The sequence below is a fragment of the Saimiri boliviensis genome, chromosome 13 (genome assembly GCF_048565385.1).
Source record: "Saimiri boliviensis isolate mSaiBol1 chromosome 13, mSaiBol1.pri, whole genome shotgun sequence".
NCBI lineage: Eukaryota > Metazoa > Chordata > Mammalia > Primates > Cebidae > Saimiri > Saimiri boliviensis.
The window spans coordinates 112,236,441-112,307,728 of record NC_133461.1 but is presented as its reverse complement, the minus strand read 5'-3'; the positions used below and the strand labels follow the sequence as shown (position 1 = coordinate 112,307,728).

At 48.2% G+C, this 71,288-nt stretch overlaps 1 protein-coding gene and 1 pseudogene across 1 annotated transcript; both read left to right on the top strand.

The window, feature by feature from the left end:
* The first annotated feature begins 13,004 nt into the window (after positions 1-13,004).
* On the top strand, positions 13,005-35,021 carry CLN8 (CLN8 transmembrane ER and ERGIC protein). Its single transcript, XM_010351466.3, has 3 exons — positions 13,005-13,194; positions 23,375-24,039; positions 34,501-35,021. The coding sequence occupies exons 2-3, from the start codon at positions 23,497-23,499 to the stop codon at positions 34,816-34,818; spliced, it is 861 nt and encodes a 286-aa protein (XP_010349768.2). The 5' UTR covers positions 13,005-13,194; positions 23,375-23,496; the 3' UTR covers positions 34,819-35,021.
* Positions 35,022-35,985: 964 nt separating this feature from the next.
* Positions 35,986-53,463, top strand: LOC141580893 (uncharacterized; annotated as a pseudogene).
* The last annotated feature ends 17,825 nt before the right edge of the window (positions 53,464-71,288 follow it).

Below are 71,288 nucleotides of genomic sequence, written 5' to 3'. Positions count from 1 at the left end.
CGGGGGCCAAGGCGGGCGGGTCACCTGCAGTCAGGAGTTCAAGACCAGCCTGACCAACATGGTGAAACCCTGTCTCTACTAAAAATACAAAATTAGCCAGGTATGGTGGCCCATGCCTGTAATCCCAGTTACTCAGGAGGCTGAGGCGGGAGAATCGCTTGAACCCAAGAAGTGGAGGTTGCAGCGAGATGAGATCACCCCGTTGCACTCCAGCCTGGGCAACAAGAGTGGAACTCCATCTCAAAAGAAAAAAAAAAATCTGATGTTAATGAATATGCTGGCCAGGCATGATGGCTCACGCTTGTAATCCCAACACTTCGGGAGACCAAGGCAGGAGGACTGCTTGAACTGAGGAATTTGAGACCATCCTGGGCAACACAGAAAGACCCCGTCTCTACAAAAAATACAAGAATTAGACAGAAGTTGTGGCTCATACCTGTGGTGCAAGCTATTCAGGAGGCTGAGATGGGAGGATCACTTGAGCCTAGGAGGTGATCACACCACTGCCCTCCAGCTTGGGTGACAGAGCAACACCCTGTTCCAAAACAAAACACACACACACACATACAAAACAAACCTGCTGAGACTGAAGTTTGGATGTCCCATACGTTCAGGGGTAATGACAATAGTGGAGTCGTGTCAGGGAAAGCAAATTTAAATTCCCCAAAGTGCTTGCTCTGGTCATAGAGCTTTGTCCACTTCCCAAAAGAAGAGCCTGTCTTGAGTCTTGGGCTGGTAACCTAGCTCTGGGCTTGTCCCTTTTGCAGGAAAGAATTTAAGCGTGAGTGGCCAGTCTGTCTTGTCAGATAAAATCCATGTTTTAAGCTAGGTGTGGTGGCTCAGACCTGTAATCCCAGCACTTTGGGAGGCTGAGGTGGGCGGATCACCTGAGGTCAGGAGTTCAAGACCAGCCTGACCAATATGGTGAAACCCCATCTTTAAAAATAAATAAAATCAATGTTTTGTGCTTAACCTTGACACCCCAACTTCTTTACACCCCAATCTCTCGCTGTCGGTCCATTGAGAAAGCCTGTGGACGAAACAGAGGCGGTGGGGATGGCAGGTGAGATGTCATTGGCCCACCTGGTTACCTTTTTCACTCTTTTAACAGAATCTTTGCAAATATAATTCTTAATATTTGTTTTTGATTATGAAAATTTCCAAACGTGGACATGTTGAGATGACAATAATTAAAGAACAGAAACACATCTTCACGGTTGATGTCATGGCTGCTAACATTTTGCCTTCTTTGCTTCATCTACTTTTCTTTCTTCCTGAAGTATTTTAAAGTAAATTGTGAACATGATGATATTTCATCCCTAAAATAATCTCTGCACATCTCTAAAAAACAAGAACATTTTCCTGTAGAACCACGATGCCACTAACCATCCCACAAAATCAATGATCTGACATCATCTAGTGCTGGCTATATCCATAATTTCCCAATTATTTGAAAAACTTATTTTCCGGGCAGTTAGCTGACATGTGGATGGAATTCAGGACCACACATTTGGTTTTCTGTCTTAAATATCATTAATGGTACAGTCCTCTCTCTTTTTTCTCTTTTGTGGCACTGAATTGTTGAGAAGACAATGCCTGACCGTCTAAATTTGTTTCCTCATGGTGTCATTTAACTTGTTTCCTATCCCCTGTATTTCCTGCAGACTGGCAGGCTGATCAATAGTTCTACTGGATTTTCATTCTGCACAGGCGGTCCCATGTGCTTCCTGCTGGACAGCCTCGGAAGGCACGTGGCTCACATCCCACTATTAGGAAGCAAAGATCTTCCTCTGAGTTAGGTGGTGACAGCCTCATCTCATCAGCAAGGTACATTTTCCTCCTTCTGATAGGCACCTAAGTTGTGGCAGGTGCTGTTGAAGAGGGAGACCCAGGCATCTCAGATCAACTCCCCCTTTTCATTCCTAAGACTGTAAACCACAACCCTTTTCATATGTAATTCCTAAGACTGTAAACTGAAACCCTTTTCATATGTAATTCCTAAGACTGTAAACTGAAACCCTTTTCATATGTAATTCCTAAGACTGTAAACTGAAACCCTTTTCATATGTAATTCCTAAGACTGTAAACTGAGACCCTTTTCACATGTTAAGCTATGAACCTAAGATTCTTCCACGTGTAATATCTAAAGTATAACAAAAGAAGGAACCTTCTTTTGTTAGGGGAGCTTGGATATTAGGCAAATATGCCACCTGGCTCCCAGTCCGAATAAACTCCAATATTTGGTGTCCAAGAGATCTGTTTCCCGTGGCCGCTCCTGCAACACTGTGACAAGCTGTGCAGCTCCCCGCTGTCTTTCTGCCTGATGGTGCCAGGACTCTATTACTGATTCTTACCCACCTCATTATTTTTATTAGGAGTTGACAGGTGGTGATTTTAAAATTCTGTAATTCTGGGCTGGGCACAGTGGTTCACACGTGTAATCCTAGCACTTTGGAAGGCCAAGATGGGCAGATCACCTGAGGTCAGGAGTTCGAGACCAGCCTGACTAACATGGCGAAACCACGTTTCTACTAAAAATACAAAAATTAGCTGGGCGTGGTGCCAGCCACCTGTAATCCCAGCTACTTGGGAGGCCGAGGCAGGAGAATTGCTTGAATTCAGAAGATGGAGGTTGCAGTGAGCCAAGATTGTGCCTCTGCACTCTAGTCTGGGCAACAAGAGTGAAACTGTCTCAAAAAGAAAAGAAAAAAGAAAAGAAATGCTGTCATTCCCTTGCATTCTCATTACTGTACAGTCCTCATTAGGGAGGGGAATTCAAGTTGGTGACACAAAAGGAAAGCAAATATGAAGTGGAGAAGCTGTGAATTTGCCTTTCTTCATGCTCCAGGACACATGGCTCTCCTGCACAATAACTCACAGTCCTCCCAGGCCCACCTATCACCAGACCTTCCACTGATACAAAAATTCCAAGTTAGCTCGCTGCAACCTTGGCGTTATCAGCATTGCACAAAGCCCTCTGCAGCTCACAGCACGAGCGCCATCCTATAAAATCCCCTGTAAGCCTCTGTCTCCTGGCAGTCAGCTCCTCTCCTGCTAGGCCTGCCCGCTGCTCCCTTCCAATGTACTTTCATACTTTTTCTTAAAAATCTGCCTTTCCTTACCATCAACTGTCTTGGCAAATTCTTCTTAACCCCTGCACCACACCACTGGCTTAGATAATCGCCAGGTACCCAGGACACTTACTTCGAAGTCTTATGTAAAAATGAGCTATCCCCCTCAATTGAGCCTCTTTGTCTTTCACTATCTTTACTTGTTTTGAATATCTCTATTTGCTCTCAACATCTCTATCAACCTGCTTCTCTTTTGTAGTGAGGACGTTTTTCCTCTTTTTTTGAGACGGAGTCGCGCGCTCTGTTGCCAGGCTGGAATGCAATGGCGTGATCTCAGCCCAATGCAACCTCCGACTCCCTGGTACAAGCAATTCTCCTGCCTTAGCCTCTTGAGTAGCTGGCATTACAGGCATGTGCCACCACCCCCAGCTAATTTTTGTATTTTTAGTAGAGACAGGATCTTACCATATTGGCCAGGATGTTCTCAGTCTCCTGACCTCATGATCCTCCCGGCTCAGCCTCCCTAAGTGCTGGGATTACAGGCGTGAGCCACTGCGCCCTGCCTTGAGGAACTTTAATAAGCATTTCCAGGGGATAACAGATATTTTCAGAACTTGAGATCTTTCTGAGAGTATAACAGTGATATACTTCCTATCCAAAACGCTTTGGTATCTAACACTGCTGCCGAATACACATTTTTCATCCTCAGACAGCTACTCATGAGAAAGCACCCAAGGGAACCCGGTGGAAGGCAGAGTGAAAGTGGAGAGCAGGGACTATGGGCGCGCCGTCTGGAGACACATCGACACCATGCCTGCTCTGGGGAGCTGCGGAAGGCTTGGTGGCTCCGTGGTGAGCTCACAGTGCACGTCTGGGCTCACCCGCTCACCTGGCACCCCAGGGTCAACCTGGCCATCTCTGTCTGCCCAGAAGCAGGCCAGAGTTCTTCCTTCGAAGGAGGTCAGGCACTGCAGGAGAAGGAGCCTTGCTGCAAAGCCCCAGAGCCCCTTCTGTGACTGCCCTGCTGGTCTTGTGATATCCTCCTGCCCTACAGACCACTGAGCCCATGAGGTCTGCTGGGTCTGCCGGATCTGCTGGGTCCTCAGCTTCAGGTTGAGTCTATTGAGACCTGCGCCATTCCATGAACTTCTTCTCCCTTTCCCAGCAAGTGAAAGAGAAGCCACCCTCCTGGGAAATCGAGAAATTGATGTAACGATTCGGGTCTTGATGGACTCAACCTGACATAGACTAACAGGAGGATGGACCATGTCATGCATTAAACGTTCCTCTGCTCTGGGTCCAAACCTTACAAAGTCCTCCACGGAGTCAGAGATTCAGGAGCAGATCCCCGCCCGATTTCCCTGGCTCTTCCCCTCCTGATTTCTCTGTGACTTGGGCTTCAGCTTCCAAGCCCCTCGGGCCCCCACATAAACATCTGCCCACCTTTGTGGTCTGCCAAGAAGCCTCTGCCCACAAGATACCAGTGCCTCCCCGCCGCTCTGCCCCTCCAAAGACAGCTGGCTTGTGTCAGAGGCTCTCTGAACACCGTGTCGCAGGTCCTGATGTATCACCTGCTCTTTACCTTGAAACGCCTCGGGTCACAACCGGTCTGCCCAGCAGGCTCGGGGTTGCACGCACCACAACCCGGCCCAGCCTCTCCTGGGGTGATGAGGTGATGATGGACAGCCCATTGAGTGGGAGCCCCACTTCCTCAGCAGAGACAACTCCCGGTTACACCTCTTCATGCTGATGACTAACTTCCAGTGGAATGAAGTCCAGGCCTGCAGAGTCATCCTCAGACTGAGTCAGCGCAGCCTTGTCCATGCAGGAGACTCTCGAGAGGGTGTGAAGCCCAGATTCCCTGTGAGACGGAGGAGATGGCATGTCTGGTTCCGTCACGACCGTGTGGGTCATCCGGTCATTTCACGGGGTGGGGGGTGGGGGTGTGAACTGGAATTTTATTTCCTAAGTACTGCTCTTGGTTTCTGACCAGCTGATCCCAAGTTTCACATCCTTGTCTGTGAAGCTAAACTCAGTGCAGCTGTGTGGGAAGAAGATTTGGAAAGAAAACTCTTAGGTATGTTTTCACTGTTTGGCGATTAACAACTACGCCACTTCAGTGCTTGCTTTCTGGATCTGCCTACTGTGTGACATTCTACCTGACATTTTAAATACACGACATTTCACTAAATTTCTATTTCTTTTATACATCTACATATTTGACATACTGTATTATGCTTTGTGTTTGGGGGAGAGAGGCTGGATTTGAGTCTGTAAATTTGCTCCTAAAACAGTAACAGGGATGAAAAATAAAGTGATCATATCTCTCTATGAGTATGAAGCATTTCTTTTCTTTTTTTTTTTTGAGATGGAGTTTCACTCTTGTTGCCCAGGCTGAAGTGCAATGACAAGATCTCAGCTCACTGCAACCTCTGCCTCCCAGGTTCAAGCGATTCTCCTGCCTCAGCCTCCCAAGTAGCTGGGATTAGAGGCACGTGCCACCACACCCGGCTAAATTTTGCATTTTCCGTAGAGATGGGGTTTCACCATGTTGGTCAGGCTGGTCTGGAACTCCTGACCTCAAGTGATCCACCCCTCTGCCCCCCAAAGTCCTGGGATCACAGGCGTGAGCCACCGCACCCAGCCAAGATGCAGATCTTTCTCAAGCTCAGCTCCACTGACTTTGGGGCTGGACCATTGCTGTGGGGGTGCCCTGGCATTGTCGGAAGCCTGGCAGCCTCTCCCTTCTGAAGGTCAGCAGCAGCAACCTGCTCCTCACCCCAGGTCGTGACAACCAAAAACACCCCAGTCACTGCCAAATGTCCCCATGGGAGTGGGGCTGGAGGACGGTGTGCTGTGGTGACCCCACAAGAAGAGCCATCTCTGTAGAACCTAGAATCAACATGATCTTGTCGGGCACTTTTCTTTTCTTTTTTTTTTTTTTGAGACAGAGCCTTGCTCTGTCGTCCAGGCTGGAGTGCAGTGGCACAATCTCAGCTCACTGCAACCTCCGCCTCCCAGGTTCATGCAATTCTGCCTCAGCCTCCTGAGTAGCTGGAATTAGAGGCATGTGCTGCCACATCCGGCTAATTTGTTTATTTTTAGCAGAGATGCAGTTTCGCCAGACTGGTCACAAACTCTTGACCTCAGGAGATCCGACCGCCTCGGCCTCCTGAAGTGCTGGGATTATAGGTGTGAGTCACCATGCCCAGCTACCGGGGCACATTTAAAAGGCTGGTTATTATGGCAATGGCTTCGTCCAGTGAAGATTTAGGGCTTGTGTGCCAAGATAATTACAGCCATTATCTCAAGGTTATCATTTTCAACAGGAAGAGCCCCGCCCACTGCTGTTTGTCTGATCCTCAAGAGGCAGAAGATTTAGGATCATCTAGTTTTAATGCTGTAGGAGAGTTTAGGGACCAATCTCAGCCTTTTCTACTTGTGGCTCAGAGAGGTTAAGCAGTCGCTCCAAGGTCAGACAGCCGGAAGTAACACCCAAGGTAGACATCATCAAGACAGTGTCAGAGCCCTTTAGTACTATATCCTGAGTGTCCCAGCTGCAAGCCTGGAACTGTGTTTTGCGGCTCAATATTTTTTATGTTTTAAGAAAGATACACTTTTTGGGAAAAGAAAATGGACACAATGCCCATGTCAGCAGGAAAGACTGCGGAAAGATAATCGTCTATTACAAGTTCTTTCTCTCTTTCCAAGAAGGTTTAGTTTTGCCACAGTTGTTAAAGAAAACATTATTCACGGCACTTATTAAAGAATGGCAAGACAAACCTCACCAAAAGAGTCAAATTTGTAAAGTATTTGATGAGAGCCAAATATGAGGATAGTGATCAGTGACACGGTCCCAGGAGGTCCTGGGAATTAATGCATCAGGTGGTTGGGTTACATTTTAGGGGGACAGAAGTTAGAGGCAGAAAATAAGAAAAGGGTACGAAGGTCCCCTGCCACCTCCATTATGTCATTTCAATTGTCTTCTCAAGCACCTCATGACATCGTATTTCAACATTTGGCTTTGTCACTTAGCAGTGTGTGGGATGCACACGTTGCCTATGGATACGTGTAAGGTGTACAGTGCTTTGGTCCAGAAAGGTGAGGCAACTCCAGGGATAGAGATGCCAGGTGTCCAGGTCACAGGTGGAATCAACGATTTCCTGATGGGCAGTTTCTTGAAGGAGTTAAGTTACTTGGTAAAAACCTGGAATGAATAGAAGGGAGTATCTGGGTTAAGATAAGGTTGTGGACACCAAGGTTTTTATCCTCAGGGCTCTTATATGACCTTAAAAAAGGTGCCAGACTCTTCGTTAATTCTCTCCTGGAACAGGGAAAAGACCTGGAAAGGGACAGGGTTCTGACAGGACATGGATTTTCTCCTGCAAGAGACAGCTGTGTGGGGCCACGTCGAAATGAGTCGCAGAAAGATGATCTGCGGTAAGACACGGGCCTTCCTCCAGGGCCTGCTCTCTGTCGTGCGACGCCAGCCTACAGTCAGGCTGGACTTCAGTGTCTTGTTGCTGCAGTCTGTTTTGTCCATCTTAAGAGCTCTGCTTGACTGTGAATGAGGTCAGCTGTGCCGGATTTCAGCGGAGGGAAGGTAGAAGGAGCCTGCCCAGCCCTACTTCCCACCACCGAGTGAAATACTCTTCAAGGTTTACTTTGGACAGCGTGTGGCTGAGGCAGCTGATGGGGGCTAGAATTTTATTTTTGGTTTACAGTTTGAAGGGAATCAAGATAGGTACAGGGGCCGCTGCAGTGGGACTGGACTCAACTCAGTATAACAAGGAAAAGGAGGATGTACGGCCACGGAGCAGGCGAGGGCAGAGAGGGGACATCAGGCCCAGGGTTCCTGCCAGAACCACCCAGCAGGGCTCCTGTCGCAGGCAGGTCAGGGGATAAGACACGAGGGTGGGGGTGAGGCATATGGTCAGATAACAAGGGCAGGGACCTAAATAAGGTTACTGCAGGGACCCAGCAGGATTCCTTTGGAGGAAAGGGCCCAGGGCCGTGTCAGGGCCTTGAGGGCTTCCAGGACCCTGCCTAGAGCTAGGTCAGGGTGAGTCCTTGCCACAGTGAGGCTGAGCACCTGATCTGCGGGAGTCCAAAGACCTTTTTTTTTTTTGGAGAGTTTTGCTGTGTCACCCACGCTGGAGTGCAATGGCCGGATCTCGGCTCAGTGCAACCTCCGCCTCCCGCGTTCAAGCCATTCTCCTGCCTCAGCCTCCCGAGTAGCTAGGACTACAGGCGCCCACTACCACAGCCAGCTAATTTTTTGTATTTTTAGTAGAGATCGGGATTCATCATGTTGGCCAGGTTGGTCTTGAACTCCTGAACTCAGATGATCCACCTTCCTCAGCCTCCCAAAGTGCTGGGATTATAGGCATGAGCCACCGCACCAGCCTAAAAACCCTTATGCTTGCTGCGGACGGGCTGTCAGCAGATCCTGAACTTGGGTGCCAGTGTTTGAAAGTGTTGTTTGCAAGCACAGCGGTCCCTCTCTTCCACCTACAGAACTACTACTGCTCTCTGGTGAAGGAGGCTTTGGATCTAAAATCGGTTACTATGGATTTTCCCCTCCTCGCTCTGTTATACATCCCTCTGAGAACACAGTCATCTTGCTCCTTTCAGGAGAAAGAAACAGGCAGAAGACAACGCCTCCCATCCCTTTGCTATGTTTTTTAAAAGACTCTGCTAACTGTGTTTTCTGTCATGGAACAACCGAACTTTGCAGTGAGCATAGATTGTTTATGTGACTGGAAAATTAAAAGAGATGGTCCTGACACCCCCATTAAGTCATTTCTACTGTCTTCTCCAAACACGGCATCGAGTTTCAGAACTCAGCTCCGTCATTTAGCAGTGTGGGGAGGTGCAAACATTGCCTGGCCTCAGCGTCACTGAACGCTGGTTTTTTCTACAGCATGTGGGTAATGGTGCCTGTCTCCGCCCCCTGTGATGTTTGAAAGAACCGATTTACGAAAGGGCTTAGCCTGCTGCCAGACAAGCCGTGCGCCCAAGATGAATGTTTGTTGTGTCACTGGATCTGTGGGGAAGGGGGTGAGACACCCATGGGTGGTGGGGCGGGGCGGGGAGAACCCGGGCTGTGAACAGCAGTGCCCCAGCTGTGACAGAGCAAGCTGGGAATCTGCCCGGCCGGGTCTCACTCAGTCTTCCACATCCCACGTGGGTACTGGTCATCAGTTATACCTGTGACTGTTTTTTAGGAAACAAAACGATTTTATCATTCTGCTTTAAAGATGGCCAAGAGGAAAGATGCCATTCTAGAATGTTTAAATTCAAGCTGAGGAACACTAGTCATGTGACTAAGCAAGTTATGTTTCCATCTTTCTAGGCCTCAGTTCCTTCTCTGTAAGACAGGCCTCAGCATAACGTGAGCGTGAATCTGAGGTACCCAATGTTGCCGGAGAAACGTCTGATCCAGACCCCAAGACAGGGTTCTCGGATCTTGGGCAGGGAGGAAAGTTGGGCAGTCACAGAGTGCAGTGAGAGGGAGCTTCTCCAATACAGAGTGGGGCGCCCACGGAATGCAATTGGAGGAACGAGCTGTCTTTGTTGCAAAGGCATCTTGTATCTATGTAAAAGTTGAGCCACATGTAAGTGCAGGTGGCCTGACAGTGTAACAAAATCTAGCACTTGGTGGATGTAAAGAAAGTTATCCTTGGCATTTCAGTGCGCACTTACATCCAAGCATGACTATAACAATCTTATTTTGTTTTTGTTTTTTTTTTCTTGAGATGGCAGCTGGAGCGCAGTGGCACGAAAGCTCAGTGCAACCTGCACCTCCTGGTTTCAAGAAATTCTCCTGCCTCAGCCTCCCAAGTAGCTGGGACTACAGGCTAATGTAACTGCCAAACGGATTCACGTTACCTTCTGCCTAGACAGAACTGATTTATCAAAACAGGTGAATTGCATAAGAGAAAGAATAATTTACACAGAGCTGGCTTTGTGGGAGACCAGACTTTTATTATTAATCAAATCAATGTCCCCAAGAATTTGGAGTTCAGTTTTTTGTTTGTTTGTTTGAGATGGAGTCTTGCTCTGCTGCCCAGGCTGGAGTGCAATGGCACAGCCTCAGCTCACTGCAACCTCCTCCTGCTAGGTTCAAGTGATTCTCCTGCCTCAGCCTCCCAAGTAGTTGGGAATACAGGTGCCTACCACCATGCCCGACTAGTTTTTGTCTTTTTAGTAAAGATGGGGTTTCACCTCGGCCAGGCTGGTCTCAAACTCCTAAACACTTGATCTGTCCCCATCAGACTCCCAAAGTGCTGCGATTACAGGCATGAGCCATCACGCCCAGCTCTGTTGTTTTTGAGATGGAGTCTTGCTCTGTGGGCCAGGCTGGAGTGCAATGGCACAATTTCAGCTTACTGCAACCTCCACCTCCTGGGTTCAAGCAATTCTTCTGCCTCAGCCTCCCGAGTAGCTGGTATTACAGGCGCATGCCACCACGTCTGGCTAATTTTTGTATTATAGTGGAGAAGGGGTTTTGCCATATTGGCCAGGCTGGTTTCAAACTCCTGACCTGAAGCAATCTGCCTGCCTCAGCCTCCCAGAGTGCTGGGATCACAGGTGTGAGCTACCCGTGCCCAGCCTCAGAGTTCAGAGTTTTTAAGGATGATTTGGTAGGTAGGGGGTCAGTAAGCTGTGAGTGCTGACGTTCAGAGAAGAAATCATATGGATCAAAGCTGTCCTCTTGGCCGGAGTCAGTTCCTGGGTGGGGCCACAAGATCAGATGAGCCAGTTTATCCATCTGGGGCATCCCCGCTGAACCAGGAAGTACAGATCTGCAAAATATCTCAAATACTGATCTTCAGTTTTACCATAGTGATGTTATCCCCAGGAGCAATTTAGGGAGGGTCAGAATCTTGTAACCTCCAACTGCATGAATCCTAAACCATTATTTCTAATCTCCTGACTACTTTGTTAGTCCTACAAAGGCAGTCTAGTCCCCCAGGCAAGAAAGTGATTTGTTTCCAGAAACTCTAAGCTAAGTTTCTCTCAAAGTCAGTTAGGCCTACACCCAGGAATGAACAAGGACGCTTGGACGTTAGAAGCAGGATAGTTGGTTAGGTCAGATCTCTCACTGTCTCAGTTATCATGTTGCAATGGTGGGTTCACTCGTTTTAAGATGGAGTTTATTTTTTTGAGACAGAGTTTCACTCTTACCATGGAAGCTTGCATGCAGTGCTGTGATTTCAGCCCACTGCAACCCCCACGACTCCTGGTTCAAGCGATTCTCCTGCCTCAGCCTTCTAAATAGCTGGGACTACAGGTACCACCACCCAGCTCATTTCTTTTTGTATTTTTAGTAGAAACGAGGTTTCACCATGTTGTCCAGGCTGGTGTCCAACTCCTGACCTCAGGTGATCCACCCGCCTCGGCTTCCCAAAATGCTGGTACTAACAGGTGTGAGCCAGAGCGCTGGCCAAGATGGGGTTGATTTTGAAACGATGTCACCCTGGCTCTCCTATGCTCCTGTTCCCCTAACACCACGAAGGCTGTTGGCTGTTTTCTGGCCCCCAGGGAGGCCTCCACACACATTTATCCATGTTCTTAGACAATTCTAGGGACTCAGGGTTTCAACAAAGCTAAATGAACCAGCAGAAAAACAAACTTGAACTTGAATGTCAACGTTTTCCCACACATACTGTAGAGCTATAATCATCTGGAAACGTTTATTTCAAGAGCGTTGGTGATTTCAACGTCCTATTTAATCCCCAAAACAGTCCTGAGGGGGAGATAAGGCGGTTATCTTCATAGCACAGAAAGGGAAAAAGCCAGGGTCCCAGGCCGACCATACCCTCAGCTCCCTGAGCGCCGAGCCCGCCCCGCCAGCCCGGGCGGACACCCCCAGTACAGATGCTCTGCATCCATCGCCTGCTATCTGTTTTCAACACACGTGCACTGAGCACCAATTAAGTGGTAGGTTCTCCCCTGGGCGCGGGTTCCAAAGAGGGAACCAAACACGTTAGAGAGAAGAGGAGACATAAATAACTCGAATAACAACCTTAGCGAACGGCTGCAACTCCCACAGCCAGACACTCAGCGCGTGGGCGCAGCCGGGCCGGGGGTGCGCGCCGTGAAGACCCGAAGACCCCGGGCTGGGAGGAGACGCCCGGCCTTGCGGCCCCAGCGCGCGCCTCCGGGGCTCTGGGCGGCCCCGGCTCCGGCTCGGTGCACTCCCGGAGGGCGACTTAGCCGCCGCCGGGCGGGTCCGCTCCGGGGAAAGGCTGGGCAGCTGCGGCTTTCGGGTCTCCTCCGCCCCCTGGGCTGCAGCGCGACTCCCAGGCGCTCGCCAGCCAAGTTCAGCCCGGCCCCGCCCCTCGCGCCCGCCGCGGTTCAGCCCGGCCCCGCCCCTCGCGCCCGCCCCGGTGCAGCCCGGCCCCGCCCCTCGCGCCCGCCCCGGTGCAGCCCGTCCCGCCCCTTGCACCCGCCGTGGTGCAACCCGGCCGTGGACCCGCCCCTCGCACCCGCCGTGGTTTATCCGGCCATGGACCCGCCCCTCGCGCCTGCCCTGGTGCAGCCCGGCCCCGCCCCTCGCGCCTACCGGGGTTCAGCCGGCCGTGGACCCGCCCCTCGCGCCGCCGCGTTTCAGCCCGGCCCCGCCCCTCGCACCCGCCGCGGTTCAGCCCGGCCCCGCCCCTCGCACCCGCCGCGGTTCAGCCCGGCCCCGCCCCTCGCACCCGCCGCTGTTCAGCCCGGCCGTGGACCCGCCCCTTGCGCCCGCCGCGGTTCAGCCCGGCCCCGCCTCTCGCCTCACTCACGCCGCGATTTAGCCCGGCCCCGCCCCTCACGCTTGACTACTTCAGCCCGGCAGTGGCCCCGTTCCCGCCGCCCCGCCTTGGTCGCGCCGAGGCGGGGCCTCTCGTAGCCACGCCCCCTGGGGCGCGGAGCGCGTGCTCGCGCGCCTGCGCAGTTCGCGTTCGAGGCCGGAGCGTCTAGACCCGGCGGCAGTGTGATCAGTGACTACCCGGAGTCCTGCAGGGGCGGGGCGGCAGCGAGAGCGGGGAGCCCTGGTGAGGGGGAGCCCGGGTGAGGGGGAGCCCGGGTGAAGGGGCCGAAGAGTGCCGGGAGCCCAGGTGACCGCGCGGGAGCCCAGGTGAGAGGCCAGGAACCCACGTGAGGGGCAGCCCAGGTGGGCGCGCGATGGCCCCGGTCAGGGGGAGCCCGGGTGAGGGGCCAGGGTGGCTCCTAGCGTCTGCGGTCCCAGCCCTGCCTGCTGGTGGGCGTGCGGCACCCCGGCCTGGGCGGTTCCCGGGGTGAGAGGCGTTCGAGTCCTGCCCGCGCGGGTGCACGGTGGGCGTGGGGGGCTCCTCACGCCGACTCTGACTTTGGAGCCCTTGAGCGGCGCGGATGCCGGACGGAGGGAGGGGACAGGCGGAGGCGGAGGCGGGGGTGGCGCCCTCGCCTCTGACCTCGCTCCCCAAACACCGGCTGGGCAGGTATGGTCAGCTCACCTGCGTGCCCCTGAGGCTGGGAGACGACTCCTGCGGTGCCCCTTGGGTGCAGTCGGAGCTGCTGTCAAGGACAGCAGATGTCACGTGGTTGTGGCCTCCACTGGTCACCGAGTTAGCTGGGGCGGAAGGGGACACGGAGCTGCTCACCAGGGTGGTGGGAGGCGGAGGGACGCTGGGTCGGTCAGCACCTGTAGGAGGGGGCGGGGACGGTGGGTCGGGTCACCAAAGCGTGGGCGGGGTAGGGGGTGAGGGCGGGCACTGGGTCAGGTCAGCAGGGGGTGGGAGCCACCCGGGCACTGGGCCCTATCGCCAGCTGCTCTGGGGTTGGTATGGACAGTGGGGAGGGGAGCCAGGGACTTCTCAGCCTGTGTAGGTTCTGCTGTAAGTGACTATTCTCTGAAAGACTGGGGCGAGGGGACTGTTTCTGACTCCTGTTTGAGTTTACCCTCTGTGTGAAATCTGTAATATCCAGTTCCTGTTGATCTCACTCCCATATTTTGATTTTTATTTACGTAAAACTTTTCAGGAACGTCTTGAGAGGAAAAAGCAATGGTGAAGGAAGTGTGGGTGATTGAGGGAATATGGTCACAGCTCGCTACTGAGCTGGGACAGTCTGTGCTTGCCTTTCAGAAACAGCATTAATACACTGGCCGTCATCTAGGCTGTAGTTGTTATGGAAGTTCTTCCTGAGCATCCGACTTTCACGAAAAGAGCACAGGTTCTCTAGATGGCCTCAGAGATGTTCACTACAGAATGTCTTATGATAACAAGGAACTGGGTGAAAGCCTGATGGGACACCGGGTAGCCGTAATGCAGCAATATGGCAGAAGAGGATTAGCTGTTGCTGAAAGAAGAGAAGCAGACCAGGGAGCAGCTTGTATAATTTTATCCTGTTTTATGAAAAAGGGAAGAGTTTATATCTAGATAAACAGTTGGCCCAGCAGGCACCAAAAAATAGTGATAGTGCTTGGAGCTGTGTAAGAGAATCGTAAGTTTTTATTTTTGTATTTTTATGCTTGTTCGTATTTTTCAAATTTTGCTAAACATATATTTCTTTTGATTTTGGAAAACATTTTTACAAACCATCGATGTATAATTTTCAAAATGTTAGAAGTATAATTTTCATGTAAGCAGCTCTTGTCAGGTTATATTTCAGTCATTAACCCAGGATCCAGGAGGTTAGCAATGCCAGTTCAAAAGCAAGTACACAAAACTAGGATTTTCTTAGTGAGTGGGTAAAAGGAAGGCTGAGAAAATATTGCTGGATTAGCTGTAAGATGTGAATATCCTGCATGCAATGAAACTACACCCTTTGGGATTGTCTTTTCTTCTTGATGGAAAGGAGAATTAGCTTTGCAGATTGTGAAATGTGTGGGCTACCGTCAGTGGTAAATTGTTACTGCTCCTAGAAAGTCAAGTGATTGTTGGGGTTGTCAAACACTGAACTTGTGTTAGCAGGGAAAACAGCATGCAGCCATTTTCTCCTTTTTGAGTTCACTTCCAAGTTTGGATAAATTATCTCAACCAAACAAAAAAAATGCTGTTACCATAACAGTTTAGCCCTCAGTAAACCGGAACAGCGCACAGATGCATGACACAGCCCAAGGGTTCCAGTGGCCACTGAGCCCAGCTCCCAGTCACACTACAGCAACAGCGCTAACACTCCTGATTTGTTTGCATTCAGATTTTTTTTTTTTTTTTTTTTTTTTGAGACGGAGTTTCGCTCTTGTTACCCAGGCTGGAGTGCAATGGCCCGATCTCGGCTCACCGCAACCTCCGCCTCCTGGGTTCAGGCAATTCTCCTGCCTCAGCCTCCTGAGTAGCTGGGATTACAGGCACGCGCCACCATGCCCAGCTAATTTGTTTGTATTTTTAGTAGAGACGGGGTTTCACCATGTTGACCAGGATGGTCTCGATCTCTTGACCTTGTGATCCACCCGCCTCGGCCTCCCAAAGTGCTGGGATTACAGGCTTGAGCCACTGTGCCCGGCCACATTCAGATTTTTTTAAACTGCATGGCCCAGTGCTGTAGAAGAGCTGAAACCACAGAATCTTATAAGACTAGCTTTTTATATACATTTTCCCCAAAGAACATGAAGCTCTGCAGAGTCAGGAGATGGTGGCCTTCCAGGAGTTGTTCTTCTCCGGCTCCACTTCTGTACTGCAGAGAGGAAAGGAACTCGTGTGGAGGGCTTGCAGGCCTTCCAGAGTGAAAGGACAGAATGGGTCCATTAGGTTTGGCCTCCAGTTTGACCCGAGGAAGGAACAGTGACTTCCAGCTGCACGTTACACTTGAGGATTCCTTCTGGCCTGAGCCTCATGGCAGGTGTGACATGAAGAAAGCACATAGCAAGGGAACGGTGGGAACCCCAGTACCCCATTTTGCACATCAAGAGTGAGAGGGTTGTGGTTGGGTCAAGGAGCAGAAATAGAAGCAAAAGGAGAACCCGAGCTCTTCCCATACCCCTTCTGTGCTGCCTGCCAGACCACGGCCTAGCCGCACTTCTGTGGGTACCCGCCTTGTGACTTGGGGTGAACCACGGCTGTTCTCAGTACAACCCTGACACCACAAAAGAGGACAGCAGAGCTCTGCAGGGCTCCAGGAAGACTGGCTGCTTGGATTGGATGCTGGTACCCCGGCCCTGGGACTGGCCTTCCCTCATGACTGAGACAGCTGAGGAGTTCACCTCCTTCATGAACCCCTGGCTGGAGGATGCTGCCTGGCACTGACCAAACTCCGAGACCCACAGTAACAACGTAGACCAGAGCAGCACCAGCTTGCCCAGAAAGTTCCTGTGCACACTGCTGTGTAGGCCACACATAATCGGCAGGTTTGCGCAAAGAATCAGAATGGGGATTTGTTACGGGATTCAAAGGGGTAGTAGCGTTCTGGTCTTTATGATCTGTTGTTTCTGCATCCCTAATTGGCACCTGTTCTGTGACTGCCAGGAGGGTTTGCCCACTCTCAGCTCTGGCTCGCCTGCTTCTGCCATTCTTTCTGTAGATACAGTAATCTCTCCAGAAAGGCATCTAGAAAGCTTGAAGACCTGGCAGCTATTCACTCTTCAATCACACAAACTGGTTGAACATCTTGCTCGCAGTAGGTACTTCATTTCCCATTGCTCTGTGTGTTTCTTTTTCCATAGTCAGGCACTGGGATCCAGAGCGGTTAAGAAAGAAACTTGTTTTCTTTTTTTGTTTGTTTTTCTTTTGATATGGAGTCTCGCTCTGTTGCCCAGGCTGGAGTGCAGTAGCGTGATCTCGGCTCACTGCCCCCTCCAATTCCTGGGTTCCAGTGATTCTCCTGCCTCAGCCTCCCGAGTAGGTCAGATTACAGGCATGTACCACCATGCCCAGCTACTTTTTGTTTTTTTTAGTATAGATAGGGTTTTGCCACATTGGCCAGGCTGGTCTTGAACTCCTGGCCTCAAGTGTTTCACCCACCTCAGCCTCCCAAAGTGCTGGGATTATAGGCATGAGCCACCACGCCTGGCCTGAGATGTGTTTTCTTAGCTTCTAAATAGTGAAACCAAGTTCAGAACCCACTAAGCCAACTGTTCTTGGTCCTTTGGTTCTCCTGTCCTGGAGCCTCTCCCACCTTGACCAAACCAAAGACTTCCTGAAGCCTCACTTGGGCTCATCACTTCCACTGAGGTAGAGAGTCATTGCTCTGGGCAGAGCCTTACGGAGTGAGGGACCCTTCTGTCTCAAGGCAAAGGTCTCACAGAAGTTAGGTGTCTTGGCCAAGAGCACATTGATGCAACTGTGACAAAATGGGACCTGTAACCCGGATCTCATGACCGACTTGTGGAAAAGTACAAGAAGTGTTAGGAGGGGTCCATATTTTAACCTTTAACAGTGTTCTTCAGGGTAACTCCTTTAATGAATTGCTGTTCCGTGCTTCATACCCGTTTTTTCCACCCAGCCTGCTTTTCTGTAATGCTGGTGAGCGGTCTCCACCCAGCCCAGCCTGGTATTCTTTAACGCTGGTGAGCGGTCTCCCGTCCCGGCATCTGGCTGCACTTGAGGGTGGTCTGCTCCTGTGAAGTGCACTGGGGTCGGAAGACGCCTTGCTGCGCACTGAATACCAGAGCGCTCTTACCAGTCCCTTACGACTGTGCTAAACCTGATTTGAAGAGAAGTTCACACAGGTGTGCTTGGAGATGTGTAAGTACCTGGGAATCTTGACATAACGTGACCAGCGGTGTGGGCCACAGGTGTTGGTCGTGGGCATGCCACCCTCTCAGTCATCATCAAAGCGTCTATCAGAGAGCACACCTGTATGCCCTGAACACACGCACCAGCAGGACATGGGAGCCGTTTCTCTAGGGAGAAACATCAATGCCGGTGCTGTCTTTCCCCCGTCAGATTTGTGTTTGCACAGAGGCAGCCTGTATTAAAGCTGGAATGTTAATGGAGAAACAGAAAAACACTGGTACTGTTTTGCCTTTGATTGTACGACTGTTATCAAACCAAGAGGTTAGGGGTTAACAGTGTTCCCTTGTGATTTGCATTAGGTCCCAGGACTCACACTCAATGTGAGCTTGAGTGAGCTAGTGCTTTCTGCATCCTTGGGGTGTGGTTACAGTGACCATCTTGCCTGAATAACAATTGACGCCTTTTGCTGAATGGCCACAGATGAAGGGCTCCTCCTGGCTTCCAGCTCTAGTCCTGCTGCCTCACAGTTCAGTCCGTTCTGGGGTCCCTTCCAGAGAGCAGAGGGTCCAGCTGTGTGGGGAGTACAGTGCTCAGAGCTCTGCTCTCTGTTCGCTGGCTGTGATAGACAGGAGTCCCCACTCCCTGCAGAACTGCCATGTCCGGGCAGGTCCCTGCACACTGGGTGAGGGGGGAGGGGTGGGATCTGAGGCTTTGTCAGTAGCTGTTCCTATGTCCTCATTGTGTGCGTGGGGTTCCTGCCATGTGAAAGGAAAGGCTGGAATCCCTTACAGGTCCCTTCCAGTTTTGAGAACTTGAGGCTCTGGTGTTTGCAGCTTTGCAGACGGGTTCAGGCTTAGGTAAACTGGACCCCTTGAGCATGATTTAGCATCTGTTCATGTGTTCCACAAATGTTTCTTGAGGGCGCACCTTGGACTCGGTGCTGCGTCCGGCAGAGGAGATGCAGTGATGGAAACCAGGTGTGGTCTGTGCCCTCTCAGAGCTTGCTGTCCAGTAGAGGTGAGGATTCCGTAAGTACTTGTAGTACCAAAAATGAGTGTGTGGAGGATGCATCAGGAGCTTGTAGCAAAGCTACTTAACCCAGCCCATGGGACTCTGAAGCAAATGGACTTTACACGAAGACCTGACAGGTGAGATGGTGCCAGCTGCAGGGAGGTAAAGACTTTTCCAGGTAGAGGGCCCAGTAGCTGCAGACCCAGAGGTACAGGAGAGTGTGGTGTTTTCACAGGACTGGAAGGTGGTGGCATGGAGTGAGAGGCAGGGAGTGGGGAGAGTGGAACCAGAGAAGGTATAATAGATGGATCACGTTCTGCAGAGTCCTGTAGATTACAGTAAGGAATTCAGGCCTTCCCTGCTGCTGCTGAGAAGCCATTCCACGGCCTTAACCAAAGGATAGCATGAAAAACAGGAGCACAGGTTCTCATGACATCTTTGGCGTGTTAACTGGACTGTCTTCCAGGGTGGAGGCAGAAAAGCTCATAAGTGTGTTGGGGACTTGAAGCCGATTTTATGTAATCTCCAAATTTTGTCAAACTTAAGTTAGAACAGGAAATGGATTGGTTGTGGATAGCAGAAATATGAAAGTACAGGGAAAGAATAAACTGTTTTAACATTGCTGCAGAGAAAAGTTATTGATTTTTTAAAAAATTTATTTATTTTACTTTAGGTGCATACTATATCTGGCATTTCACCTCATATTATCCCTCCCTACCCTCACCTCCCTCCCCATCCTCTACTGTCTCTCTCCTACCCCTGCAACTGCCCCCAGTGTGTGATGCTCCTCTCCCTGAGTCCACGTGTTCTCATTGTTCAACACCCACCTATGAGTGAGAACATGTAGTGTTTTGTTTTCTGTTCTTTTGTCAGTTTGCTGAGAATGATGGTTTCCAGATTCATCCAAGTCCCTACAAAGGACATGAACTCATCTTTTTTTATGGCTGTGTAGTATTCCATGGTGTAAATGTGCCACATTTTCTTTTCCAGTCTATCATTGATGGGCATTTGGGTTGGTTCCAAGTCTTTGCTATTGTGCACAGGGCTGCAATGAGCATACATGTGCATGTGTCTTTATAGTAGAATGATTTATAGTTCTTTGGGTATATACCCCGTAGTGGGATTGCTGGATCAAATGGAGTTTCTATTTCTAGATCCTTGAGGAATCGCCACACTGTCTTCCACAATGGTTGAACTAATTTACACTCCCACCAACTGTTTAAGAGTGTTCCTATTTCTCCACATCCTCTCCAGCGTCTGTTTGTCTCCAGACTTTTTAATGATCGCCATTCTAACTGGCGTGAGATGATATCTCAGTGTGGTTTTGATTTGCATTTCTCTAATGACCAGTAATGATGAGCATTTATTCATATGTTTGTTCACCTCATATATGTCCTCTTTTGAAAAGTGCCTGTTCATATCCTTCACCCACTTTTGAATGGGGTTGTTTGTTTTTTTTTTTTTTTTTTTTTTTTGTATATCTGTTTTAGTTCTTTGTAGATTCTGGATATTAGCCCTTTGTCAGATTGGTAGATTGCAAAAATTTTTTCCCATTCTGTTGGTTGCCGATTCACTCTAATGATGGTTTCTTTTGCTGTACAGAAGCTCTGGAGTTTAATTAGATCCCATTTGTCTATCCTGGCTTTTGTTGCCAATGCTTTTGGTGTTTTAGTCATGAAGTCCTTGCCTATGCCTATGTCCTGGATGGTTTTGCTTGTGTTTTCTTTTAGTGTTTTTATGGTGTTAGGTTTTATGTTTAAATCTTTGATCCATACGGAGTTAATTTTAGAGTAATGTGACAGATAGGGGTCCAGTTTCTGCTTTCTGCACATTGCTAGCCAGTTTTCCCAACACCACTTATTAAGCATAGATTCCTTTCCCCGTTGCTTGTTTTTGCCAGGTTTGTCAAAGACCAGAAGGCTGTAGATGTGTGGTGTTTCTTCTTGGGTCTCTGTTCTGTTCCATTGGTCTATGTCTCTGTTTTGGTACCAGTTCCATGCGGTTTTGATTACTGTAGCCTTGTAGTATAGTTTGAAGTCCAGCAGTGTGATGCCTCTGGTTTTGTTCTTTTTGCTTAGGATTGTCTTGGCTATTTGGGATCTTTTGTGATTCCATATGAAGTTTAAAGTGTTTTTTTCCAGTTCTGTGAAGAAGGTCACTGGTAGTTTGATAGGGATAGCGTTGAATCTGTAGATTACTTTGGGCGGTATGGCCATTTTCATGATATTGATTCTTCCTAACCATGAGCATGGAATGTTTCTCCATCTGTTTGTGTCCTCTCTTATTTCGTTGAGCAGTGGTTTGTAGTTCTCCTTGAAGAGGTCCTTTACATCCTTTGTTAGTTGTATTCTTTGGTATTTTGTTCTCTTTGTAGCAGTTGTGAATGGCAGTTTGCTCTTGATTTGGCTCTTGTCTGTTATTGGTATATAGGAATGCTTGTGATATTTGCACATTGATTTTGTATCCTGAGACTTTGCTGAAGTTGCTTATCAGTTTGAGAAGATTTTGGGCTGAGATGATGGGGTCTTCTAGGTATACATTCATGTCATCTGCAAAGAGAGACAGTTTGACCTCCTCCTTTCCTAATTGAATACCCTTTATTTCTTTTTCTTGCCGGATTGCTCTGGCTAGAACTTCCAATACCGTTTCTTAGGAGTGGTGAGAGAGGGTATCCTTGTCTAGTGCCTGATTGCAAAGGGAATTCTTCCAGCTTTTGCCCGTTCAGTATGATATTGGTTGTAGGTTTGTCATATATGGTTTTATCATTTTATGATATGCTCCATCAGTGCCTAGTTTATTGAGAGTTTTTGGCATGAAGGGCTGTTGAATTTTATCGAAGGCCTTCTCTGCATCTATTGAGATAATCATGTGGTTTTTGTCTTTGGTTCCATTTATGTGATGAATTACATTTACGGATTTGTGTATGTTGAACAAGCCTTGCATCACTGGGATGAAGGCTACTTGGTCATGATGGATAAGCTTCTTGATGTGCTATTGCAATCTGTTTGCCAGTATTTATTGAAGATTTTTGTGTAGATGTTCATCATGAATATTGGCCTAAAGTTTTCTTTTTTAGTTGAGTCTCTGCCTGGTTTTGGTATCAGGATGATGTTGGTCTCATAAAATGAGTCAGGAAGGATTCCGTCCTTTTGTATTGTTTGATACAGTTTCAGAAGGAATGGAACCAGCTCCTCTTTGTATGTCTGGTACAATTCAGCTGTAAACCCATCTGGACCTGGACTTTTTTTGGTTGGTAGGCTATTAATTACTGCCTCTACTTCAACCCTTGTTATTGGTCTATTGGTTTGAACTTCCTCCTGGTTTAGTCTTGGTAGAGTACAAGCGTCTAGTAATTTATTGATTTCTTCCTGGTTTACTGGTTTATGTGAGTAGAGCTGTTTGTAGTAATCTCTGATGTAGTTATTGATTTATTTTAGTTGAACTTGTTTTTGAATAGGCAAATGCACCCGTTTAATTAACAATGTTTTTCCTGCCTGGAGGCAGACACTGTGACTAGGAGAAAATGAGGTTTTGAAACAAGGTTCTGGTAAACTCTGTCTGTGGCCCTTAGGTCATGTGATCATTGTATACTGGCCCTTGAAGGCGTTGTTTTTCAGGGTTAAGAAGAATTGCCCTCTTGATTTTGAGAGCTGGAGAAGACGGTTAAGATGCTCTAGTCTAGCGTGGGGCCTGGGCTTCATCCAGCAGGTACTTCTCAGAACCTGGGGAAGACCATTCGGAGCCACATGAACAGAACGGCTCTCAGTGGGTTTAGCAGGCTAGAGCCCTTCAGCTGTTCTTGTGTCTATCTGAAGTGGGCCGAGCAGTGGGCATGGGAGCATCCTTCTCAGATCGGCTCCAGGGCACTCATTTCAGAGGAGATACTGAACAGTTCAGACCATCTGCAAGTTAACAGACTGGACCCGAGGACTTGTGTTTTCTCCACTCTTTTTAAGGACATTTTATATAGCAGCATCTGAATGGCAGTGAGTGGTGGTGATCATGACACTGAAATACGAGTTATGAGGCCTGTGGTGCACCAGGTGCTGCTCCAGGTCGTGACATCAGCGTTCACTGTGCGCTTTTGTAGGAGGAAACCGAGCCCCTGAAAAGTCTGAGGGTCCTGTGACCAGTGTATGGCAGAGCAGAGATTTGAACCCAGGCACACCTGGGGACTGCTTGAAACCCAGTATTGTCCGTAAGTAACTTTGCCACAGACCTCAGAGCACCAAGATGGTGCTCTTTTATTGGGGTCTGGAAGTTCAGTGCTGTAACAAAGTGTATCCCGGTGGAATGACTTAAGTATGTTTTATCCTATGATGTCTGAATTGTGTGACTGAGCAGGACTACTGTAAAAGTGGGCGTCTTGCTCGTGGGGTGCCCACAGGAGGAGCATAGGATCTTCTGTTCCTGCCAGCAGCTCTCCTGCCTCCTGTTCACAGCTGGACCGCTCTAGCTTTAGTTTCATTTTCTTTCTTCCTGTACTGTCAGTGGATGTTACCTTGCTATGTTTATGCGTCCTTTAAATGCATTAAGAATAAGGTACAGAATTAAAAGAAACATTTTGTATTATACTGTTGGCATGCCTGGGGGAGTGATGTGTCCTTGCCTCTGTTTAGTCAACATAACATGAATGATCTTTTTTTTCTTTAGATTGAAGATGGATACCTGACAATCCCAGGGATCACTTCACTGACAACATTTTCTTGGACAAGATTGTGTTAGGGCCTGGGCTGTGTTGGCCCCAGGACTCCTTCAGAATACAGCTGAGGACGATGAATCCTGTGAACAACGGGGGCGCATCAGAGAGCATTTTTGACCTGGACTATGCCTCCTGGGGGATCCGCTCCACGCTGGTGGTCGCTGGCTTTGTCTTCTACCTGGGCGTCTTTGTGGTCTGCCACCAGCTGTCGTCCTCTCTGAATGCCACGTACCGTTCTTTGGTGGCCAGAGAGAAGGTCTTCTGGGACCTGGCGGCCACGCGTGCAGTCTTTGGTGTTCAGAGCACGGCTGCAGGCCTGTGGGCTCTGCTGGGGGACCCTGTGCTTCATGCCGACAAGGCACGTGGCCAGCAGAACTGGTGCTGGTTTCACATCACGACGGCCACGGGCTTCTTTTTCTTTGAAAACGTCGCAGTCCACCTGTCCAACTTGGCCTTCCGAACATTTGACCTGTTTCTGGCTGTCCACCATCTCTTTGCCTTTCTCGGCTTTCTCGGCTGCTCAGTCAGCCTCCAAGCTGGCCACTATCTAGCTATGACCACGTTGCTCCTGGAGATGAGCACTCCCTTTACCTGCATTTCCTGGATGCTCTTAAAGGTAAGCGTTTCATGTGCTGCTTTTGCACACATCAGCAGAAGAGGACATGTACCTCACACATCTAATTACTGGTTAGAATGTCGTGGACAGTGCCATAAACTCATCGGCAGACTGGATTGCAGCATACACATTCAGTTATAAGCTCATTTTAGTTGAATGCAATTTTCTTAATTTTAAATCTCTTAGGCTCTCTGCTTCTTAATGAAAGAAAGCTCCATAGATCTTATGGCTCAGTAGATAGTGTCTGCAAGCACTTATTTTTTCTTTCTTTTAATGCTTTTTTTCCACATTTTTATTTATTTATTTTTAAGACAGAATCTCACTCTGTCATCCAGGCTGGAGCGCAGTGGCGTGGTCTCGGCTCACTGCAACCTCCGCCGCCAGTGTTCAAGTTCTCCTGCCTCAGCCTCCCGGTTGGCTAGGACTACAGGTGAGCGCCACCACCCCTGGCTAATTTTTTTGTATTTTTAGTAGAGACAGGGTTTGACTGTGTTGGGGCCAGGCTGGTCTCGAACTCCTGACCTCGTGATCTGCCCTCCTCAGCCTCCCAAAGTGCCGAGATTATAGGTGTGAGCCACCGCGCCCAGCCTCTTTTAATACTTTAAAACAAACTGAAGTAATATGTGTGTACACACGTATCTTGCTTGCTTTTTATTTTTGAGTAAGGTTGTTTTACTGGTGATCAGAAGTATTGGGACCTAGCATAACTATTTGCCTAACACTTTCTTTCTGTTTTTGAAGAATACGTTTTAAAAATGTTTTTCACTTGATTGTCATTTTGATGTCAAAATGTTCTTCATGTTAAACTCTTTTTTAAAATTGTTTTTACGTGGATTCCTGCTATGTTTTGTGACTCATCCCATTGTTTACGGGATACTTTATATAAAATTTCAAATGTTCAACCATTCACACGAATGGGTCACGTTATTGCACGTTTCTTGTGTACAGGACACTGGTAGCCTTGAGAGGAAAATAAGCATAACAAATCGCTCCTGCCTTTGGGGCTAGGTGGGTAGATGGTATCAGTCCGTCAAAAGTGCACTACAGTGTAAACAGTACAGACTTTTGGTGTGTAACCACCATAGACACCAGCCCGGTGGTGAATACTGTGAACACCGTGGACCCCAGCCGGGTGTCAGATACTGTGCTGGCACCTGAGAACTCAAGGAGGAGCTCATGTTCCTGCTGTCCCCTGAGGTTGGCCCCGTCTGGTGCCACATGGGCTGTGTGAGCATGGTGACAGGAAATCCCCAGATGGGGACCTCGTGCAGGAGGAGCAGGTGGGCACATCCTTGTTGGGCCAAGTGAACGAGGGTGAGTGAGGCACGGTCATCAGCAGCGCAGAGCCTCACAGGGTGGCCATGGAAGTAGATGGAGCCACAGAGAGCGATACTGGAGGCCTCCTCGGGAGCGTGTGGTTTGGGTGGTGGCAGGAGGAGTTCAGGGGCAGGTGTGATTTGGGTAGACCTTACCAGGGAAGAAGGCTGGAACCATGAATGGTTTGAGAGAGCCCCTCCAGTGACCCAGCTACTGAGTTCCTTGCTGAGCAAATGACTGAGCGTGAAGCTGCTGGCCCAAGTGCGGGGTCATTTTAGGACAGATGCTGTGACCTGAGACCCCGTCAGCATCTTTGTGCATGTCCTTTCCATAAGAGTTTAGGCTTCTGGGGGTGCAGGGCAGGGCTGTGACTTCCCCAGGTTTCTCTAGTGGGATCAGTGTGGAGTGGAGAGGTGTGTGCTGGAGGAAGAGGCTGTGGCCTGCTCCGCCCACCTGGAAACACCGGGCTTCAGGACTCAGCTGTGGCAGAAAATACAGCTCCTGAAAGGAAAGCACAGCGCCCACTCTTAGCGATGCCCTAAAAAAGGTGGTAAATAGTGACAGCTATTAATACGTCCTATCAGGTCGTGTGCTTGGGATCATTAGTGTGTTTTGAGAAATAAGTTAACAGTTACTTGTATTTTTATTTTTTTATTACAAGTTCTTTAAAAAATAATAATAATAAAAAGAAAGGAAAGAAATGAGTCTTTCTGTCTCTCCAGTCCTCAGGGGAAAGCAGTGTTGGATTTCTCAAGGGTTTTATCTGAACTTCTCCTGGAGCCAGGTGTGGGGACAGCGCCTCCTGCAGGATTTGCTGACACAGGTGTCCCCAGGTGTGGTGGTGGAGGATAGACTCAGAGAGCGAGACTTTATTTCGGAGTTTGCACATTCTCTAAAGGTTTTAGGATGCTGTTTGTGTAGAATGAGTAAAGGGTTATTTAAGTATTTACTCCTAACCCTGCTCATGTCAACTGCATAAAGCCAACAGACCCCAATAACAGAAAATTATAACCTAAATTAATATAGCTCAGGGCCAGTAGGTCTAGATAGTTCTGTTTTGTACTAGTTGAAATACTGCTAAATGCTGTAAGAAAACCTTTGTGTCTAAAACATTGCAATTCTTATAAAGCTGATAGATTCTTGTTTGGTAGGGCATGAGGATTCAGCATTTCTCCCCCACTAAGGTCTAACTGGATCAGAACTAAAGGATATAAAGACGATATATCACCATCAATTTAGGCTGGGTGTCTAAGTCAAGCACAGTGGCTTGTTCTTTGTATTTCATCTTGGATTTGATTCTGACATGTTTAGAATTAATAAATGAATGACATAGGACTCAAACATCTAAATATAATTTATCCACAGAGTCACTGTTCTGGAATATAAATGAGGTGATACAAAAACACTGTCAGGCCAGGTGTGGTGGCTCACACCTGTAATCCCAGCACTTTGGGAGGCCAAGGCAGGCAGATCACTTGAGCCCAGGAGCTGAAGACCAGCAACATGGCAAAACTTCATCTCTACAAAAAATACAAAAATTAACTAGGCATGGTGGCACTCATCTGTAGTACCAGCCACTTGGGAGGCTGAGGTGGGAGGATCACCTGAGCCTGGGAGTTCAGGGTTACAGTGAGCTTTGATTACACCACTGCACTCTGGCCTGGGCAAGAGTGAGACCGTATCTCAAAAAAAAGAAAAACCACAAAAAAGACACACACACAAACAAACAAGCAAAAACCACTGTCGTTTATATATATTTTATATATACATGTGTGTGTTTATATATATGCATATGTATACAGTTGACTTTCTGTATCCATGAATTCTATGTCCATGGATCCAACCAACTGTGGATCAGAAATATTTGAGAAAAATCTAAAATAACAATACAATAAAAAAAATCACAAGTAAATACCAATGCAGTGTAATAACTTTATATAGCATTTACATGATATTAGGTATTATAAGTAATGTACAAATGATGTAAAGTGTAAAGGAGAGTGTGCTTAGGTTATATGCACATACGAAGCCATTTTATATAAAGGACTTGAACATCCGTGGATTTGGGTATCTGCAGGGAGCTCAGGAACCAGTCCCCCCAAGGATACTGAGGGCAACTATATATTTAATTGAAATTCTTTTAAAGCTACGAGACTTAAATTCTATTTTTTTTTTTTTTTGAGACGGAGTTTCACTCTCGTTACCCAGGCTGGAGTGCAATGGTGCGATCTCGGCTCACCGCAACCTCCGCCTCCTGGGTTCAGGCAATTCTCCTGCCTCAGCCTCCTGAGTAGCTGGGATTACAGGCACATGCCACCATGCCCAGCTAATTTTTTGTATTTTTAGTAGAGACGGGGTTTCACCATATTGACTAGGATGGTCTCGATCTCTTGACCTCGTGATCCACCCGCCTCGGCCTCCCAAAGTGCTGGGATTACAGGCTTGAGCCACCACGCCCGGCCGAGACTTAAATTCTTTTAAAGCTGATAGATTCTGCCCTGCTCCAGAGCTTTGCATGTGTCATGTCACGGATTTTGTTCCTATAGATTTTGCTACTTTTCTCAAAGCCTTTGGTGACTGACTACAAAAATTTTAGTGCTTTAGTAAACCCGAAGAATTCTCAGTTCTCCAGCTTTGAGTTTTCTAAACTTAAGGTAGTGGTAGTATTCTGCTTTGACTATTGAGAATTTAAGGTGACTGGCTGGGCGCGGAGGTTCATGCCTATAATCCCAGCACTTCGGGAGGCTGAGGCGGTGGATCATTCGAGGTCAGGAGTTTGAGAACAGCCTGACCAACAGAGTGAAACCCTGTCTCTACTAAAAACACAAAAATATTAGCCAGGGATGGTGGTACATGCCTGTAGTCCCAGCTACTCAGGAGGCCGAGACAGGAGAATTGCCTGAACCTGGGAGGTGAAGGTTGCAATGAGCTAAGATCACACCACTGCACCCCAGGCTGCGCAACAGAGCGCAGAGCGGTTGTCTCAAAAAACAAATAAAAACAAGATGACTACTTTCAGTAAATGAGGAAAGTGGTGGAGGAGAGGTTTTTGTGAATTGTGAGGGAATGGTCTAGTGAATGAAGACCGAGCTCACGAGAGCCCAGGGCTGAGCGCATGGTGTACTCTACGGTTTATCACTGTGTGGGGCCTTCCAGCCAGCGCAGAGGATTCTGACATTCAGAACATCGACTCTTCGGTGCTTTGTCTTCAGACACACAGTCTTTTCACTCCTGTTGATACTGTACGCTCTCATGAGTAGTAATGAGCACTCTACCAGGCCTTGTGCCAGGCACCGGGTAATGACAAAGATGATTTGCAGTCTTCTGTAAGCGAGAATCTGTGGGAGGCACGTGTGCACGTGGCAGTGCTCCAGCACACACTACAGAAGATTCTGGAAGCTGGAATCTATGTGGGGGGCACACATGTAGCTGGTGGTGTTCCAGCACACGATAGAAGATTGAAGCTGGAATCTGTTGAGGGGCACACCTGTGTAGTGGTGCTCCAGCACACACATGATGACAAAAGATTTTGGAAGCTAGAATCTGTGAGGGGCATATTTGCGTGTGGCTGCTTCTGTACACACAGAAGGTTCTGGAAGCTGGGATCTGTGAGGGGCAGCTGTATGCGTGGTCATGCTCCAGTACACCTGTGATGACAGAGGTTCTGGAAGGTAAAAACTTGTGAGGATCGGATATCCATGTGGCCTCGCTCCAGTATACGTAATGACTAAGGTTCTAGAAGGTGAACTCTGTGAGAGGCTGATGTGGATGTGACCCTGCTCCAGTAAACACACGTGATGACAGAAGGTTCTAGAAGGTGAAATCTGTGAGGGTTGGATATGCATGTGTCCCTGCTCCAGTATACATACATGTGATGACAGAAGGTTCGGGAAGGTGAAATCTATAAAGGGCAGATGTGTGTGTGTGGCCCTGCCCCAGTACACACACACATGATAACAGAAAGTTCTGGAAGGTGAACTCTGAGGGGCTGATGTGCAAGTAGCCCTGCTCCAGTACACACACATGTGATGACAGAAGTTTCTGGAAGGTGAAATCCATGGGGGTTGGATATGCATGTAGTCCTGCTCCAGTATACATACATGTGATGACAGAAGGTTCTGGAACGTGAAATCGGTGAGGGGCAGATTTATGTGTGGCCCTGCTCCAGTGCACACACATACATGTGATGACAGAAGGTTCTAGAATATGGACTCTGTGAGGGGCACACGTTTGTGTAGCCATGCAGCAGTCCACTGTGTGGCAGAAGGAGCATTGTCTTTCCTTTGGTTTTTCTCAGCCGTTTGTTTACTCGGTAAATGCTGAGTGTCTTCAGTTTGGTAACAGTGTGTGAGACTTCCGGTGTCCTTGCAGCTGCATGCCTAGGTCTGTGCCCCAGTACTCACACAGGCACTGGGATTGTCTTAGCCGCACTGTTCCTTTGGCCTCATACTGAACCCTAGTGAAGTCCCATCATCAGTGGAAAGGGCTTATCAGCTGGGTTTGTCCACACAGCAGAGGGGTGGGGAGCAATCTGGATGGTTTACACAGTGATAGTGAGAGACATTAGCCAGACCCAAGAGAGGGCACAGCGTGTGATTCTGTTCCGTGTACAGTCCTTAACAACGGGGTACGTTCTGAGAAAAGTGTCCTTAGGCTATTTCGTCACGGAGCACCCATCCTAGAGTGCCATTCCGCATGCCGAAGCTACTCCATGCCTTGGCTCTATGCGCCAGAGCCCATTGCTCCCAGGCTGCACGCCTGTGCAGCACATGGCCCTACTGAATACTGTAGGCAAGTGTAACACAATTGTAAATATTTGTTTATCTAAACATCTAAACACAGGAAGGTATAGTAAAAATGCCGTGTTAAAGATGAAAAGTGGTTCACCTGTGCAGGCCGCTAACTGGGAATGGAGCTTGCAGGACTGGAAGCTGCTCTGGGCCAGTCAGCATGAGTGGCGAGTGTGAGGGCCTAGAACATCACGGTACACTCCTGTATCCTTTATGAACGCTGTGTCCTTAAGCTATGCTGAATTTATTTATTTATTTATTTTGAGACAGAGTCTTGCTCTGTCGCCAGGCTGTAGTGCAGTGGCACAATCTTGGCTCACTGCAACCTCCACCTCCTGGGTTCAAGCCATTCTTCTACCTCAGCCTCCCGAGTAGCTGGGACCACAGGCTCGTGCCACCACTCCTGGCTAATTTTTGTATTTTTAGTTGAGGCGGGGTTTCCCCATGTTAGCCAGGATGGTCTCGATATCTTGACCTCGTGATCCGCCTACGTTGGCCTCCCAAAGTGCTGGGATTACAGGTGAATTTATTTTAAACATTTCTTTCTATAATCATAAATTAACCTTACTGGAACTTTTTTATTTTATACATTTTAATTTTTTAAAACTTTTCCACTCTTGTAATAACACTTAGCTTAAAACACAAATACATTGTATATATATTTTCTTTATACCTTTATTCCATAAGCTTTTCTTAATTTTTAAAACTTTTTTTAAATTGTTGAACCCTAAGACACAAATGCATGTTCGCCTGGCCCTGCACAGGGTCAGGATCATCCACATCACTGTCTTTCACTCCACTTCTTGACCCGCTGGAGAGACTTCAGGGGCAGTAACAGACACGGGACTACCACCTGCTGTGATGACCGTGCCTTCTTCTGGACCCTCCGGAAAGACCTGCCTGGGGCTGTTTATAGTGAACTTTATTTTCATCAGAGAAGGAGTACACTCTAAAACAATGATGAAAAGTATAGTATAGTAAAATAGTAAATGATAGGAATTGTTAGCTTCGTTATAAGCTCATGGGGGACCACCATCTATACACTGCGTGGTGTTGGCCGAAACAAGGATGCTGAGCTTTGGTCCTGCTGTGTGGGCCCACCTGGTGCTGCCACTGTGGGTCTGCAGGAGGTGTGAGATTGAAAACTTGCCTGCGCCAGAGTCCAGCATTGTCCTTCACCACTTTTGGAACTGCTGGTTGTGGCCAGTTGTCAGCGTGACTCCACTGTTTACCACCCAGATAAGGATGTCAGGGACTGTCCCAGGCCAACCAGGATCTGCAGTCACCCCAGCAGCTGAGAACCAGCTACATTTGTGACTTTTGCTTTAGAGATATCAAGAACTTCAAGAACTTGTAGCCTAACTCTATAATTTCACAAGTAAGAAATAACAGTATTAACTCTTCACATTTCCCTTCAATCCCATGTCACTTAACCGCCCAGAACTGACAACCATGAGTTCTTCTGCTCTGCGTGAGTTTCTCCCCTGTCCCCTTCAGTTTGGAGGCTCCAGGCTTGTTTGGGATTCGTGCTTCCTCCCTCCTTCCTGAGTGGTCATTGTGCCTCAGCAAGGCTGAGTGTGAGGGAAGTGTGTGGTCCCGACCCACCTTGAGGTGGCCCTAAGCACAGGTGGGAGTGTTTTGTTTGCACCTGGAGTTGGGGTGAACTAAGCGCTTGGCATGTCATGCTTGTGGAAAGCTGCGCCGGCGGTCTCTGAATTGGTGTGTGTGCATGAGGGTGCTGTGACGCGCATGTGGGAGCCCTGAGGTCCCCCCTGAGACCTGGGAAAGACTTCCATGACAGTTACGGAAGCCATGCGGCACTGCTCTGTTCCACTGGTCTTTCTCATCTAATTTTCCTCACACTGATTTTTTCTGTCCAGACTTTGATGCTTTTTGACTCAGGATGGGGTTACAGCCCAATAAGCCCATCATAAGTTAAAAATATCCTGTCAGAAATGTGTTTAACACAAGCAGCCTCCTAAACACCGTGGTGAAGCCTGGCCTGCCTTAAACATGCCCAGAAGACTTGCATCAGCCTAAGGTTGGGCCAAATCATACAGCACAAGCCTATTTCACAACAAAATGTGGAACATCTCATGTAATTCCGTGAATGCTGTACTGAAAGTTGAAACGATGGTTATGTGGGTACTGGAAGGATGGTTTCTACTGAATGTGTACCACTTCTGCACCATCCTAAAGTCAAAAGATAGCAAGTCAAAGCATTGGGAGTAGCGGCATGCCTAGGAGAGCTAGTATACCTGAGCTTTAAATGTTTAAAATACCAGAAAAACACGTTAGAATTTTTTTTTTTTTTTTTTTTTTTTTTTTTTTTTTTTTTTTTTTTTGAGCCAGAGTCTCGCTCTTTCTCCAGCCTAGAGTGCAGTGGTGTGATCTCAGCTCACTGCAACCTCTGCCTCCTGTGATCAAGTGATTCTCATTACTCAGCCTCCCAGATAGCTGGGATTACATGGTGTGCCACCACACCTGGCTAATTTTTTTTGTGTTTTTATTAGAAATGCGGTTTTGCTGTATTGGCCAGGCTGATCTCAAACTTCTGACCTCAAGTGAACTATATGCTTCAGCCTGCCAAACTGCTGTGATGATAGGCGTAAGCCACCGTACCTGGCCCAGGTTAGAATATTTTGCTGGGGAGGAGTTATACTGTCTTAGCTCAGGCTGCCACAGCAAACTGCCACAGTCCAGGCAGCGTGAAGAGCAGGAATTCCTTTCTCACAGTTCTGGAGACTGCAAGTCCTCACATGGAGGAAGGGAAACAAGGCTCTGAGTCTCTTCCTCTTCTTATGACACTGATCCCATCCTGGGGCCCTACCCTCATGACCTCATTCCACCCTCATCACTCCCCAAAGGCCCCACCTCTGGGTGCCATCACATTGGGAGTTAGGGTTTCATCATATGAATTTTGAGACACACATCCAGTGAGTAACAGGTATTACATACGGATAAGGTCATCACTGCTGGTAAAAGAAAAGGGTATGGGTATGTCTGATCTAAGTGGGAGACAATTCCAATGTTTTAATGAGTTGTTTTCAGACAAATTCAATATTTCAAACAACAAAGTCCTTGTTTTTCTTTCCGATACATTTGTAAGGCAACCCTTAAGTCGTTGATTCTATTGTTGTGTATGTGTGAACTGTGGAACATGCTTTTGTAACTTGAGAGTGGACTTCCTTTTGATTTAGTGACCCTTAGAAGTTGGAAATGCCAGGCCCTCTTCAGAGTGTCACAGATGCAGCTCTAGTAAAGTCATCCCCTTTCCTGAGAACTCCATGTGGTCTCTGCCTAGATATGGCAGCCCACCTCTTTCCTGGTCTGATCTCACAGTGGTCCCTGCATTCCAGTGCCCCTCGTCCCTAACAACTGTCTTCTGGGCATGAGTTTCTTTCTGGGCATGTTCTGGACTGTCTTGGTGCTGACGAGGCCTCCCTACCTGGGTCCCCCTACGTATCCATGGTCTGATGCTTATCATCCTCAAGTTCCCTTCTTTGTTTTAGCTAGGACTGCTGGAAACTAGTTTCACTGCAAATTTAGCTTCTTTTTTTTTTTTGAGACAGAGTTTCGCTCTTGTTGCCCAGGCTGGAGTGCAATGGCGCGATCTCGGCTCACCGCAACCTCCGTCTCCTGGGTTCAAGCAATTCTCCTGCCTCAGCCTCCTGAGTAGCTGGGATTACAGGCACATGCCACCATGCCCAGCTGATTTTTTGTATTTTTAGTAGAGACGGGGTTTCAACATGTTGACCGGGATGGTCTCGATCTCTTGACCTCGTGATCCACCCGTCTCGGCCTCCCAAAGTGCTGGGATTACAGGCTTGAGCCACCGCGCCCGACTAAATTTAGCATATTTTAAGGCAAGCCCATTTTGGCCTGTGTTAAAGGACTAAACAAACCAGGAAACATTCTTTATCCTAAACTTAACTCTTCTAAGAGATTTTTCTCCCAGGGTCTAGGTACAGGAGCCTGATGTCCCTGTGTCTGGTTTTGCTAAATAAGTACTGCTTATTTGCTTAATATATGCAAATTCAAGATAAAACAGACTGAAGAGAGGCCGAAAGAAAGGTTCAATTTATCATAGCTTTACGGAGCAGAAGTCAAAGAGCGAGAGGAATAGAACAGCATGAGCAAGCAAGGGTCAACCCTGCTGGCCTGTGCGCATGGAGCCAGTGGTCTCCTTCCAGGATGAAGCCCAGTGAGAGCAGAGCTCTGGTGAGGAAATTCTGTTGCTTTGAAATGAATTTGTTTTGTTCGGTAAGTAAGGTAGCAAATACCTTTTTGTGATATGAAGAATGAATTTTGGCAGTTTTGTGTTGATCTGTGCATTTGTTTTGTCTCTGTGCAGGCGGGCTGGTCTGATTCTCTGTTTTGGAAGCTCAACCAGTGGCTGATGATTCACATGTTTCACTGCCGCATGGTCCTGACCTACCACATGTGGTGGGTGTGCTTCTGGCACTGGGATGGCCTGGTCAGCAGCCTGTATCTGCCTCATTTGGCACTCTACCTGGTTGGACTGGCTCTGCTTACACTAATCATTAATCCATACTGGACCCATAAGAAGACTCAGCAGCTTCTCCATCCCGTGGACTGGAACTTTGCACAGCCAGAAGCCAAGAGCAGGCCGGAAGGCAACGGGCAGCTGCTGCGGAAGAAGAGGCTGTAGCTGCTCCAGCCGGGGCTCCCGGGCCCCAGCAAGTCGGCACACGGATTCTGGGAAGTTCCGTGAATAGTGGCTTTTGAGTTAATGAGGCAGTGAATGTTTTGTTTTTAGTTCTAAGGAAAATACTAACTTTATTTCTCATTAGCATTAATTTTGAAGTAGCTACAAAGGCTTTTTAAGAAATAATAATTTTGCGGCTGTCCTGACTGGTTCTGTAAGTTGAGCCTCTGGAGCATGTCAGGCATTTAGGAGAGGAGTCCGTGGCATCCAGGCATCACACCTGCCCTTGTCCGAATGCTGGAAGTGGCTTCGTAGTGAAGTGCCTCCCGCTGGGGGAGTGACTCAGCGTTGATTTTCCAGCCACACACTCACATGCTGTGTGTCTTATTCAGAAGTCACATTCTTTTCAGCTGGAGAGAATTGGGCTAAAATAGAAAATAATATGACTTGTTCCTTGTTAAATTGCCCATGGTATAAAATTCTAGGCTGGGCATGGTGGCTCACACTCAAAGTAATCCCAGCACTTTCGGAGGCTGAGGCAGGTGGATCACTTGACGCCAGCCTGACCAACATGATTAAACCCTGTCTCTACTAAAAATACAAAAATTAGCTGGGTGTGGTGGTACGTGCCTATAATCCTAGCTACTCAGGAGGCTGAAGCAAGAGAATCGCCTGAACCCAGGAGGTGGAGATTGCAATGAGCTGAGATCAAGCCATTGCACTTTAGCCTGGGAACAGAGCAAGACTCTTTCACCAAAAAAAAAAAAAAATTCTAAACCTAGGTGTCTGGCAGTGCCATCTGGTGGCAAATGGTACAAAGACATCTCTGAGGGGTAGTGACTCCTGTAGCAGTGGAGACGCGTTGGAGTTGACCTGCCACCAACCAGCGTGTGGGGTGGTTGAGTTGAAATCTTGCAAGTTTTTTTTTAAATCATGGAACCTGTTTTAAAATGAGAATTTACTATTCATACTATATTGCTCATTTGACAAAATGAGGTAGATACTTAGTAATCAGGTTGTCTGGGTTTTAGAGTTGTTTTTCATTGATGGAGTTACCTACAGGCATCCAGTCCACACCCCAATTGTGTGGTTGGTGTTTCTTGCTAGCTTTCAAGGAAAGTAGTGATGTCATTTTCCTCCTGAGCTGCAAGGGTGGACCTGGACCCCTCAGATGCTCAGCTGCAGGGCCCTGGGGTCCCTCGAATGGTCCTGCCATAGCCCCTGGCCATGAGCGCCTGACGACAAGTCCCAAGGTACGTTACTGTTTTATGTCCAGGTAGAATTTATACACCAACTGAGCAATTTTGTTGACAGACATACAGAATTGTGTGGGTTTTTGTTTTTGTTTTAAATGTGCAATTAAAATTCAAAGTTTATTATTTATCAAAAGCACCTTTGAAATGTGTATAGAAAAACATCGGCTGCTCATGAGAATTGTGTGACTTACGCTCCTCACGTGTCGTGGAACTCTCGGAGCTGTGGTTCGTTTGTTTTGAGACGGAGTCTCGCTCTGGCTCACAGGCTGGCACGCAGTGGTGCCATCTCAGCTCACTGCAACCTCCATCTCCTGATTTCCAGCGATTCTGCTACCTCAGCCTCCCGAGTAGCTGGGATTATAGGTATGTGCTACCACGCCCGGCTAATTTTTTGTATTTTTAGTAGAGATGAGGTTTCACCATGTTGGCCAGGCTGGTCTCCAACTCCTGACCTCAAGTGATCTGCCCACCTCGGCCTCCCAAAGTGCTGGGATTACAGGCGTGAGCCACCTCGCCTGGCCTGGAGCAGTGTCTTTTGGTTGCTGATGCTTTACCTTTATTGATCCAGGTGTATGGTAACCTATTTATCACATTTTATGAAGAGATTTTAATCTTAAACTCATCCAGCAAATGGTGTCCCTGCTGAGACTTTTAACTGGAATCCCGGCACTGGCAGGCAGTGCTGTCTGCATCCATGCCCTTGTGGAGTAAGCAGGAGCTGGCGTTTTTCAGCCAGGCAGAGGAATAACAAAGTCACTGATGTTTACAGAACTCAAACGATGTCAAAATAACCTATTCATATTGCTGTGAATGTTTTATCCTGGAGATACAAAATATAACGATCAGCCTTCATGTGTTCAGATTTCAGTTTGGAGTTTGAAGTGTGTAGCCTCATCTGTGTCTCACCCTCACTAGGACTTTGACCTGGCAGAGGTCCACGTGTCACCTCCAGTATCTTTATACACGCGTTGCTCGGATGCGTAGAGATGGAGGCACCTTAGAGAAGCACAGGCTCGCCCACTCTGTCCAGTGTCTCACACACACACACACATTGTGCCAGGGATCCCTCATTGCAGAGCCTGGAGTTGGGGGTTTTGGGGTGGAAAAGGCTTTGTGAACTATTACCATCCGGACCCCTTCCAGATTGCACAGCACTTTCCCATGGTCTTCGCTGGCCTCAGTCTCCCCGACCTGCAGTGCGAGTGGAGGTATCCATAGTGGCGTGGTGCAAGTGACATTCATGAGCTCTGGCTTCTTGGTGCCAGGCTGGCGTGAGCTGGGCCTGGCCCACTCAGTGGCCAATACTGGCCAGCATCCATCTGCACGTGTGTGCTGTGTGCCTCTCAAGAGTTACAGCAAGTGTTAAACCGGGCGAGTTCACGCAACAGTCAGGAATTCTAGAATTGCTTGAAAACTAGGAAGACTGGGTGACATGGCAGGTGACTCCGATGGAAATGGCCTTCCCTTTAGCTGGGATGTGGCTCTCCAGCGTGGCTTTGCTCTCATCACTCATCCTGCGCTTTTTCTTTCGGTGGTGAAATACTTCTGCATAGCCATGTTTTGTTTGTTTCTTAATGGGTGACTGAAGAGCCAAGGCCTGGTGCAGCCTCCTGGCCATGGTGCAGGGGCCGGGCCGCACAGGCTGCTGCTTGTCTTGGTGTCCAGGCTCCTTGGGTGATGCTGAAGTTGTCATGGTCGCTGTTCGGTGTGAGTTTTTTTTTTTTTTTTTTTTTTTTTTTTTGCCAGGTATTGTGCTTAAGGGACGTATTTCCCATTTTCTACGCACTGTCAACTTGAAATAGGCACTGCTGAATCCGCTCCACAGCAGAGGAGCCTCAGGGCTCACAGAGGTGGTGATGTGCCCAAGGTGATGCAGCTGGTGAGTGGCCGTGCCTGCCTCCGGGCACAGCCTCCAGCGCCAGAGCTGAGCTCTTCAACGCGGCATTTAGTGGGAGTGGTGGTGCATGACTGTAGTCCCAGCTACTTGGGAGGTTAAGGCAGGAGAATTGCTTGAACCTGGGAGGTGAAGGTGTGGGTAGATTAGTATCTGCTGGGAATCCTGCATCCTTACATGGTGGAGGGGATTGAAGGTCAAGAGGCCTCAGCTAGTTCCATGCTGCCTTTTTATGAGGCATGAAGCCATTTGTAAGAGTAGGGGCCCAGCCTCTTAATACCTCCGCAGTGACAATGACAATGTCATGTGAATTCTGGAGGGGACACAGTCACACCACAGCACCCGGTGAATGTGATTCTCTCCCGTCAGAATTCTGTGAGCTTAACAAGGCCAGGGTTCTGTCTGTTTTGTTTTCTGATTTATTCCAAGCCCCATGTGCCTGGCACAGGATGGTGGCAGGGCAGTGGGGAGTGGATGAACTGGTTAGTAGTACCTGGGACTGCCAGGCCCACAGGGGAAATACCCAAGGGCTGATGCAGGGACGTCTGTTGAAGGGCGTAGTTACCATGATAAGGGCAGGGCCGAGAGACTGGGCAGCCAGTTTCACCCTCGCACGGGGTACCTGGCAAGGCCAGCAGCCAGCCGGAGGTGACGTCCTCAGTGGAGAACTGTGGACACTGGAAACCGTGTGGCCAGAAGGGGAAACGATCGGGCCTCCGGTGGAGACCAGCCTGGGTGGGGTCTGCCAGGGTCAGCTGTCTTTGCTTCATGCCGGGACAGAGATGTGTGTGTGTGACAAAGCATTTGATAGCACGCCAAAAGCTTCCTCCATTGAGCGCGTGTGAAGTGTCTGACCGGGTCGGAAGCCTTCTTGTTCTGAGCGCATGTGCTCACGCAGACAGAGGTGCGGGGGCCCCGTTCTGCCCTCGCGCAGCTGAACTGAAAGGCCTCCCGCTCGCTCATCGGGCTGGCGGCTCGGCCACAAAGTGCATCCGGCGTGCCTCTGGGACTCCGCTTCGTGCTGTATCCCACGGTGGCCCAGGCGCGTTGGGGTTAGACGGGTACCGGTCAGATGCACAGGTGCCCCACACCCCTGCTGTGGCTTCGGCAGTAGAGACAGGAGGCACCCACGTGACAACAGGAACACAGGCAGGGGTGTTGGGGCAGCCCTCAGGGTCTCCAGACCCCCGCCCAATACCCACAGCAGCCCAGGAAGGGAGGGCAGAGTCCCAGGTGTCACCGGCCAGGGAGCTCCCAGGAGCTGCCCCTCCCTGAAGTCACGGGACAGGAATGACAGGTCAGAGGACTGCCAGAAGCTGCCACCCCTGTGATCACAGCGTTGCCCAGGCTGCAGGGGCTCTATCATGGGGTCTGCGAGAGCCAGCCTGCCTGCCTTGTGCTCACACCTGGCTTTGCTCTCTGCAGAACCCAGCACATGTGATTTTGTGTGACACGCCGACAGCCGGGCTGCCAGGACAGGAGGCCTGCCCTGGAGGAGTGGCTGCAGGAGACGGCGGGGTGGGCACCTGGGAGCCCGTCCAGCCTGGTCCCAGAGGCATCGCCGACCCTGCCGTCCTGATTTCAGCTCCCTGCAGAGTAAATCAGAATAAACCGCACCCAGGCGTTCACGAACGAACACACGTCAAGGCTTGCAGTTCACCTCTGTCTTTGCTAACTTCATCCTATTTTCTTCTAACGTGAGAGCTTATTAATTCAATATTTGTGTTTTTGAATAACTTTTCTCCTTTTTAGTAACTAAAATCACTATTAGTAAAATGCATTTACTATTTTAGTAACAGAAATATACTTACCAATCATGTTTAAAATACAGTGATGTGGAAAATTCAGACGTCTCTATTTTCTTCTGATGACTCAACCCCAAATGTCTGGAATTGACTCTGAGGTATCCAGGATCGGGAGCCAGCCATCCAAGAGGAAAAAGAAACCACACCCTTCCTTCTGGGAACCCGGCCAGGAACACCAGAGCGCAGGCGCCTGGCCTCAGTGACACCTCATTTCCACATCTGCAGGCCCATGGTGTGAATTCATTTCTTTTCTCACTGGAGGTATTTTCCTTTCAGCGTTGCGCAGCTCCCACTTGGCAGCCTCAGTTAGCAGTCCCGCCCGCCTGAAGCCGCGTACTTCCCGTTCCTGCAGGGTTCCATACCTGCAACCTCAAACCCATAGAAAGATTTCAAAAATTAAAGCAAAGTTCAAACCCTCCATTGTTACGGAAAGTTACTCAATGTCAAGTCTCAATCTGAAAAGTTTCTTGACGTAGAAAACATTTTTTAGAAACTTCAAGACAGGGTCTTGCTTTTTGGCCAGGTGTGGAGTGCGCTGGGGTGATCACGGCTCACTGTAACCTCAAACTCTGGGGCATAAATGATCCTCTTACCTCAGCCTCCAAAGGAGCTGGGATCACAGGTGTGTGTCACCATGCCTAGCTAATTTTTAAATTTTTGTGTAGAGACGGGATCTTGCTGTCTTTCTCAGGCTGATCTCAAACTCCTCTGCAGTCCTCCCACACCGGCCTCCCAAAGTGCTGGGGTTACAGGCGTGAGCCACCGTGCCCAGCCTACATACGAAACTTCTATAGTCCTGGTAACTTTTGCAACGTTTTCTGTGTGGTTTTTCAAAAATAATATGTGAAATGCGAAGTCCCAGTTGGAACACTGCATTTTAGCTGCAGTTTCATTTGTTACAAGGAATTTCCAAGTATATCTAGTCAACCCCAGAGATTTTGTTTCCACACAAAACAATCACAGAGCACAGAGCGTTCGAGGCAGAGAGTAGTTTTTTGCTGACTGCCAAAGCTTAGCAAGGTTGAGCCCGCCATGTGATATTCCCATTGTGCATTTTCTGTAATTTCAGATTATCTCAAATAGAAAGCATGCAACCCTTTAAAAAAATAAAGCTCAGGGAAAATCTCATTTGCTAAACGTGGCTTTTAACATTGAATTTGGAGCTGGTTACAGGACTGGAATTGCGTTCTGCCAGCGTGGGTCCCTCACCAGCCCGTCCTCTGCCAGCTGGTGCCTATCTTCTGGACCTTGGTGTGCACACAGCACAGTCTGGCCACCTAGAAGGGGAGGGCTAGCGGCTGAGTGCGTTTTCCTTTGCAAGTGCAGGCAAGCCTGGATCGAGGACACCTTCCCATGCCTTCCTACCTCCTTTTGGCGTCAAATGCAGTCCCGGTCCTTACAGGGGCACCTGCCATTGCTACCACGAGGAGCAGGCATAAGGATCCACATCTACACTCCGGTGTGGGAAGGAATGGATGGCATAGCCCTGGGCCACCAGCCTGGGGTCCCGTCATGTGAAAAAAACTGGCCTGATGGCACCAGTGAAGGAAACACCCCACCTGCTTTGTTCACCTTTACCCTGTCTCATGGAGGTTCCTAAACACACAGAATGAAGAGTGTTAACCTGCTAGCCATGTTCACCACCTGAATGATTAGAAAACCCTCTGTAGAAGACACCAGTGGTTTGCAGCTGTGGGCTTTTCCAAAATCATCTTGGCTGGGAGGGAGACAGAATGGGGGGCCTGGACGTCACGTGTGTCTCAGATGCCGCAGCTTCAAAAGGAGGCTGCGTGGTTTAAAGGAAGTTACTCTGTTCCATATTATTTTTGTTTTTAGCTTCTTATTTTGAACTAATTTCAAACTTACAGAAATTTAAGGAGAGAAAAAGAACAAAGCAAACCTTCCATGTACTCTTCGTCCGTATTGATCCTTTTTTAACTTGGTGCCACATTTGTCATAGCGGCGTCTTACCTTTCCCTAGGTCTCTCTCTCCTTGCCTCTTTCTTTTTTTTACTTCATATCCCTTAGCCCTTAATACTTCAGTGTTTATTGGCCAGGCACAACATCTCATGCCTGTAATCCCAGGACGTAGGGAGGCCGAGGCAGGTGGATCACTTGAGGTCGGGAGTCGGAGACCAGCCTGGCCAACGTGGTGAAATCCCATCTCTACTAAAAATACACAAATTAGTCGGTGGTGATGGCACACACCTGTAATCCCAGCTACTCAGGAGGCTGAGGCAAGAGAATCACTTGAACCCTGGAGGCAGAGGTTGCAGTGAGCTGAGATAATGCAACTGCACTCCAGCTTGGGCAACAGAGTGAGACTATGTCTAAAAAAAACAAAAACAGAAATACAAAACGGAAACCAGAAAACAAAAACAAACCAAAAAACCTTTAGTGTTTATTTCCTAAGAATAAGGATATTCTCATGTAACCACGTCATACGCTATCAATTCAAGAAATGTAACATGGAGCCAGGGCTCTTTATCTCATCTGCAGTTGCTTTCTAACTTTAACAGTTTCTCTTCTGTCCTTTTTTTTTTTCTTGATCCAGGACGGAGTGCCAGATCACATGCTCTGTTTGGTAATCACATCACTTGGTTCTTTAATCTGCTGCAGTTCTTCAGCCTGTCTTTCTCTTTAATGGCAGTGATATTTTTTAATAATACCAGCCGGTTGTATTAAAGAATGCCCCTCAGTTTGGTTTGGTTTGATATTTTGTCAGGATTGAATTCAAGTTATGTGTTTCTAGCTGGAGTGCTCTGTAAACAACATCCTTAGGATATCAAACGCAGAGGCATCTGTCAGTTTGTCCTTATTGGCAATGTTAGTTTTGGTCCTTGATAAGGTGGTTCCTCCTCTGAATCGTCACAGATTTTCCACGTCCTTGGGTGTATTGTGGGTGACCTGCTGAGGCTGAGAATGCCCTGTCTGTCCACAAAGCTGCCACCTGCCCCAGGCTGGCCTCACCGGCACCAAGTCACGTTTGCACTCAGTTGGGTCAGCCTTCTTGGCAATGGTTCAATACACTAATTTTCCAACTCCATCACTTCTTACGGCATTCTGTAAAGAAGGGCCACTTTCTTCCCAGTGTTTATTATCACTGTGGGTTCATGGATTCTTTGTTTGGTAATGTTACTGTTTATAGTGGGTTACAGTTGATTGTCGTTCTGATAGTTGTTGCTGTCCACATTGTTCCAGGTTTGCTGTGGGGGTCTGTCCAGGCGGTCCCAGCATCCTTCTCTGAACCGATCCTTGTTCTGAGTCCTTATTTTTTATGCAGTGGGGTGCACCTCCTCTGCCATGCCACTGGATCCAGCCCTTGCTGCAAGGATTCTGGTTCTTCTTAGTGAGGAGTGGGATTGAGAAGTCAAGATGTGTGTGAGATGTGCTCGTTGTTCATGGGCATCAGAACCTCCAGAGCCTTCTCCCTCCACTGCAGCCAGTGCCACGGTACTTCCTTGCCTGCCCCACTCCTGCCCATCGCAAATTGCATGGTGATGACTGCAGCTCACAGCAGCCATGGCAGCATCACACGTGACTCAAACACACCATAGCACAGAGCAGGTTTGGAGCAGCTCCACCCCCAGGACCACAGAAAACAAACCCACTGCGAGTTCCAGACCTGTTTGCAGCATTTTTCTTTAGTCTGAGAGTATGTGGTCAAAGTGCTATCTTCAAAAATTACTTCCGTTTGTTCTTTCCCAACTCTCCTTCTGATGATGGCTAATAATTTGAAAGAGAGTTGGGTTCCTTTTTTGGAATTCTATTATAGCATTTTCCCCACTTCTGGATAATTTTATTATTTGAATGCAAAATGTCATGATTCCAAAAGTTAAAACTATTCAAAAAGCTGTGCTCAGAGAACTGTCATCTCCTCTCTATTTCTTCTGTCCTGTTTTCTCCGAAAGGAACCAGTTCATTTATTTCAACAGCTTCCCTGAGCTATAATTCACATATTATAAAATTCACCCATTTAAAGTGTATTTAGTGGTTTTTAGTACTCATAGAATTGCGAAACCGCCACAATCACTTTTAGAACATTTTCATCAACTAAAAAAAAAAAAATCTGTACCCATGAGTAGCTGTTCCCCATTCCCCTCACACTCCTGCTGCCTCAGTCCTCCTCCCTGGCCTTAGGCAACGGCTCGTCTTTTTGTCTCTATAGACTTGCCAGTTCTGGACGTTTCCTATGAGGGAATACAAAGAATACATGGCCTTGTACACCTGGCTTCTTTCACATATTGTCGCGTTGCCAGGGTTCATCGGTGTGGTGCGTACCTGTACTTCCTCCCTTTTTATTGCCAGATAATACTCCATTGTATGGATTGGCCGCATTTTATGTAGCTGTCCATCAGCCGATGGCCTTTTGAGTTGTTTCCACTTTTTGGCTATTACGAACGATTCTGTCATGAGCGTCAGGTGCACATTTTTGTGGGGACATACAGTGTCCCCTCTCTGACATATTCCATAGGGAACGGAACTGCTGGGTCCCTCGTTCGCTCTTTGTTTAGATGCGGAGAATCTGCCAGGCCATTTCCCAAAGCACATGCACGCTCCGCTGCCTTCTGTTCCCTTGAGTGCGTGAGGGTTCCGGGCTCTGCTCATCCTGGCAGCCCTTGTTGCTGTCCGTCTGTGTCCTGATTGCCATGCTAGTGGGTGTGGGGTGGTGTCTGAGTGTGGCTTGATTCCCGTTTTCCTGATGGCTGATGACGCTGCGTGTCCTCACTTGGGTCTGGCCCGTTTGTATGTCTTCCTCAGAGCAACGCCTCTTCAGATCCTTTGTCCATTAGGCCCAGTGGGGTAATTCTTTCACTGCGGAGTTGGAAGAGTTCTGGATCTACTCTGCATGCACACCACTTAGGAGACACTGGTCTGCACAGACTTCTTCCGTCTCTTTGGCTTGTCTTTTCACTCTCTTGATGTTTCTGGGAGTTTCCATGTTCCTTTTGTTCTTTGTGCTTTTCATATCATGTCACAAAAAGCTTTCCCTAATCTGACACTGCAAAGATTGACACTCGTATTTTTTTCTGGGACTTTTATAGTCTTACCTGTTACAGTTAGGTCTTTGATCCATTTCTAGTTTATTTTTCACCTTAGATTAGTTAGCCTGTTCTAGGCTGTCTTACACATGGAATCGTGCAGGATTCTTTTTTTTTTTTTTTTTGAGACAGATTCTTGCACAGGCGCCCAGGCTAGAGTGCAATGGTGCAATCTTGGCTCATTGCAACCAGTATCTCCTGGTTTCAAGCAATTCTCTGATCTTAGCCTCCCGAGTAGCTGGGGTTATAGGCACCCACCGTCACACCCAGCTAATGTTTGTATTTTAGTAGAGATGGGGTTTCACCATGTTGACCAGGCTGGTCTTGATCTCCTGACCTCAGGTGATCCACCCAGCTCAGCCTCCCAAAGTGCTGGGATGACAGGCATGAGCCACCACATCTGGCCCATGCAGTATTTTTTTTTTTTTTTACAAAAATTCTTGTTACAGTTTCAGCATTTATATTTTTGAAAAATATGTCTTTCATCTATATTTCCTAAATAATGTACCATTTTTTAAAATGTTAGCAAATCTCTCTATATCTGCAGGGCCTTTTGTTCTATGTCTTGTTTATTTGTATCTTTTTGTTGTTGTTGTTGTTTGTTTTTCTTTGAGACGGATCTTGTACTGTCTCCTGGCTGCAGTGCAGTGGTGTGATCTCAGCTCACTGCAACCACCGACTCCCTTATTCCAGCAATTCTCCTGTCTCAGCCTCCCGAGTAGCTGGGATTACAGGTGTACGTCACCATGCCCAGCTAATTTTTGTATTTTCCGTAGAGACGGGGTTCCACCATGTTGGCCAGGATGGTCTTGATCTCTTCACCTCGTGATCCGCCTGTCTCGGCCTCCCAAAGTGCTGGGATTACAGGCGTGAGCCACCATGCCCAGCCCTTACTTGTTTTTTGGTTTGACTGGTCTTGTTCAAGCTTTATTTATTTTATTAATCTTTCTAAGCATTAAGGGTTTTTTTTGGTTAATCTTTTTTTGATAACTGTTTGTTTCTGTCCTTATGTTTATTATTTCCTTTCTTGTTTTCAATTTATTCAGTTTTTTCTTTTTTCAGAATTTTTGTATTGAATACATTGTTTCATTTTGAAGTTTTCTTGCTTCCTGTAAATACATTTGAAATTATAAAATTTAAGTACTAATTTAACATTGTCCCACAAAGTTTGACATTTTTGTGTTTATTTTCATTTGGTTCTAAATATTTTGTAACCCTCTTCTGATTTACTTTTAAACCCAGGGGCTATTTAGTAATGTTATTTTCTTTCCAAAAATGTGGTATTTTAAAAATTCTATCCTTTTGTTATTTATTTCAAAATGTATTGTAGTATTATGTTAGAGAGGGCATGCTTTGTTGCTTTAGAGTTTATTGTATTTCTTTCTTGCCAAATGCATTTTTCATGATATATGATCAAATTGTATAAACATTCTATGCATTTTTAAAAGTATAATCTCCACTGGATGCAGAGTTCTATGTAAATATAGTAATTTGGAATTCGTATATTTTAAACCTTTGATTTCTCTGCTCTTTTATATGTCTTAAGAAATATCTAATATAATTGCCAACTTATGGTTTTCTCTGTCTAGATGTATCAGTTTTCGCTTTTCTAAAGAAACATTATTCAGTACACAGAAGTTCATGATGGTTGCATCTTGTTTACTGTTTCCTCTTACAAGCAGATCACATCATGCTGATCTTTGGTGATTTCTTTGCCTTGGACTTTGCAGATAGTAGGGCTACTATCTAGTTTTATGTTGATTCAAATTTGCCTAGCACTTCTTTTTTATTTATTTTAAACATTTTAGTATCCTTTAAGTATACTTCTCTCAGAAAACTGTTGATTCTTTTTTAATAAATCCAAGCTTTGTAGGTGTTTTTAGCTCAGTAAGTGTCTGTGGTTGCATCAGGACTTTATTTCTGCCGCCTTCGTTCGTAGTTGGCTTTTACTTTCCTTTCGTTTTCCCCAAGTTTCTTGTATAGTTTTTAGTGGTGGTTACATTGAGTTTGAGAACCACTTCAATATACGTCTAATCCTATTGATTTTCTGAGCAGATTAATATTAAATCTTTGGACTCCCATGTTGATTCTCTTTAAATATTTACTTTTGCATCGTTGTAAATGTACATCATCTTCTCCCCTCATTTTGGTCCTGGCATTTTTAGACAACAGTAGACCTTACTAAAATCTATTTGATCTAAAGCTTTTTACACGTGTAGTTCCTATATCTCACACAACATCCTTCTCGATTTATTTATCTTCTAATTTCCTTGAACATTTTCAAAGTGGGTCTTGGCAAAGTGGATCTTCTGAGGCCTTTTATATTGGAAGATAATTTGATATGTGCTCATACATCAGTGACTGTTGAGCTGGCTATAAAATTCTATATCAAATTCTTTTCCTTCAGGTCTTTAAAAATATTACTCCAGGGTATTCTGGCACCCAGTGTGGCAGTTGGAAGCTCTGAAACCAAACTTATTCTTACTCTTTTGTAGGTGATCTGCTCTTCATAGAAACTTTTGGAATGTTCCTTGATAACTCTTGAATTTCACTGTCAATTATGTGTAAGTTTCCCATCCATCCTATTTGATGCTCTCTAAGCCCTTTCAGTTTGAGAACTTTCGTCTTTGTTTAATTTTCCTCATTTAACCTTTGAATATTTTTTTCTCCATTTTTATTTTTCTCTTTGTTCCTGGAACTCCATTATGTGTACATTGCCACTTCTTTAATTACGTTAGTTACCTTTGACGTTCTCTCTTTTCCTGTTACCTTTTTGGTGAGTTGCCTACAGCCTGCTCCCCTGGCTTTGGTTGCATTTGGCCCCATCATGTTTCTTATTTCAGTTCTTTTGTTGGGTACTAGACATTCCTTCTTCCCTGCTTTATGTCTCTGCTATCTGCCCTTATCTCTTTGAATATGTTTATTTGTATAAATTATTGTGCATCTGTTTTAAAACTTTGAACAGGTTCCCAGCTCCTAAGGAGGCTGGGGCAGGAGAATCACTTGAACCCAGGAGGCAAAGGTTGCAGTGAGCCAAGATCGCACCACTACACTCCAGCCTGGGTGGCAGAGCGAGGCTCCATGTCCAAAAAATAAATAAAAAATAAGTAAAACTTAGAACAGTATCCTTAGCTCAACTTTTTTCTTTTTCAGAAGTTGCAGCCCTCAGGTATTAGCTACTTGGAGTGAGTGTGTCCCCCTAAGGTATAAGACACTGGCCTGAGAAGGCCCAGGTCAGGTCTTCCCCAGAACTGGAGTTGGCAAGGGGAAGAATCTGGGCTAACCCCTCCATTTGCTCCAGCCCTACCTCCAGCATCTGGGGGCAGGGAGTTGCAGTCAGACTCTTAAAAACACCACCAACTGAAAGCGCAGTGAGGTGAGGCGTCCTCTGAGGACCAGACAGGTGGAGACCTGCCTGCTGTGCAGGGGAGGGTCAGGAAGCGGGGTGGAGCCATCTCCCCGCAGCCCGGAGCCTCCCCTTTGGTGCTCCCGCTCACAAGATTGCTGTTGACTGGTAGGAACTCCAGGCCGTTTCTCCAGCTGTCCCTGAATTCTCCTTGTCGTCTTCCTTCCTAACCTCCTCAGTCCCAGGCTGGAGGCTCCAGTCTGCAAATCAGGCCCCACATCACCCTCCACACCTTCCCATTGGTGTAGTTCTGTTTGGAGTCTGGACATGTGAAATCTGGCTGTCCTCCTGGACCAGGTGTTGGCGCACTGGGGCTGTTGTGGAATCTGGTCCGTCTACGCCATGCTGAGAGCTGCTGCAGACCCCTGGACCTCATCCCCTCCAGCAGCTTCCTCTCTCTAGAGAAACCACCTAGAAGGACTTCCCACACACACTGTGCCCCCCTCCTCTTTCCTGTTCTCCTCAGGCCCACAGCCCACCACAGTGCCCTCTGCCCCCATAGTCACCCCTACCAGGGTGTCCCCAGCAGCATTCGCTCCACCAACCCCTCCTCCAGAAGCGCTTTTTCAGGGGGAATCCTGGAGCCCGATCCTGGTGCCCCTCCCCCCATCCTAAACTCCCCGTCTTTCTTCTCCAGCCATAGGCTCTTCCCAGGCGAAGCCACCTGTAAATCACCTCCGTATCCCAGCAGCTCCCAAAATCTCATCTCCAGCCCAGACCCGAATACTGGGTCAGCTGACGTCGTATCCAAGGCATCACACGCTTTCTCCAGCCTCGGGCCACCCACTCCAGGGCTTTGCTTCCCCCCCTCCCCGTCCCCCGCAACAAGGCGCTCTTCCTCCCGTTACCTCCGTCTCGGTGCAGGGGGCTGCTCTGCTTCCAGTTGTCGAAGTCAAAACTCTTGGGATTTTTCCTGACTCCTCTTTCTCTTCGAACCCACATAGGGCCAGTCCCGCTGACCCGGGCTGTTCGTGATAAAGCCCTGTGCCCTCTCCCGTCTCCTCTGGAAGTTCGTCGAGTGTTCACGTACGCATCACTAATTTGATCGCAGAGTCTACCGGAGACAGGAGAGTCCTCTGCACAGGCTGACATGCCCTGGGCGTCGCCGCGGCTCCACGGGCGGCAGGCAGGCGTCTCCCAGCGTTGGAACCGGCGCTTTTCTCTGTCGAAGTTTGCTTCCGCCCCATTCGCTGTCTCCTCTGACCACACAGTTTGGTTTTGCCTCTTTCTCCACGTCGAAGGCTTCCTTGTGTCCGGTGGTCTTTGACTATTTCTCAGCATGAGGCACTGAGAAGGGGTGTGGAACCCCAGGGGTCCGTGTGTGGGGGTGGCATAGGGAGGTTTGCCTGTGGGATGCGGGATGACTAGGGAGCCTCGTGGGTCTCATACTCAGGAACCCATGAATCGCACAGGTTTTTCTCATGCGTGTGTGTTTCCCTGAAAGGAATTCTGGGGTCCCTGTGGTGTGGGGTGCAAAGATCTGTAATTCTGTCCCGTGGGGTGTGGGATGGAAGGGTCTGTAACTCAGCTGCCACACTCTTGGATCCAAGCAACAAAGGTCACTGTTTGCTCAGTCCTGCTTCCCGTTCCTGCCTCCAGATCTCCATGACAGTGTCTTCTGGGCAGTTCCTCCTGGGCCCTCCCAGCTCAGCCAGGGATCCCACCTGCCCTCCGGGGTGCGGAGCGGGACCTGGGGACCCGGCGCCTCCTGCTTTCAGGAGGCCTGATGCCCCCTTCCGAGGTGCCTAGGCTTCCCTGGCTCTCCCTGTGGCTCTAGTAGCCTCCTCTGGCCGGTCCCACCTGTGTCCGTCCATCCGTCGTCTGTGCGTCTGCCTCCAGCGCCCGGACGTCGCTGTGGCCCTCTGCCTTTCCCTGTCTTGGCCCTGGAACATTGGATCTTCTCTTTTTCTTCTCCTTCTCCTTTCTTCCTCTTCTTATTTTCTTCTTCTTCTTCTTCAATGTATTACTACGTTGCCCAGGCTGGCCTTGAGTAGTCCTTTTGTCTCGACCTCCCAAAGTGCTGGGGTGACAGGCGTGAGTGCCACACCCAACCTTGCCTTCTATCTTCTCTCTCCTCTTTAGCCAGATTTCAGCAGGAAATGGATGGACATCAGTGTTCTGTCTGCCCGTTGGACCAGAGCCCTTGCGTCTGATCTAAACAACCCCCATCTTGCCTTTGTTAGGGTTCCTGCTTGGTTTTCTTCATAAAATTGATGTCTCAACTCTAATAGTTTATGTTCTTCTCACAGACAGCTCTGATCGACTAATCAATTACCTAATTGTCCTAAACCCAATCTTTTAATAAAATCTGATTTCTTAGGAACTGGTGTAACAGGGTTGTGAGAAAGTTTCTGCTTGGATGAGGCCAAGAGCGTGGGAGTGAGTTACAGGCTCCCAGAAGTGGGAGGTATTTTGGGTTTAGGCTATAAAGAATTCCCTATAAAAATAGCTGAACAGATTGGTCTCCTCTCGCTGTGGGACTTTCTTGGAACATGAGGTGAGGTTATGGGTTGGCTTGCAAATAAAATCAAACCAATTTCCCAATCAGGGAGTGGGGCTGTGGTTAGGATGGGATGCGTGGGGGTTCCAGGGTGCCGCAGGGCTCTGCTTGTGATCTGGTTACATAGCTGTTTGCTTTACAGCCATTATCTAAATGTATGGTTCGTGAATTCTTCTGCATGTATGTTTTATTTCACAATAAAATGTCAACTTTTTAAACAACTAAGCAAAGTTGAGAACAATGCAGTGTAATTTCCTTGAAAATATGCTTTGGCAGCAAGTGGAAAATTTGGGCAAGTGGAAAATTACTTTGTATGAAGACAGTTTCTGCATATCATAAAAATGCCGCATGCTGAGCTGTGCAGTAAGGGAAAGTGTCTAGTAAGGACTGCCATTTGTTCTTCCCGATAAGCCATCGCTACTTTTTTATCTGGAACCACACTGGCATGCCTGATGACTGGTATTTTGATAGACTAGCGAGTATTTACATGTCTCAAACAGGCGAGTTTAAAACCACAAAGTCAAGGGTATTTTAATACCTTGACTTCAGGTCTTAACAATTTATCTTTCCATGTCTTCTTTCTGGTCCGGCTGCTTTGCATGCGGATGTTTCTCTCCCGTCTCTTGTTGCCTGGCTGACAGGAGAGCTGGGTGACGGGAACACAGGAGCCGAGAGCGCTCAGGCCTCTGACAGCCGCTCTGTGCAGGTCAGTCCTGCAGCCACGCACAGGAAATGCCACCAGAGCAGGACACGCCTGCTACCCTCTCAGAACTGATGAAACTGCCTTTCAGAAATGACAACAGTAAGAAAATTATGACATTGAAGGAGACCTGACCTAACCAACTCTTGCCTCTGACCTCCAAACTGCTCTTTATCATTCCTGGGCTTGGGCCAAAATAACCTTGGGTGGCGGGGCCCCAAGAAACCCCTGAAATGACAGAACCAGATGTAAATACTCGTTTGATGGGCCAGAAAGACTGGAGTCAGCGTGAGGAGGGGTAATGCAGTGGCTGGCCTTGGCCAGGAGCTGCCTCTGCAGCCACACCCAGTGAATCCTCCCCCTGCCTTGGCCACTCAGTCTGCAGCCCCTGCATCAGCCACTGGCATCCTTTTGGTGGAAGCACAGGCTTCGTGAAAGGAAGACAAATCTTGGGACCCCAAATCACCAAGCCAAAGGGAAGATCAAGCTGGGACCTGCGTCCGGCATCCTGCCTTCCATTTTATTTAAAACTGCAGATTCAGGCGAGGCATGGTGGCTCACACTTGTAATACCAGCACTTTACGTGGCTGAGGCAGGAAGATCGTTTGAGTCTGGGAGTTTGAGACCATCGTAGGCAATGTAGAAGACACTGTCTCTAAAAAATAAGAAAAAAAATGCAGATTCTGTAAACCAGACTAAGGCATAAGTGACTATTCCTCTACCTTTCACACGTAAATTGTGTATTTGGTGAAAGAAAGGCTAGCCTGAGACTCAGAAGAATGCACCTGTTTGTCTCTCATCTGCCTGTGACCTGGTTGTCCCTCCTTTCCAGACCAAACCAATGTGCATCTTACACATACCAATTGATGACTCATGTCTCCCTAAAATGTATCAAACAGAGCTGTGTCCCGACCACCTTGGGCACATGTCACCAGGACCTCCCAAGACTGCGTCAGGGGCACAAATGATATGTTGAGCCTTCGTGTCCCCACCCAAATCTCATCTTGAATTGCAGTCCCCCGGTGTGGACGTGAGTGGATCATGACAGGTGGTTTTCCCCATGCTGTTCTCGTGATGGTGAATACGCCTCATGAGCTCTGAGATTCGGTGGTTCTCCCTCACACTGGCCCTCCTGCTGCCTTATGAAGAAGGTCTTTGCTTCCCTCTTGCCTTCAGCCATGACCGTAAGGTTCCCGAGGCCTCCCCTGCCATATGGAACTGTGAGTCAATTAAACCATTTTCCTTTATAAATTACCCAGTCTCAGGTATTTCTTTATAGCAGTGTGAAAATGAACTAATACAGCAAAATAAACTTTCTACATCAATGGAGTATCTCAGATACTTTTGAGTTCACACTTTTATCCATGGGCTGTGGTGTAATGTCATATTTTCAAGCCCCCCTGTGGAGGTGGGATCTTTTGGAGTGACGATTTATTTTTCTCAGATGTGTATTTTATGGGTCTATGTACATTTTCCCCTTTGCAGCAGCTAACCTTCACTCATTTACCGTAAGTTTTTAGAATCAGCTGGATTTTACCTTCTGTCAATAACTTCCTTTGCAAACTGTTCCTGCTCTCTGGTGTGACTTTTCTTGTAACTACATCCTACCTACTCTTGACTGCATGAGACGATAGCGGGGCATCCATCTTCATCACCTCTGCCTCTTTGGACAGTTTGGTACAGGCTTCAAGGTTTCAGGCCTTAAGTTTTGCAAATCACTGCTCAGAAAAACTGGAGAGAGCAGGCCCATTTATATTCATTTGAAACACTTGACACGAGGAAGATGTCGTTTTACAAGGGCAAATGTTTATTTTATTTATGCTGATAGGTTACTGTTAGTACTAATTTAAAAAGACAGAGCTTGTGGAAATATGCCTAGCGGGTTCATGTGCATTTCTTGCAAGTGCAGCCATGAATAAAATGGACTTGTACATATTGATGCTTCTTTTATTAAAGAAATCCATTCATTGTTTTAATCAGGGTATAAATGTAATAAGTATTAGTTTTGGAAATACAAAGTACAATAAAGAGGGAAACAGACCTTGTGTTAGTATCTTGGTAAATTTCCTTCCAGTCGGTTCTGTGTGTCTGCTCAAGGCCATGCACTAGCAGCGTTTTGTTTTATTCACACCTTGCATCACTTACACACACGCCAAAGGTCCGTTTTATTCCCATCTTTACTAGCTTTAGGCGCTGCTGGGAGACATGGGAGGGGGGCCGTGGCATGGCCCCACTGGGCGGGAAAAGCGAGTCTGCTTCTCCAGGCTTGACTCTCCTCGGCTGTGGACCCCCCTGTCTTCGGGGTTTTCCTTGGGGCTGATTTTCACATGAAGCTGTTAATTTGGTCTAGGAACACTCGGGAGTTTTGATTTTTATTTCAACAGCACACCCTCTCCACCCTGCACCCAGATAATCCCGAACTCCCAGTCTCTCAATCACCCGCAAAAGGAAGGTTGTGAAGTGGAGACTACCGCATGTCCTACCCTCTGGGCGTTCTCGGTCATATTTGTATCAGTGGATTTTCTGAACCTTTCACTACCAGAAATTCTCTCTCTCCACACAAAATATATACTGTATATATTCATAAAAATGAATACGTATGTTCATTTTATATACAAATATGTATAAATTAATATACATTCATAAAATTCATATATGTATATATATTCACAAAATATATAAACAAAAATTAAAAGTTTATGCACAGGGCCGGGCGCAGTGGCTCAAGCCTGTAATCCCAGCACTTTGGGAGGCCGAGGCGGGTGGATCACGAGGTCGAGAGATCGAGACCATCCTTGTCAACATGGGGAAACCCCGTCTCTACTAAAAATACAAAAAATTAGCTGGGCATGGTGGCGCGTGCCTGTAATCCCAGCTACTGAGGAGGCTGAGGCAGGAGAATTGCCTGAACCCAGGAGGCGGAGGTTGCGGTGAGCCGAGATCGCGCCATTGCACTCCAGCCTGGGTAACAAGAGCGAAACTCCGTCTCAAAAACAAACAAACAAACAAACAAACAAAAAAGTTTATGCAAAAAGGGGCTGGCCGTGGTGGCTGATGCCTGTCATAAGGACTCAACCCACCATTGCTGCTTTGGAGTAGAGGAAGGGGCTGCAATCCCAGGAGTGAGGGAGGTGAAGACAAGGCTTCTCCCTGCAGCCTCCAGCTCCGAGAGAGCCCTGCTGGATTCTGACCTGCAGATACAGAAGTCCCAGTCAGAAAAGTTGTGTTGTTTTAAGACTAAGTTTGTAGCTGGGTGCACTGACTCACATCTGCAATCCCAGCACTTTGGAAGACCCCGGCTGGAGGATCTCTCAAGCCCGGGAGTTCAAGGCCAGCCTAGGCAATGTAGTGAGACCCTGTCCCTACAAAAATAAAAATGAAAAAATTACCAGGCATGGGAGTGTGCACCTGTAGTCCTAGCTACTTGGGAGGACAAGATGGGAGAATCTCTTGAGCCCAGGATTTCAAGACCAGCCTGGACAACATAGTGGGACCTCATCTCTACTAAAAATAAATTAGCCAGATGTGGTGGAGCACACCTGTGGTCCCGGAAACTTGGAAGGCTGAGGTGGGAGAACTGCTTGAGCCCAGCAGGTTGAGGCTGCAGTGAGCCATGTCCAGCCTTGGTGACAGAGAAAGACCCTATCTCAAACAAACAAACAAAAAACCAAAGTTTGAAAGTTTGTGGTAATTGTTAATGGAGCAATAAGAAACTAACATAGGCTTGAAAAGGAGTCCATACCTTTACGGGCAGCGGAGAGTAAAACATAGTATGACAAGCTCATAAGCAGCTCCATGGAAATACATTTGAAATCTCAGAATCAATGCACACATTTCTGCAAACACAGAGTTCCCCAGTATTGGCTGAAGAAAACTGCAAAGACTTGAACGCTCAATAGCTGTTTGAATAGATAAAATTCTTTCAGCAAGAAAATAAAAGTTACAGGTGCTTTTATGACCTAGTTCTACAAACAATTTAAGGAAGAGGAAATATAAAATTTAAACAGACTCTTCCAGAGAGTAGCAAGAATTCCCATATTTGATGAGGTCAGTTTCAGCTTGGTGAGAACAATATGAGACATAGAAATTGCAAAAATCTCACTCATGAGCAGAGATGGGAAAAAATACCTTCCGAAAGTTAGCCAGTCAAATACAGCAATTCTTTCAAAAATCTGTTACCTTGAATCTCCACATTACCGCCTACGGTAAATTGTTTTAAAAAATATATGTTTATTCAGTAACTGGAGAAAAGGCATTTGATAAAAACCCAACCCCATTAATGATGAAACCTCCTGGACTGGGTGTGGTGGCTCATCCCTGTAATCCCAGCACTTTGGGAGGCCGAGGCGGGCGGATCACCTGATGTCGGGAGTTTGAGACCAGCCTGACCAACATGAAGAAACTCTGTCTCTATTAAAAATACAAATTTGGGAGCTGCGGTGGCTCAGGCCAGTTGTCCTGGAGCTTGAGGAGGTGAGGCTATGTGTTGGAGGCCAGCCCAGGCAACATAACAACCTGTCATTCATTAAAAAAAAAGAAAAAGAAAAAGAAAAAGAAAAATACAAACTTAGCTGGGTGTGGTGGTGCATGCCTGTAGTCCCAGCTACTCGGGAGCCTGAGGCAGGAGAATCACTTGAATAGGGGAGGGAGAGGTTGCAATGGGCTGAGATTATGCTGTTGCACCCCAGCCTGGGCAACAAGAGCGAAACTCCCATCTCAAAAATAAATAAACAAAAAATAAAACCTTCTGGCATGTTAGAAATGGAAAGGAACTCCATTAATCTGATAAAGGGTATTTACACTCATATCAGATAGGCAAAAATTAACTCAGAATACTGAGCTCAGTTGGTAGAAGTTTAAACAGTTTCAACTCTTTGGAAAATAACTGGTATCATCTGGGGAAACTGAAGGTGCGGAGACCCCAGTAGCAGCAAATCCACTCTTAGACACACACCCTACAATGCTTAAGTGCATGACAAACATCTACGCAAATGTTCATGTCAGTGTTGCTTGTGGTAGCCCTAAGCCAGAAATGACAGAAATGTCCAACAGCATGGCATATTCATGACTTAACTACTGTAGAGGAGTGAAAGGAACTTAATGTGGACAACAAAGAAAGCCTCAGAGAAATACACCTAGCGTGAGGCCAGTTGTATAAGCTACCGAGAATGTGCAAAGCAGCGAATTGCAATGGCTCAGGCCTCTAGCCCCAGCACTTTGCAAGGCTGAGCTGGGTGGATGGCTTCAGCACAAGAATTCAAGACCAAGCTGGGCAACAGGGCGAAAGCCCGTCTCTACAGACATTGGCTGCGCATGGGCGTGCACACCTATAGTCCCAGTTACTTGGAAGGCTGAGGTGGGAGGATCACCTGAGCTGGGGGAAGTCAAGGCTGCGGTAAGGTGTGTCACCACTGCTGCACTGCAGCCTGGGCAACAGAGAGAGACCTCCTTGTCTCAAGAAGAACATGCAAATCTAAACCAAAACGAGAAAAACAGGCAGATACAGGCTCGGTTGGCACACGGGAATTAGAGCAAGGGATGATAAACCCCCAGTTTAGGATACTCCAGGTACCACTGGGGGTGGAGGACGGGATGCAGAGATCTTATCAATAGTCTGTTAAACTGAGAGGTAGCTACAGGGGTATTCATCCTCTCATTCTTCCTGTGTGCGTGTGTGCTACATGCACGATTCTGAATGTGTGGAAGACTGCATGAACTGTGATGATATGCTAACATGATCTCAGGTGAGACACTGACATTGTGCGCTTGGTTGAGTCAATTATGTCGTGCTTTATGGGACGAATGGCAAAGAAACCAAATAGCGGGAACTGTCTGCAGTGACACTGTAGGTTGCCACACCGCTGTCTGCTGGCTGGGCACTTCGAGTTCATGTATCTCAACTCATAGGCCTAAAAGCTAAACACTTTATCCACAGTTATCCAGCTAGTTGAAGCATGAAGATTAACGTATGTATATCTTTTTCTTTTCAGCCAAATGCACTTTTTTTTTGACACAGGGTCTTGCTGTGTCACCCAGGCTGGAGTGCAGTGACAGTTATGACTCACCGCAGCCTGGAATCATGGGTGGAAGCGAGCCTCCTGTCTTAGCCTCCAGAATAGCTGGGACTACACGTGTGCACCTTCATGCCCGGCTGGCTTTCGTATTTTTTGTACAGATGTTAGACTCACTATGTTGCCCAGGTTGGACTCGAACTCCTGGGCTCAGGCAATCTGCCCTCCCTGGCCTCCCGAAGTGCTGGAACTACAGACGTGAGCCACCAAGCCCTGCCCCGATGCTCATCTAATCATAGCAGGATGCTGCTTCTTATAAATGCTAAGATACCCTTATCTGTTTTCAGAAGAGGAAATGCTTAGGAGGATTTAGAATTTATACCATTTCCCCTCAAAGACAGTTTGCTAATATCGTTCATCTTCCGCAGTATGGCAGTCTTGTGTAAGTTTTATTTGGGAAGAAAGTAGGAAAAGGGATTAAAACGACACCGTTGTGAATATGGAGTGAGTCAGAGTCTTTCTACAAATGCCTGAAAATCTTGGCTGGGTCTAGACCAGCAGTGGCCAACGCTGTGGAAGTCGAAAGGGTGGGGTTGTTCGGTTTTCATAATAGCTTCTTGGTGGCCTGTTTGTTAAATATTGCAGTTCTATCAGAATTAAATTTGAGGACAATTAGGTGAAAACTGAAAAAAGTTGTTAAAATGTTTAAATATGCCTGTGATAGAAGAACGGAATGCACCAATATGAAAAGCCAACAGCACGGGCACCTTCAGGGAAGCAGCTGCACATGGAGCCCCTGACTCGAGGCGGCTGCCTGCGGGCCACGCGTGGAGGCTGCGGGTGAGAAAAACGCCCTGAGCCCTCGACTCCAGGCGGCTGCCTGCGGGCCACGCGAGGAGGCTGCGGGTGAGGAAGACGCCCTGGCAGCACTGCTCCGACTCACACGAAACCTGCCAGAGCCACAGGCCCACGCATTTGGGATAAGTAATAGAAAATATTGTCTATACCCAGAAGTAAACCAAAGAGAAAAGTAATACAGAATTACATAATCGAATAAGAAATCATTTAACATTTTTATTAAATATTGATGTTCAAAAAAAGTAAATAGACTGGGCATGGTGACTCACACCTGTAATCCCAGCACTTTGGGAAGCTGAGGTAGGAGAATCACATAAACATGGGAGGCAAAGGTTGCAGTGAGCTGAGACTGCCATCAGCCTGGGCAAGAAGAGCAAAACTGTCTCAAAAAAACACACAAAAAAACAAAAAAACCTGCCAAAGCCACATGCCCACGCATTTGCAATGATAAGTAATATAAAACAAGGTTTCTATACCAAAAGGTAAACCAAAAAGGAAAGTAATACATAATAAAATCATTAAATGAGAAATCATTTAACATTTCTATTAAATCTAGATGCTCAAAAAAGGTAAGTATAATTAGGAAGACTGAAGAGCAAAGACTTTAGCAGAACCTGAAAGAGACCGGCAGGGTGGACAGAGCAACTGTAACATTCAGACTGTTACTTTTCCTGTTCGAAAACGCCCTCAGTGAGGATGTACAGGATGAACTCCTGTGTGCCTGACTCCTTTCACTTGGCATCATATTTTGAGGTTTATCCATATTGTTCTTTTTTATTGCGGAGTGCCGTTCCATTGTATGAGTAGAGCACAGTTTGTTTATTTGCCCACCTCCTGATGGGGGCTGCCAGTGGGGCTATCTTGAATAAGGCTGCTAAGAGTTTTCCTGTTCTTAAAACGTAAATTGTATTACTTGGGTTGAACACCTAGGAGTAGAGTTTCTGGGCTATATGCTAAGTGAGTGCTTAATTTATAAGGGACTGTAGACTGGTTTTCAAATGAAATATATTACTTTGTACTCCCATAAGCAACAATGAAGACTTCCAGTTATTCTACGGGCTTGCCCACACTCTTTATCGTCCAACTTGTTAACTTCATCATTCTAGTGGGTAAACAACTCATTTTAAATCAGTTGAGGGTAGGGTCATTTTTGGAGGATCAGAAACAGAACAAAGAGAGGAAAACAAGATCAGAGTCCTTAAGGGAATTAAGGAAAATAAGAAAGATGACAGAGAAAAACTCAGGATACAGCACCCACATCGCCCCTTCGGGGGATGAAAAGACGCGATCACCAGAAATCAGTCCACGTTCCTCTGTATGCTGTGCCGTGGGTAAAGGCATTGGCCCAGGGAGCTAAAACCACTTGGAACCGGCGAGTGAGAGCTGACTGAGGGGAGGCGTGCAGAGCACACCGTTCCTTCACCCTGGAGGCTCAAGCACTGCATATCCATTAGGACCACTGTGATTCCATTTTAATCAACCCTTGGCCTTTCTACATGCAGTACATACGTCCTAGAAATCTGAAGTGAATAAATACTTTGATGTAAAACTTTTGAAATATTTCTTAAAGTGTCGTGCCATCCGCTGATGTGGTGCAGTGGGAAAGATGGAAACCAAGAAATATAATTCAGGCTTCCCTCAATCTCTGTAGACCACAGAAAAAACGGGAGCTAGATGAATAGCAACCAACCCCACTATCCACTGCTGCGGGAACCCCCTTTTCCATAACGGGGAGCCTTGCACTGAGTCCCCAGAGGCAGGAGGGGAAGCTTTGCAGGTGCCTGGGATTCCAGCGGCTCTGCCAGGTTTGCGTCCTGTAGACTTGGGCAGGAGGCCCGGCACAGAATGCGACCGGGAGGAGAAAACAAGAGGAATCGTTCCAGCTTAGATCCCGAAACCAAGGCCTGGCAGGAGACAGCAGGGACAGAGACCGGGCAGGTATGGGAGGACTTGCCTGGGAGGCCACTCTCCTGGCAGAAGGTGGCCTGCGGCAGGGGATGGCTAGGGGCAAGGCCAGTGGGGACAAAGCAGCCTGAGAGCCACCCCAGGTTCACTGAGCCCGGGGAGGCCTCCGCAGAGGGAAGGGTTCCGAGGCCGGAGAACAGGGAGCGCAGACGGTGGGGTGAGAAGCAGAGACAGCCATTCTCCTCGCTGAGGCTCTGCAGACTTGGACCCAGACTCCAGAATTCACACAGACAGGTGCTAGGAAACAGTCCCCAAGCAGCTACCACTGGGGAGAAGAGAGGGTGAGGAAGGGGAAGAGGCCACAAGGCTGCATCTTCAGGGAGCCCCAGCCCAGCCAGACCCTCGGAGGGCTCCGCGACGCGAACTCCACCCGCCGAGGCCCCTCATGTCAGCCACCAGCCTCTCCACACCTGAGCCCCTCAGCCATGGACGCGGGAGACCCGGCTCTAGCAACGGGCAAAGTGTCCCCACAGCCCAAGGACAGACACCAGACCAAAGGTAAGGGGGGCGGCTTTCAGGAAAAAAACGAAAAAGAAACTGCAGGGTGGAAGATGACACGGGAGAAGATCCCTGGACAGAGGGGAGCCCCCACTAGGGGATGGACAGGGACCTGTGAGGGCGTCCTGGGATGGAGGGGGAGCCCCCACTAGGGGATGGACAGGGACCTGTGAGGGCGTCCTGGGATGGAGGGGGAGCCCCCACTGGAGGATGGACACGGGACTCTGAGGGGATCCTAGAGCAGGGGGAGCATGACTAGCCGTCTTTGAAAGGAGTTTCTGGGCCAGGTGTGGTGGCTCAGGTCTGTAATCCCAGCACTTTGGGAGGCCGAGGTGGGCGGATCACAAGGTCAAGAGATTGAGACCATCGTGGCCAACATGGTGAAACCCCGTCTCTACTAAAATAAAAAAATTAGCTGGGCACGGTGGCATGTGCCTGTAGTCCCAGCTACTCGGGAGACAGAGGTAGGAGGCGGTTGTTGCGGTGAGCCGAGATCGATGGAGCCCCTGCACTCCAGCCTGGTGCCTGGCGACAGAGCGAGACACTGCCTCAGAAACAGAAACAAACAGGTAAGAAAGAAAGGAGTTTCTGAGCAGTTTCGCGGAGTTTGTTGGGCGTATGAGTTTTATGCATGGTTTGAAATAGCGACAGACTTGGGGGTAAACCCTGCCCTGGTAACCCCCTGGGCTGCCGCGGGTTTGAGCAGGAAGAGGACTGCCGTGTCCCCGGACCAGAGCGAGGAGCTGGGACACAGTGTGTCGGTTTCTCTTCTGATAGGGTGGCCGTTCAGCCTCCATGTTTCTGGATACGGTTAGACCCAGGGCCACGTTTTCTTTCCCTCTCTGACCACTTTTCTTGTCTTCACTGCCCAGCAACCTTATGCCATGTGAATTTCCCACCCCTCCCTCCTGTGTGGTCCCACATCTTTCATTGCCCTCGCTTCCCATGTAAACCCGCCTGTCCTCCCTGCTCTTCCTAAACGGTCCTCAAATGACCAGTGTGGAGCTGTCATTCAGGTGTGCGCGCTATAAATGAGGGACTTCAGGAAACACCCTTCTGTTATAACCGAGCCTTAGTGACAGCGAACTTCAGGCCAGTGAGACGGAAGGACCGAAGACCCACCTACACAGGGTGTTTCGGGTGTGGGGCACTCTCCCTGCCGGCCTCAAATCACGTCCTGCCCTGGCCACCTCTCCTGCTAAGCACGGACCCCTCCCCGAACCCCCCCAGGCCGAGAGCTGCAGCATGTTTTGAACGCCAGGCCCCCAGTGCTGGAGGGAGCCCCGGATGTCACCGCCACCCGCCCCTGCCACAGCCACCTCCCAACTCGCCCCTGCCCCACTCCCTCCCACCCTGGGTTTCTGCCTTGATGTTGACGTTCCTTCCAGCCCCGCCAGGGCCCGCTGAGCTGTGCTGGCAGAGGCTGCCTCTAGACGATGGGGAGGAAGAGTAGGGGCAGGAGGGAGGTGCTGGCAGGGCCTGCCCCAGCGGAAAGCCACAGCTCTCCCTGGACTTTCCTTGAGCTGCTGCAAAGGGGAAGCTCTTCCTCCATGCTCCCCACCACCTCCTGCGCTGGGTCATTCAGAGAGTGGCATTCCCTTCTTCCAGTTCCCGCCTCTTCACCTCTCCCTCCCATCTGAGCAAAGCAAGAAAACAGGCTTAGTTGTTGCAAGAGCTCTGGAAACAAAAACATCACTGTTTTCCTCCCGAAACAATGCTTCCTTCTCCCCCACCGCATTCATGCGGATTCCTTTCGAACACTGCAACAGTGTTAAGCCTCTGGATCTTTCCTGGGAGCCCCCAGCCTCCTCTCTGCTTCTTATCTTTACTTTTCCTCTCCTCTGCTCCCTCTTCTGCCTTTGGCCTGCCCTCCATCAAAGGGGGCATGGATGGGGTGGGCATGGGAAGCAGAAATACTTCAGGCAGTCCATCTATGGGGCCTGTCGCAAGAAGGCTGTGGCCTGCGCTGGCTGCTCTTCAGACATAGGCATCGTGTAATTTCCCTCTTCTCACTGCTTCCTTAATGGGCACCTTCTACTTACCAAGGGGCATTTCTATGTTTGTTTTGTTTTATTTTTGAGACCAAGTCTCACTGTGTCGCCCAGGCTGGAGGGCAGTGGCGTTACCATAGCTCACTGTAGCCTTTCACTCTTGGGCTCCAGTGATCCTCTAGCCCCACCCTCCCAAGTAGCTGGGACCACAGGTGCATGCCACCAGGCTCAGCTATTTTATTTATGTATTGATTTTTTTGTAGAGATGGAGTCTTGCCATGATGGGTAGGCTGGTCCAAGGTGCATTTCTAATTCAGCAGACCAGATCTGTCTAACACCTAGAGATACACTCTAATGATGGTTTATGTACGTCTGTTTGAGGCAGAGGATCTGCTCTAGGCTCTCCAGCTAGGATGGCAAGACCCCAAGGCCACTGAGTGCCCTGTGAGATGTAGGTGCTGGAATCTATGCTGGGAGCCATCGCTGTGTGGACTGGACTATCTCGTAGCCTGGGATGAGAGGAGACCATGCTGACCTGAGGCGGCCCAGCGTGTGTGTTTGGTCTGCTCCTTCGCTTCCCCTTCCTCTGCAATCCCTTTTCCTCGGGACATCTATCCATTGTTTTCTCCCTTTGAAACGTCCGCAGTGTGTTTTCCGTCTGTTCGTGTTGCTATAAAGGAGCACCTGAGGCTGGATAATTTATAAAGAAAAGAGGTTGATGTGGCCTCTTGTTGAAGGAGAACCATGGCACCAGCATGGGCATCTGGAGAGAGGCGGAGGCTGCTTCCACTCACGGGGAAAGGAGGAGACGAGCCTGCACAGCAGAGATCAGAGAGAGGAAGTGGGAGGGGCAGCCGGCATGGTGCCTCACGCCCATAAACCCAGCACTTTGGGAGGCCTAGGCAGGCGGATCGGATCACCTGAGGTCAGGAGTTTGAGACCAGCCTGGACAACATGGCAAGACCACATTATTACTAAAAATACAAAAATTAGCCCAGTGTGGTGGCAAATGCCTGTAATCCCAGCTACTTGGAGGCTGAGGCAAGAGAATCACTTGAACCCAGAGGTGGAGGTTGCAGTGAGCTGAGATCACACCACTGCACTCCAGCCTGGGCAACACAGTGAGACACTCTCAAAAAAAAGGAAGAAAGAAAGTGGAACGGGGGAGGTGCCAGGCTCTTTTTAGCATCCAGCTCTCCCAGAACTCACAGAGCAAGAACTCAGTCACAACCCCCTCTGTGAATCTATTCGCGAGGGTCCCAGCCCCGTCACCCGGACACTTGGCAGTAGGCAGCACCTCCGACACAGGATACAATTTCCACGTGACACATGGAGCAGCTCACACGCAGGCACGGCGTCCTTCTAACCAGGTGGGCCGAGGCCTCCACTTGGGAAGACGGCAAGGCCGTGGGGTCAGGGAGGCGGGGTGGGGAAAGTCCCCGGGCAGACTCCCTGCTAGGGAAGCTTTAGAATTCGCTGGGGGTTGGGGGCGTGCCCTGGAGGTCAGCGTGGGGCGTTTCACGGGTGGAGGCCAGGGATGCCTGGCCTGCAGCCCACACACTCGCCGCAGGGTCCAGGGTGGCCCGCGTGGCTTGCGTAGGGCCCGGGGACGCCGCCTGCGTGAAACGCTGTCTGTAACCATCCTAGCCTAGACGCTGTCCACCTGCAGACACACGCGCCGTGTCCCAGGAACACAACCACCACAAGGAGCAAGAGGACATTTGCATTTGGAACAGCCCAGGGTGGTTCTTCACGGCTTCCGAAAACACTGCACATCCACAGGCAGGGCTGCTCTGGCCTTCGCTCATTTTAACAGCTTTATTGAGGCGTCGTTGGTTGGCATCCAGTGAACTCCATGTGATTACTGTGCGTGGTTCAGTGAGATCTGAGGAATACATAGCTCGTGAAACGGTCGCCACAGTCAGGAAAGCCAGCGTGGCCTCTCCCAAGCCTACCCGGCTCCCAGGGAAACTGCCTTCCGCACGGCAGCCGCCAGCCACCCACCAGAGGCCGACGCAACCCAGCCCTGGGTGGGGTCTGTGTCACTGTCCTTATTTACTTTTGTTTTATTTTAGAACTCTTACAAAGACACAAGCTGATGAGCAGAAACGAACTCACACCAGGAAATGGACTGTGTGTGGTTTGCCAAGCCGGGAGCGCGGTCTGTGTCCGGAACCCTCGGAGCTCAGGCAGCTTCCCGGGGAAGTGGCCACAGCAGTCCTATCCGCAGAGCATCCTGTTTTCACAAAAGCATCTGCAATGGCCCCCAGACCTTGTTGTTCTCTGAAAGTCCCAAGTCCCCTGTTGGGACAGCACTGGGAGGTGTGGCCTGGGGGGGGCAGGTGATAGGAACGCCCATCCCCAGGCTCTCGGATGTGCTGCCCCAGGGACACCTGCCAGGAGAGGCTGCTGGGCGATGCCTCGGGGTGACTGGGGATGGGTGGGCAGGAGCTGCGAAGGCAGGACGTGCAACAGTGAGGACAGCAGCTTCCTCCCTGCCCTGGACTGCGCTTCAGCCTGTCCAGCCACGCCTGGGGTTGGGCAAGCGCAGACAGAGCTCGTGGCTCGAGGCTGGGAGTTTGAGAGGCTTGAAGGGGTCCTCTGATTTCCATGTCCCCCACCCCCGCACCCCAGGCTCTGAGGAAGCTTCTGAGCCGCCCAGACAGGGGTGGCAGCCCCACTTACCCAGGGCCTCTGCTGTGTGACAGCCCCACCCCACCTGCACACTGCCCTGGGGTCTCCCTGGAGTGATGTCTGTGTCCTGCAAGGCTGTACCTGGGTCCCTTGATCGGGCGGCACTGGATGGAGACTCACTTCTCCCCTCACAGCACCTACACAGCCCCGTGACTGCGGCCTGAGCTCCACCCCACGTGAGCTGTGGGCCAGGCGGAGCACCAGGCACACCCAGCCTGCCTTCATCTTCACGGCCTCTCCAGGGCCAGGCACTGGTGACTAACCCTGTATCCACAAGATAGCAGGCTAAGGATGGTTAGGGACTTGTCCGAGGTCTCACATCCAGGGATGTTCGCCATGCCCAAACACTGGGTCTTGCTTCTCGCCTGCAGAGTGGAGCTATTCGGAAATGCGTGTGATCTTCCTTTCAACGCCGTGATCCTCAGCAACGGTTCAGCCAGTACCAGGCGAGAGGACCTGGAGAGATTTAGGGCCTGGATCTTGCACCGGGTTGGGTGCCTGGGGGCGAGGTTCAGGCAGGCAGGCCGTGGGGAGGGCAGGCTGGACCTGGGGCAGAGCCGAAGCTACCGCCCGCAGCAGCGTGTCTTCTCTGGAAAGCCTTTCGAGTGCTGAATCAGGTCCACCCAGATTGTCTAGAATAATCTCCCTCATTTAATGTCCACTGCGATGGACCTTCTGCACACCAACAAAACACCTCCACAGCCACACCTGGACTTGTGTTGAATGAATTACTGGGGACTGTCACCTGGTCAAGATGCCATATAAAACTGGCCCTCACAGTAGGTACCAATGTCTTCCCAATTCTTTACAGGGAACCGAGGCACAGCAATGCAGATTGCAGAGCTGGCAAGGGCAGTGCCCGGATGTGAACCCAGGAACGGTGCCTGGGAGCGGATACAAGGGTTCATCTTCGGACAGTGCCTCAGGCTCCGCACAGAGGTCCATGGGGTCAGGCGCCCTGACACAGGTCTCCGCATACTAAAGTGTTGAGCCTTCCAGCTGCCTAGGTAGGTAGCCATTTCTCTTGTTTTCAGTGAGGAGACTGAGGCTGGGGACGTCGAATGACTAGCCCACGTTCCTCCATGTAGTGGCAGAAGAGGCAGAAGCCCTCAGGCCTATCTGATGACAGATCCCAGGCCTTTCGGCCCTGCTCAAGCGGACGCCCTCCACGCAGAGGGCGTGCATGGAGGCTGGGAAGCCCAAGATCAAGGAGCCACATCTGTCAAGAAGCTTCCTGCTCATGCACGCCCTCTGCGTGGGGCTGGAAGAACGTCTCTGGAGTAAAGGGGAGGCCGAGAACAGGGCTGGCTGGCTTTGCCATGCTTGTCCTCTGCGAACGTCCTCCCTAGGGTAGAGATCACCCCTACACACAGCACAGGCCTTGCATTTTATTTAGTTTGCAACTGATAAAGGGATATTTTATATTCAGTTAATAAAGAGAATCATTTTTTAAAAGGAACCCAGCTTTTAAAACCCCTTTTTATTGATACATAATTTGTTCCTGCTACTGTAACAAAACCCTGGAGACTGGGTCATTTACAGACAACTGGAATGTATTTCTCACAGTTTTGGAGATGGGGAAGTCCAAGACCAACGTGCTGGCTGGTTCGGTGTCTGGGGAGAGGCTGGCTTCTGGTTGGAAGGCAGCACCCTTCGCACTGTGTCCTCACGGGTAGGAGGGTGAACTTCTATGTGGGCACGAATCCCTTCCCTCATGACATACTCACCTCCTAAAGCCCTCACCTCTTGTGCTATCACACTGATGATGAAGTTTCAACACATGAATTTGGAGGGATGCGTTGAGACCACAGCACATATTCCGTGAAGTACCTTCCTCGGTGCTCAGCTTGATTCTGTTTTACAAAGTGAACACATCCATGTGTCTACAAATCAAATCAAGATGTAGTCACCATTGTCATTGCTCCCCAGAATTCCTTTGCCTTTTCTCAGACAATCCCCTAAAAGTAACCACTATTCTGATTCCTATTATTGTAGGTTGGTTTGGCACATTATTGAATTCCATAAACATTGAATTACATGTGCCTTTTGTGTTTTTCATGTTTTGAACATTCATCTCTGTATTGAGCATATCCATCTATTCCTTTTTATTACTGAATAGTATTCTATTATTCTATGAAGATACCATGCTTTATGAGTTCACCTGTTGATGGAATTTGTGGTTGTTTCCAGTTTTGAAGTATTTGAACTGTTCTGAATAAAGAATTCTTGTAAAAGTGTGTTTTTTTTTTTTGCTGGGAGTGGTGGCTCATGCCTGTAGTCCCAGCACTTTGGGAGGCTGAGGCGGATGGATTACCAGGTCAGGGGTTCGAGACCAGCCTGACCAACATGGTGAAACCCCGTCTCTACTTAAAAATACAAAAATTAGCCGGGCACGGTGGCTCAAGCCTGTAATCCCAGCACTTTGGGAGGCCGAGGCGGGTGGATCACAAGGTCAAGAGATCGAGACCATCCTGGTCAACATGGTGAAACCCCGTCTCTACTAAAAATACAAAAAATTTAGCTGGGCATGGTGGCGCGTGCCTGTAATCCCAGCTACTCAGGAGGCTGAGGCAGGAGAATTGCCTGAACCCAGGAGGCAGAGGTTGCGGTGAGCCGAGATCGCGCCATTGCACTCCAGCCTGGGTAACAAGAGCGAAACTCCGTCTCAAAAAAGAAAAAGAAAAAAAAAAAAAAAAAAAAAAATACAAAAATTAGCCAGGCGTGGTGACGCACTCCTGAAATCTCAGCTACTTGGGAGGCTGAGGCAGGAGAATTTCTTGAACCCGGGAGGCGGAGGTTGCGCTGAGCTGAGAGCACGCCATTGCACTCCAGCCTGGGTGACAGAGTGAGACCCTGTCTCAAAAAAAAAAGCGTGTTTTTTTTTTAAATTATTTTTATTTTTATTTTTATTTTATTTTTTTTTAGACAGGGTCTCGCTGTGTCCACCCAGGCTGGGTACAGTGGCGTGAGCATGACTCCTTGCAGCCTTGTGCAGCCTTGACCTCCACGCCTCAAGCAACCCTCCCACTCCAGCCTCCTGAGTAGCCGGAACTGCAGGTGCATACTACACTGCCAGGCTCCTGGGCTCAAGCAGTCCTCCGTCTTGACCTTCTAAAGTGCTGGGGTTATAGGTTTGAGCCACTGCGTCTGGCTGTGAAAGTCTTTCCAGGGACTTAGGTTTTCACTTGCCTTGGGCAAACCTAAAGGTGGGATTGCTGAGAAACAGCCAATTAATCAGAGTGGTTGTGCTATTTGCCCTCTCATTAGCCATGCCTAGGAGTAGATCCCGGAGCTCCGCATTTTATACTTGCCATGTTGGTCTTCGGTGTCAGCTGTGTTTGGATGAGGGTGGTGGCCTTTCATCGTGGGTTTACTTTGGATAACACTGAGCACCATTTCCTGTTTTTATTAGCTATCAGTAAATCTTTGGTGAAGTATTTAAGTCTTTTGTTTATTTTGAAATAACTTGTTATTTACAGACTTGTTATTGTTATATTGTTTTGTCCATTTTTAAACAGGGTTGTCTTGTTATTGCTCATTTGCAGGAGTTCTCTATTCACCAGTGCTGTGGTTTGAAGCGTTTTCCCCAAAGTTCATGTGTGGAAACTTAATTCCCAATGCAGCAACGTTGCAAGGTGCCTAACAGGGTGTCTGGATCATGGGGGTATGATCCTCATGAATGGATAAACGCCATCACTGAGGCAGCAGGTTCCTTATAAAAAATGAGTTTGGCTCGTTTGGCACCCTCCCTCCCACTCTCCGCCTCCCACCTTGCACCCTGGAACGATGCAGCCAGAAGCTTCTTGACAGATGTGGCTCCTTGATCTTGGGCTTCCCAGCCTCCAGAGCTGTGATAAATACATTTCTGTTCATTGTAAATCACCCATTCCCAGGTATTCTGTTACAGCAGCACAACATGGATTAAGACAAGTCATCTGTGGGATATCTGCATTGCCCTTGTGATCTTCCAGTCTGTGGCTTGCCTTTTCATTTTCTTAATGATGTCATAACATTAGTAGATATATTAAATTTTGATGAGCCACTTAATCATTTTTAAATGGTTGGTCCATTTTGCATCTTACTTGAAGATCAGTAAGATTTTTTCCTATAGTTTATCCCAGACACTTTATAATCTTTACACTGAAGTCTATGATCCATTTGAAATTTCTGAATTATATTTCAATCCTAATAATTTGTAGATAATTTTGTTTTAACATATATAATCATATATATATACACATATATATACATATATACATATATACATATATACATATATATACATATATATATATAGTCTGTAAATAATCAAGTTTTTTTTTCCCCTCAATCCTTATACTTTTTGTTTTTATAACCTATTAACACTTGTTAGATGCTGGAGTACAATGCTGAATAGACTGTGGATAGTCAAAAGATTTTAGACACCTTTACAGCATCTGATACAAGCAGATAAAAAAAATTAGTAACAGGCTGGGTGAGGTGGCTCATACCTATAATCCCAGCACTTTGGGAGGCCGAGGTGGGAAGATCACAAAGTCAGGAGATCGAGACCATCCTGGCTAACACAGTGAAACCCTCTCTCTACTAAAAATATAAAAAATTAGCCAGACATGGTGGCAGGTACCTGTAGTCCCGGCTACTCACTAAGCTGAGGCAAGACAATCGCTTGAACCCAGGATGGGGAGGTTGCAGTAAGCCAAGATCGTGCCACTGCACTCCAGCCTGGGCAACAGAGCAAGATTCTGTCTCAAACAAAACAAAAACAAAAACAAAAAAAACCAGTAACAGATATGACCTAATTGACATATATAGAACATGATATCAATGAAAGCATAATACGTTCTTAGCAAGCACTCATGGAACATTTACCAAAATAGACAATGTAGGGCCATGAAGCAAGAGTTTGAAAATCATAAACGATGAAAATAAAGAAAATAGATTATGGTGTAACGCCACAGTGGAATTCAACTTTAGTTATAATAAAAAGAAAACCAGAAAGTCCCCAAATATTTCAAAGGTAAACCTAACTTTCCTAAACATCCCATGGGTCAAAGAGGGAGTTATAATGGAAAATCCCAACTTTTCCATATCAGGGCTTACAAAAATAGGGATGTATCTCTGAGGAATGCCAGAATAAAGCAGACAGACAGGTTCTATTGGAGCTCTGAATCAGAGAATTCTCTGCCCAACCCACCTGGAAGTCATTGCCTCGTGGCCCTACTCAGCTGTGTCCCTGGCTGCCCTGAGTTCAGGGGCTCAATTCCAGCCATTGAGAAAATGAGTTGTTTATTCCATACACAGTACCATTTCCTCTTATCTCTAGTCTACTTTTTTAGAAAACGTAGCAAGTATCAGGATTTTCTCATCATATTTAGGTAAACAAGAACTAATTCTGTTGATCTTTTTACCTTTGTTGACCAAGACCATTAATTATCTGTGCAACAGATCTTTGAATAAGGTACCCAGAGAACCCTAGGAATAGAAACCTAAAATAAGTTTTCTAATCTCAAGGTTGCTGAGAGGAAACAGCTTTTTCAATTCATAAAAATAACTTAGTCTGATTTCATAAAATTGGCAAGTGTGAATAATAAACATTGAAAAAATATCACCTTACCTACGATTATTTTTCCAACCATTGTAGTCTTTCCATGTTGGCTATGATTTTTACACAGTCTAGAATTTTCAGGGAAATAACTTATACCAGAGCACACAAGCCGTAAGGGTACTTAATGTTTAAATTAATTTTGTGTTACTTAGCACGCCAAATAGCTCTTTGCAGTTCTTCCATAAAACAAGTGAAAGGGACCAGAAATCTCTAAGAAGTCTGACACTTCTAAAATGCTGACTTTAAAT

Bases quoted from the DNA above. Each gene is read 5' to 3' on its own strand.
- CLN8 (XM_010351466.3), top strand. From the start codon at position 23,497: ATGAATCCTGTGAACAACGGGGGCGCATCAGAGAGCATTTTTGACCTG. The intron at 24,040-34,500 runs GTAAGCGTTTCA...GTCTCTGTGCAG, and splicing joins TTTCCTGGATGCTCTTAAAG to GCGGGCTGGTCTGATTCTCT.